The following is a 72,089-nucleotide window of genomic DNA, read 5'->3' as shown; positions in this document are numbered from 1 at the left end:
TTTACATCATACCATATACTAAAATACATCAGCTCAACTGCAGAGTTAAAAGTAAAGAAGAGGATTACTAGAAGAAATATTAGACTTACACAATAGAGGGATCGCACCCATTCATACTCTCATGCTGACTTAATATCTCAGAAAATTCCTCCCACTACAAAGCACCAAGAAATTACACACAAACACATACATCTATATACACACGTGCACATATATGAAGGGGTTATAGACTATAGAGTAGAGCTGACAACAGGCAAAGAAACCATAGCTTCCATGAAGATATCATCATCGTAGGTTTTAAATGGTCTTGGAGAATCAGAGTCAAGACTCAAGGCAGGATATAAAGCTGTGATCCCCACAAAAGTGGTGGGAGATTGTGAATGTGATTGGGCGTCTGTCTGTGTTTGCTAATTGGCGTAAATGGTTAGACTATCCCCTTCCACAGGAGCTGTCTTCCTTGATGATTACATTTCAGGGGGATGGTTCCTAGTTCCTTGAGAAAGTCTAGGTTGTGTAACTGGTAAAAGGCATGGAGAAAATCTCAAAAGAACAGATAAAGTATTGAAAATTTTTTTAAATAAATGCTCTAAGAAAAGGGAGGTCTTACAGTCAGGAAATTTGCCTAAAGGTTAGTCAAGCTGACAGGGATGTTAAGGCCATCTTGTTCAGTTATTATGTCCTGTGTTTAACAATTGGCTCTTAGAAGGGCTCTGATATATATAACATTTGATAATATCCCCACTATAGTTGATTTCAACCTGCCAATGTGACATCACTGAATACAAAGTTGGGAAGAAATGCTGATAGGTCTTACCAGCTAGTAAAGGATGGGGCCAGCCCCACTGAGCAGGGGTGTGCATTGACTGTCCAGCCTGTATGTGGTCTGGGAAGGATGTCAATGAGATATTAAGAAAAGTGCACAATGTTTCTCCACTTAAAATCTATAACATTGCTCCATTTTTAAGTGTATATGTTTGAAAATTTACATAAGCAAGGAAAAAGATGCAGAAAAATACACAACAGATGGCTAAGAGTTTACTCAACAAGGTGGGAATGGAGGAGATTCGTTTTTTTTGGAAATCCATCTATGCATTGCTCTGCTAATTATAATGTGTATACACTTTTTTAATATGTTACTTGTATAATAATGCACATGGGTAACTAGAACTTGAACTCGACCTACCTTCTTCCTCTTCTTGGAACTTAATGAAACATCACATCTTTGATAACTGACTTTTGCTCTCTTTGGCTTTTGAGAGATGACTAGGCAAAACCAAACCAAACCCAAAAACTGAAAAACAAACAACCAAAAATTCCCTTGAAGGTTTGTTTTAGCAAAATTGGGTTAATGAGGACTTGGTATTCCTTAGATGGGATAAGCACAAAAGTCACCGGACAGTTATTTTCTTGGAATCCTTACATGGCTCTCAGCTTCGAACACTGCATTCCAAATCAATTAATGACAATTCTATCCTTCCAGATGTGCAAGTCTAATCACACTCCACATACTTATGCTAACAAATTAGTTTGTTTTCAGTTAAAACTTTTGTCATTTTCTTATATGAAAAGTATATCCTTAAGTGCTACCTTACTTACAGCATTTTTCAGTTTTTATAAAATATAGACAACTTCTGAACAATTGTAGGACATTTTCCAAATAGTTAAATCAAGCAGATATTAATATTTTTAAAATTAAGTTTACTTGTGTTTCTATATCTTACAATCACTTAAATAAAGACTAAGATAACAATGAAAAGGAGTTTTTAAATAGTAAAAAGTTTTCTTAAGGATGGATGGGTGAATGGGTAGGTGGATTATGGAGGTAACACTGATTTATAACATCTGTGTGATTTAGGGGAATAGGTTCACACATCTGCAGCTGGGTATCATACCATTCCTACCACCAAAGCACCCATATCCCTTTACCATGTATCATTTTCCTTCTCCCTGTAGTAGCCTCAATTTTGCAGTCATATTTCTAGAATTTGTTTGGTTTAATTCTATCAGCTGCTTTGTTTCTTTATATTCCATATGAGTGAAATTATCCAGTAGTTATTTGTCTTCCTTCTGACTTTTTTCACTAATGTAATCCCATCCAGTTCCATTCATTTTTGTCTGGTAGATACACAAATAATATCCAGTCTGGTGAAAAAGAGCATTTTCTGGTGAAAAATGTATATAGTTTATGTCCCTGTTGGCCAATAACCAGTTTTGTATCTAACAGAAACCTTGTCCTAATATTGGCTATAAATTCCTAACTTCTCAAATATCTATAAAGTTTAACATCCTACTTGTTCCCTCGTTACTTAATGAATTGAATACAATCATTGGCATGTGTCCATTTTACAGTTGTTACGTGACCCCGTTGAAAATCATGCTTTAGCACTTTGCTGATTGCCTGTCTCCTCATGACAGAGTATAAGCTGAATGAAGAAAGGAATCTGTGTCCGTCTGATCCGTGCTTGTCAGCATTCCTGGCACACTGTGTGCACAAAGGCCTGCAAACTGAGGATTTCACTTTTCGGAATTCTAAGCATTCTTAAACATCTTTCTTCCTTCTGGTGACTTTTAAACATGATACCGTAAAACTCTGCTTCTCTTTGACTTTTACTGCATTTTCCTGGTAAAGAAGGAAAGAGGATAAGGGAGAAGAAAAAGGTTTAAACTTGTTTCTGTCATGAGACTTCCATCTTGTTGTATATATGTGGTCAGATAAGACTCAAGTGGACTCTAGTGAAAGAGAGAATTAGTCCTTCAAAGGATTAATAAGTTGTGCTTATTGCACATACGAGAAAAGACAAATCACTTCAAACTAAACTAAAAGAGAAAATATCTTAGGGTTTCCAAGTATTTGTTAACTGAAGGAATTCTTATAACTGTGCCCAAGTCATTTCAGACCAAAGTTGTGTCCTCCCCAAAGGATGCGGGAGTGGTATTAGCATGAGAATAAGAGAAGTGATTTGGTGGTCTTAATTTCCAGGTAACTAATCCAGATCTCTGCTTTGGAAGCTTACTTAGTAACTTCTAGATGAAACGAATGGAAAATATGGATGTGAGGAAAAGAAACAAATCCCAAAAACTATCAAGATAAGGACTCAAGATTTTAAAATACAGTAGGAATGGTTTTAGGGAGTTCATTCCAATAGAGATATGTGAGACATGTATAATTTGAAATTTTCCAGGGGACATATTAAAAAAAAGTATAAATAAAAATAAAACTAATTTTAATAGGTTTTATTTATTACATCCAAAAATATCATTTCAACATGTAATCAAAATAAAAAATTACCAGTAAGATATTTTTCATTTTTCTTTTTCCTACTAAGTTTTCAAAATTTAATGTGTATTTTTATTTATTATATATTTTGATTCAGACCAGCTACATAGCAAGTGTTTAATAGCCACCCATAGCTTGGGGTTACCATATTACAGGACTATGGGGAGCTAAAAGGCAGTGATTCCTTTTACATATCCCTGAACTAGTCACTAAATCCACCTTTTTTGTGATTCAATACCAGAGCTTTTCATATACCTTTATATAACTGTTGCAATTACCAAAATTTTTCAAAGGACACCTGAATTCACAAGGAGCTTTGATTTTCTTATTTTCATTTGACTCCTGTAAGAACCAGCCTTAGGCCATTCCTTTAATTAATCAAAGTTCAACCCTAAACCAGTTTCTTTCTGACAATTTTGTCATCCACTGGTTCACTTCAATTCTGACGGCAGTTTTAAAAAGTAACATAAAATCCATGTCTAGAGTTAGAGCTTATTATCATGTATTATGCTGTGCATTTTTATGCTTCCTTACTTAGCTTTTTCTAACTCTACTAGATGCTATAGAGGCTAAAAATTATTTTGTGTGTCCCCAAACTATTCTTTTTCCCAATGCCCTCATTTTAACTTAATGGCCATAATTGTTTCTAATAATATCCATAATTATCCTTCATTTTTATATTGGCTTTTCACACATATTATCTTGTTTGAACCTCAGAGTAGTCTCATGAGGTAAACCCAGCTTATGAGAGAGGAGGCTGTGATTCCCACAGGATTTGGGGGCTTATCAAGGTTAAACAGCTTGAATGTGTGGGAGGGAAAAATCAAAACCAAACTGAGTCTTTCTTAGTTTATAAAAATGTATAAACAAAGGTCTTCTTAAGGTAAGTTCTGATTTTTTTAAATTTTGGTTTTACTTTTTTTAGAAAACTGGGCTGCAAGAGATTTTTCCCATGAAATTTTCTTGGATTTAAGTAGCTGTGTATACCTATTGAACAAATCTTCATTTAAGTTTCCCTCTTCCCAAGTTGTCAAAGGCAAGAATTAGGAATTATTCAAAAGTGATCAACCCCCAACAAATTGTCTGGAACACAATAAGCCAACTATAGTCAGATGAATCATTAAACCAATGCATACATTTGCTTCCATTGAAATAGTTATCATTTAAATATTTAACAAATAGCTAAAAATTATTCATAAAATACATTCTTTCATTCATGTGAGGTCTTGGACATCGCTGTGCATCTTACAATTACAATACATCTCTATTCAGACAGTTGACATTTCAGGTATCTGCCAACTATTTGTGGATAGTGGCTATTGCACTGGAGAGCACAGTCTTGGGATACAACAGAGAGCAGACTTCAGCCTCTTTCTCCTCCCATTTCTCACCATTCCACAAATATTTATTAAGCACACACCGCATGTCTAATACTGGGGATAAAATGTCAGGGGGAAAAATAAAATGAAGCTCTCAAACTGTCACATATTTGAGGAATTATGGGTCTGCTAAATGTAGCATACCAGACCCTACAAGGCTCCTTTCAGGCTAAACAAGAGCAGGACACTTGATTGCCCTCAGGCAATGGGACTATATCAAGAAGTGTGACTGGGAATGGGGGGTGCTGAGTGTGTGTGTGTGTGTGTGTGTGTGTGTGTTGTGGGGGGTGTGGGGGGGGGTTGACTGATGCACTTTGTGCCCCAGAGTCTGATCAGTGAAACACCTTGTTAATACAATTGGAACCATGGGTGGGGGTCGGGAGCATGATTTACTGGATCAGCAGACTCACCTTTCCAAAGGCACTAAATAACATAATCATATTTTCAGTTTGATCAATAAAAAGGCCAGGATCTCACTCATTAAGCAGCATCCTACATGGTACAGCCTGCTTCACTACTCCTGTGTCTTTCCTTTATCAGTGTGGTGTTTATCAGGGCAACAAGGATACTAAATTGAATGACTGAATATGCAGGCAGACAATGGTACAGACCATATGACAATAGAATTCGACCTATAATCTCTAGTAGCCACTTGACAGGAAAATCAAATCACAATGGGCCTAGATAGATCAAGACTTGGTCAGTGATTAACAGTTTTCTAAATTTTGCCTCCCTTTCCAACTCAGGACCACCCAGAGAGAACCCAATATGCCCTCCAAGCCAACTACCTAAATGACTCACTCCTAGTTAGCCTAACATCCAGCTTGCACATTGCAAGAGTTTCCAATCAAGTCATACCTGAAGCTTTCTATTTTTGCCACGGTAAAGCTTTCTCACTCCCCTCTGTGCTATAGCAAGCTCTAAATAAGGAGCCTCTGTTGTTCTCATACAGAAGGTCTCTGTTTATCTACAAACAAAATCTTTGATAAGCCTTTTCTTAAAGGCTAAAATAAACAAACATGCTCTTTTAACTTTGCCTTTGAGGGCCTCCCTGGTGGCGCAAGGGGTTAAGCACCTCACTATGAAGCTGTCCCACAGCCTCTGTAGCACGAGTTTGATCCCCTCCCTGGCAAGCCAGGGAGAAACCCACATGGCGCAGCAGACCTCTCCTGACTCGCCGGCTGCTCCCCTCAGCAGTGTATTTCAGTCAGTCTGCCTGTTCTGTTCCCCACTCTGTCTCTGGTGAATCCTCTCACCCCCCGCATCTCTGGCCTGTACCCCAGCTCTTGTATGCATAAATAAATCTTCAAAAATATATAAAAAAAATAACTTTGCCTTTGAATTCACTTTTTCATTTTATCTGCAACATTTATTAATGAGTATTTGCTGTGCCTCAGGAAGTGTCAGCCACTACACGGAGTCTTAGAAACTAAGTAAAGGACCACAGATTCCACTTTCTTTTTTTTAGCAAAAAGCACATGCAAATAAATGTTTGATGACATTTGTACTAAACACTGCAAAAGAAATCACTACCTCAAAGGAATGTCTATATTTCCACGTTTGCTGCAGCATTACTCACAATAACCAATATATGAAAACACCTAGGTGATCAGGGATGAATGAGTGGATAAACAAACGTGGTACATGTGTACAATGGAATGTTATTCAGTCATAAAAAGGTTCTATCTTGGCATTTGAGACAACATGGATGAATCATTTTTTAAAACATTAATAAATCATTTTTAAATTCTGCAAAACTATATTGACTTATTTTAATTTTACACTTATTTGAATGCTGTATGTTTTCCAGTGATTCTTACATTCAATGCACTTAGATTTTATGGCTTTTCTTTGGCTAAAAAAAGCTCAGGCAAATAAGTAGAATTTTTGGTAAAGATAATGTATGATGTGTTCTAAGAGCTAGAGCCTACAACCAGATGTAGTCTCCTTATTTTACCTTTATAATAGCTAAAGCATGTTATCTGACAAAAATATTTCAAAAAAATCTTAATTATATGTGTGTTCGTACTATCTTTTTTGTTATTTATATTCTTGGAATTCTTATATCTAAATATTCTAACATCATAAAATCTAGGTTGACTCAATTTGAAGTGAAAGTAGGCCTCACTTAATGAATCAAAGTCAAGTTTTCCTTTCAAGATCATTAAATAGTTTAGAGATTTTTTTCCATTGCATATCTTATTTAATTCTAACATACAATGACAAGTAAAATATGAAAACTCTAACAATGTATATTTACCAAAAAGAAACTTGTTAAAAATCAAAATATTTGAATTCTTCCAAATAAAATAAAATGAAATACCAAGATGCCATTATCCTCCAAAGGGACTCTGAGTTCCTGAATAATTGGAATAAAAGCTACAATCCAAGCAATAACTGTCCAAAGAATCAGTTTTTGTTTATATTACTTTCAGAGTTTGGCCACAAATCAGATACTTTTTGGCTTCAAGGGTTTTAAATAACTTTATATTTTCTGAATATTCATTCCATTTTTGTAAAGCAATTTAATCCTTCAACAATGAACAGAAAAAAAATCAGATGAGAAACTTCTATGGCTATAACCCTCCTGAGTTTACTGGTTCAAGGAAAAATCAAACTGTACCTGTGTAAACCATTGTTGGAAGTGCAAGGACCTCACTGCAGATTAAAAAAATCTAATCATAGTTTCTAATCATAGTTTCAAGACAATCAAGGATCTGGGTTTCTGTTGGAGAACAGGGTGCCAATTTATCAAGGAGCCCCTGGATATTCAGATGGACAGGGGCTCTTGGCTCCCAGCAGGTGTAAGAGCGGGCTAAAGCAGCACTCTCTTTGCCCCCAAATGTCATGGGGACTGGTCTATTCCACTGCAAACACTATAACCTTTGTCCTTTTTTTTTTGCAGTGTACGTTTATTTACTTTTGTTTAGTTTCCTCACCATAGGCACAGAAACCACACCTTTGGCCTGACAACTTCCCTTCCTAGCTGATCTCACCTCCCTGTGGTTGAGACTTCTTTATTCAGTGCCCTCATTTTCTGGTCTCTTCCATTTCTCCCTGCTTGAATCGCCTTCACAACCCACTTCACAGATGCTGACCCATAGCTGACTCAGCTTTCTATCCAAGTCAGCAGCAGTTCAGTCACGGAGTGTAAAGAAGCTTCCAGGAATGCAGCTTCTTACAACTCAGGATCCAAGAAATTGAGCCCCACCTCACCACACACTAATCTACCATTTCCTTTCCTATGAAGAAAAGGCTGCTGACAGGGCTGTTTTCTGTAGACCCATGCATGACTGGATGAAAGGGCTGATAGGAGGCCAGTAATCCTCTGAACAAAAGACCCTTTCACAGCTGCCTCCTCATTCCCCTAAGTGTTGAGGGGCCAAGGTCCTGTGATTGGGTATGTTTGTAGTTGTTTCCTAGCACACCTGGGCTGGGCTGTGCTTTGGGCAAGCTGTTCTAACCTGACCTCAAGCTCTGGCCTCTACAGATTGCATCCCACTCTTTACCCAAATTTGAGTATCCCCTAAAAGGTACAAAGAAAGTGATGAGGGTGTTGTAAGAAGAGAGTGATCACTTCTAGTCAGGAATTTAGAAAATTTTCTGTCCTGAAGTGTACCTTGTTTGGTCCTTAACACGTAATTAGAATTTGGCATGAGGTAATGTTAGGAAAGACATGAATAGAGGAAGAAAGTATAAGCAACCAGAGAAAAGGAAGAGACAGTGAATTTAGATTACTCTGTTTTTAAATTAGGTAGGAGTACTACTAGAGTTTAATTGACTAATTATTATTGAGAAAACCCAAACTTATAAGGAACTTAAAGGGAAAAAAACTAGATTAATTAGGGAAAGAAAAGGAACCAATAGTTATAGAATACTGTCTAGATATCAGGCATCCTAAATGATCTCAAAGAAACAAATCCTCAAAGAAAAATTAACCACCCACCTCCCATATTGTAGATGAGAAAAATGACACATAAGAAGTTAAATTAACTTACCCAAGGTCTCACCTATTACCAAAAAAAAAAAAAAAAAAAGAGGAACTGAATATTTGATACTCGATTGCCTTACGGTATCTACTAGACCACAGTCCTTCTTTGGATGACAGCAAGAGGATCACAGCACCATCGTGGGGCATTCCTCAGATGGCTCTGTGCACCTGGGGCCTGCAAGCTCCCAGTACAAGAGGCAGTTTGGTTTCAACTGTACAACATCCTACATCACTTTAAATTAATGGTGCTAATTTGAATTTTGGTGATTTTAAAGTACCATTTATACTTTGGGTCTAAAACTTGTTTAACAGCTAAGAAAAGTATATAAGTGTTTTACATTTGTTCATTTCAAGTAACATAACAAAAATATATTTTCAACATATTTGTGTGTGAGGGTGTGGAGATATTTTTCCACTAAAAAGTCTCCATGTACTACTCAGTTCTGAGAAAGACTAAACAAACACATTGTTTAAGAATAACCACGAGCCATAACACAGACTCCTTTCATATTAACAAGTCTCTTGAGCAACGTGACTGCATGGTGCGAGAACTAAAATGTTTCTACAACTTCATCTTCATTCTTTTGCACCAGGACAGAAATGAAGCCAGATGGTGTCATGTAACATTATAAGCGATCTACTCGTGTCTGTTGAACTGAAGTTAAAATTGAGGAGAGGCTTTTAATCTTCCTTATCCACTTTTAAATTTCAAACTTTTACAAATGTTAAAAGACCTTAATTTTTTTCAAGTTCTTCCTTCTGAGTAAATAAATAGGTGTACAATCCCCCACTTGCGGTCCTCAAAACAGTAAATGTAAGTTCGGTCATCTGGGTGATGATCTTCCAACTTCTGTGCTACATTTCACAATGTACAGATTTTAAGTATTTGCACTGAAGAGCCCTCTTTTCTTTCTCTTTCCCATTTCCAATATGTCCTTCTATGATGATAAATGGAACTGAATATTTGAGATTTTCCTTTCATTTTCAAATGTAAAAAACAGAAAAAGCAAAGACGTCAGCCCTGCCATTCCTCACATTAAGACAAACAACCTTAACTACTCAGAGTATAAAATTGAGCATATGCTTTAAATTCATCATTCCTGTCTTTAAACCCTGTGCCTTCTGACTCATGTGACACGCTGTTAGGTGGTCAACATCTACTGAAAGCAAATTTCAGAAACTCATTCCTACTTGTGAACAACATCTTGATGTCTCTGGTCTCACTTCTACACTTTGGTCCTTTATCCCTAACTATAGAACTCTGGAAAATTCCTCACTTTTGCACTGACCACCAGGCCACTCTCACAGTCGATCAATTCGGCATATCTAGTTTTGACCCAGTTATCTCCTTCTATTCTTGCTTTTTGGCTCTATCCATTCTGACTATTGTGGATGATTTACACCTAAAATGCTGCAGACGTCCCTGTGCTCTAACCTGTACCTACCTATGTGCCATGGACAGGAGCAGCTGCCTGGTTTGCTGACATCCAAACCTATAAACTTAGAGGGGGGAAAAGGGTTTAAACGCGGGGCAATACAAAATACAAATTAAGATTTGGTAAGGAAGGACTAGGAGGATGAATATAGAATAAAAACCTTCCAGGTACTCACTTTTCTACCAGCAAGTTTGAGTAAAAGAGTGAAGAGTATTGTAGCGGCAAGGAGGAGCCACACAAAGGTGCCCCACACAAAGGTGCCCCGCCCAGAACAAGAACACAGAGTAGATGGCCTCATTAACCACCTGTTCCCTAGGGCCTAGCACAGTTTGCTCTCAAGAGTCAGGGATGTTTTATCCATGGGTAAAAGCAAGCATTTTTAAGCAATTTATTCATCCTCAATTAACTTCACATATTTAAAGCATGTAGTTTATATATACCTATGGAATCATTACTATCAGTAAAATGAATGTGTCCATCACTCTCAAAATTTCCTTGAGAACATTTCTAATCCTCCCTTATGTTCCTTCTCACCCTGCTTCATTCCCAAGTAACCACTGATCTGCTTACTGTTACGAAATCCAGATTAGTTTGCATTTTCAAGTATATCACATAAACGGAATCATACAGTATCTACATTTTAATCTCTTTTTCCCCTCATTAGAAATATTTTAAGATTTACTCATGTCATTCCATGAATCAAAAGTTAATTCCTTTTTTTTGGGGGGGGGGCCTCCCCGGTGGAGCAGCGGTTGAGCGCTGGGTTGCGAAGCTGCCCGCAGCCTCTGCAGCTCCGGTTCGATCCCCGGCTGCTCCCCGGCCACCGGAGGAGGGTCCCACATGCACGCAGACCTCTCCTGCCGCCCGCTGCTCCCCTCAGCAGTGTACTTCGGTCCTTCTGCCTGCTCTGCTCCCCGCTCTGGCTCTGGTGAATTCTCTCACCCTCCCGCGCTTCTGACTGTACCCAGTGCTTGTATAAATAAAGAAATAAACAAACAAACAAACAAATAAATAAATAAATCTTAAAAAAAAGTTAATTCCTTTTTAATGCTGAGTATGTTTAATTTTAATAAATATACTATCAGTTTATTTATTCAGCTGCTGATGGAAATTCTGGGTTGTTTCCAGCTTTGGAATACTACAAATAAAGCTGCCATGAATATTTGTGTAGCAGTCTTTTTATATTTATAAACTTTCATTCCTTTTGAGTTCATACCTAAGAGAATGACTGAGTCTTATAGTAAAGATAGGTTCAACATTCAAAACTGCCAAAGTGTTTTCTATAGTCATGGTGTCATTTCACATTCCCACAAGAAGTGTGTGCAGGGACTATACCTGAAAGGAGAAAGCATGCACTGTACAAAGACGAAGAATGATGTAAAATATATATAAAAGTTTAAAAAAAAGTAAAAAAAAAAAGTGTGTGATAGTACCTGTTATTGCATGACCTTGTCAACAGTTGGTATGGTAGTTTTTTCAATACTACCTCAATACTACTTCAATATACTTTCTGGTAAGTGGACAGTAGTATCTCATTCAGTTTTACTTTGCATTTAACAATGACCAAAAATGTCGAGCATCATTTCCTACACTTATTTGTCATCCAATATCTTCCTTGGTATCTCTTTCCTTATTTGTTTTCTTATTATTGAGTTTGGGTGTTCTTTACATGATTTAGATGTGTCTTTTTTTATATGATATGTGATTTGCAAATATTTGCTTCCAAAAGTTTTATCTTTCATACTCTCGTTTCTTTTTAGTGTTACTTTTAAAAGAAAAATATTTTTAAATATTTAAAATAGTTAAAAATATTTTTTAAAGAAAGAACTTTCTTTTCCAAAAGTTATGTAAAGACGTTTATAGGTGTAGGTATTAAATTTTGGTATATGAAACATTTTGAATCAATTTTGTACACAGTATGAGAATGAACCCAAGTTTGGGTTATTTTGCATTAGTTGATAACCAATTATATTCTATGAGCACTTGTTTAAAAGTTTTTCCTTTCTCCACTAAATGTGATTTTTATATTTTTTAAATTAAAATGGTATATATGAATAAGTATACTTCTCGATTATTTTGTTCCACTGATCTAGTTGACCTGACACCAATAACATATTAACTTTATTCCAGCTGCTTTATATTAAGTCGTGAAATCAGGTAGTAGAACTCCACCAATTTGTTCTACTTTTTGGAAGTTGTCTGGGTTACTTTAGGTCGATTGAATTTACATGTGAATATTAGAACCAGATTTTCAATGTCTACAACGCTGAAAATATGCTTAAATTAAAATGGAATTTTTATTGATATTCCACTTACTAGATACAGGTCTAGGTTATTTATATATGTGTATAACTTCTTTAAATTAAATTTGGTAGTTAATTCTTTCAAGGGAATTGCCATTTTACTAAGTTATTGAATTAATTGGCATGAAATTATCCTTTTAGTATGTTTTTTTTTTTTTTAATACAAGCACTGGGTACAGTCAGAAGCACGGGAGGGTGAGAGAATTCACCAGAGCCAGAGTGGGGATCAGAACAGGCAGACTGACGAAGAAATACACTGCTGAGGGGAGCAGCGGGCGGCAGGAGAGATCGGTGGCCAGGGATTGAACCGGTGCTGCAGAGTCTGTGGGCAGCTTTGCAGCCCAGCGCTCAACTGCTTCGCCACCAGGGGAGGCCCCTGCTCTCATTCTTAATAATAATTTGTCTCATTTATTCTTTTATGCTTAGTATTGCTAGAGGTTTATCAATTGATCTTCTCAAAGAACTAGGTTCTGATTTTGTTGATTTTTTTTCTATTATTTTTTGTTTTCTATTTTATTGATTTTCTCTCAGAGATTTGTAATATCCTTTCCTCTGCTGAATTTGGATTTCACTTGCTGCTGTTTTTCTGGTTTCTAAAGGTGAAAGCTGAGGTCACTAATCTGAGACCATTCTTTTCCAAGAGACACTTCATGTCTAAGTGCTGATCGAGTTACATTCCACAATTTTTAATGTCTTGTTTTTTCATTTTCATTTGGTTCAAAGGTTTTTCTAATTTCTCTTGATTTCCTCTTTGACCCATGGGTTATTTAGTTTCCAAATATTTGGGCATGGAGCTAAAGAAGTTTGTGTTGTTGATTTCTAATTTAATTCTATTATCATAAGGTAAGCTACTTTGTTTGACTTGCATCATTTTTTTATATATTGGGACTTACATTATGGCTTAGTATATGACCCATCTTGATAAATGATACATGTGCACTTGAAAAAAACCCACATTTATCTGCTATATTTGGTTGGAATGTTTCACAAAAGTCAAGTAGGTCAGGAAGATTGATAATGTTCTATTTTCTCAGCCTCTATATCCTCATCTTCTACTTCTTTTATCAAGTATTGAGTTTGAATATTGAAATCTCTGACTGATACTTTATAATTGTCTATTTCACTTTACAGGTCTATAAGTTTTGCTTCATGTATTTTAAAGCCATTGTTAAGAAGTATAAACGTTTAGGATTATGTTATTGTAGAATGACCTTCTTTATCTTGGATAATGATAATACATCTTTGTTCTGAAATTCTCTTGTTTGATGTTAACATAGCCATTCCAACTTTACTTTGATTAACATTATCATGGTATGAATGTTTCCATCCTTTTACTTTTAACATACTTTCAACCCCATTCAAAGTAAATTTTTATGGGCAACATATAAATCAGATAATTTTGATAATTTTTCATCACCGTGATTATATTCTTTCAAACAGACTTTATATCTTTGCTTCTTGTGGGGTTGATTTTTATTTCGTAAGCTTCCTGAGCCCTTGAAAATAATTGCTTGAAAGAAATTCTCTTTAAGAAATGAGAAAATTAAAATTATCTACTAATATCTTTTCTGTTTAGGGACTTTTTTTAATTGAGGTAATATTAGTTTATAACAATTGTATATGATTCAGAGTCAAAGGTCATGAGTCCCTGGTTGAAGAGGATCACACCTCTTCAGATGTATATTACCACACACACCCACCACCAAAGCACCAATATTCCTCCAGGATAGTTCACAGGACCCCTGCCACCCCCTACTCTCTACCTACTCCCTCCCCTCTGATAACCTCAGTTCTACAGTGACACTTATAGTGCTTATAAATGGTTTGGTATTTGTCTTTCTCCTTCTGACTTATTTTGCTCAGCATTATCCCCTCCACTTGCATCCATGTTGTCACAAATAGGAGATCATCTTTTTTCTTTAATTGTTGAACAGCATTCTACTGTGTATGTATACCACATCTTCCTAATCCACTTACCAACTATCTCCCCCTATGCACTTACTTTGTTTCTGTAACTTTGTCGTTATAAAGAGTGCTACAATGAACAGAGAGTGCATATACCCCCTACAATTTTATCTTTGCATCTTTGAGTATCTAGGAGTAGAATTGCTGGATTATACAGATCTATTTTTAATATTTTGAGAAACCTCCATTCTGTTTTCCACAATGATTGGACCAGTCTACATTTCACCAACAGGTACAAAGTTTCCTTTTTCTTCACTTCCTCGCCAACCTTGTTTCCAGTAGTTTCTGATGTGTCATTCTCACACCAAAATGGTATCTCATTGTGATTTTTATTTGCATTTCCCTGATGATAAGTGATGATGAGCATTTCTTTTTGCCCCTGTTGGCCATCTCTATTCTTTGGAGAAGTGTCTATTAGTTCTCTGCCTCATTGATACTTATACATAAATATTACCATAAAATTGAGAAACATTTTTGTGAAATTACTAAGTTTTGGGGAGGCGGTGTGGGCTGTTTTATTGTCTGAATTTTGCCAGAGCAACAAATTAGTCCACTGAATTTATCTTTAAGAAATTGCTATTGGTGGGCCTCTCTGGTGGCGCAAGGGGTTAAGCACCGCACTATGAAGCAATCCACAGCCTCTGCAGCATGAGTTCTATCCCCGGTGGCCAGGAAGCAACCCATAGGGTGCAGTAGACCTCTCCTGACTCCCTCAGCAGTGTACTTCAGTCAATCTGCCTATTCTGTTCCCCACTCTGTCTCTGGTGAATCCTCTCACCTTCCACATCTCTGGCCTGTACCCCAGCTTTTTGTATGCATAAATAAATAAATCTTCTTTAAAAAAAAAGAAATTGCTATTGGTTTCCTTTCCCACTATAACATGCTCATTTACCCTAATTGGTAGACACACAAATATAAGTCAATATATTTTCAGGGAGCATAGCAAGTGTAAATCCATGGCCAAATGTTAGAAAAATTAAGGCTGCATGTCCTGCTGATGATGCATCAGAACTGTCATCTTTATTAATAATAATTAAAATAATCCACATCTGTGGATTGCTTACCATATGCTAAGGTTTTTCTTAAGTTGGAGCCTTACAAGCATTGTTCCACTTAATCCTCACCACAACCTTTAAAGTAGGAGCTATGATTATCAGCACCCTTGCATGAAAGGAAACAGAGGCTTAGATAAATTGATAAACTTGTTCAAGTCATAAAATACATGAAATAAAATTTCTCAGTGATGGAAGGGGAGGAATAGGGCTAAAGTTTCATTAAAAAGCCATCTTGAGGCCTCCCCTGGTGGCGCAGCGGTTGAGCACCGGCTTGCGAAGCTGCCCACAGCCTCTGCAGTGCTGGTTCGATCCCTGGCCACACCGGCGAGGGTCCCACATGGCATGCAGACCTCTCCTGCCGCCCGCTACTCCCCTCAGCAGTGTATTTCGTCAGTCTGCCTGTTCTCTTCCCCGCTCTGGCTCTGGTGAATCTTCTCACCCTCCCGCGCTTCTGACTGTACCCAGTGCTTGCATAATATATATATAAATTAAAAAAAAAAAAGAAGAAGAAGCCATCTTGTCTCTCAGGCAAGAACAATACATCAAATGAGTATTATTATAACTTGAGAAGTCAAAAAAAAAAAAAGAAAGAAATATAACTTGTCATATTGATCAGTTCCACTATTTTTAAAACTTTTAGAGGAATTTACTTTCCAAGAATTTTTACATAAATTCCTTCTCCTAAAAAACTAATACGCTTCTTTTCATGAGGAAGATAGAGAATAAGAAAATTTCATTCCTTCCTATAAGGAAGAGATTTTCTTCAGATTTCAATCTTCCATGTTTTGCTGTCAATCCAATTTTCTCATATTTCTCTCTCTTGCCCAAAGTTAGTTTATAATTACATACATTTGGAGACATTACCAAAATTTTAAATTTTTTTTTTTAATAGAGGCATGCTTTATTTATTGTTTGCTGGTTTGTTTGTTTGTTTTGTTTATACATGCACTGGGTACAGTCAGAAGTGCGGGAGGGTGAGAGAATTCACCAGAGCCAGAGCGGGGAGCAGAGCAGGCAGAAGGACCGAAATACACTGCTGAGGGGAGCAGCGGGCGGCAGGAGAGGTCTGCGCGCCATGTGGGACCCTCCTCCAGTGGCCGGGGAGCAGCTGGGGATCGAACCGGCGCCGCAGAGGCCGCGCGCAGTTTCGCAACCCAGCGCTCAACCGCTGCGCCACTGGGAAGGCCCCATTACCAAAATTTTAACAAAGAAATTATATAGTAGAAAAAATCACCTGGTTTCATTAGGTGATCCAAATTTTGATAAATTCAAATTTTTGAACATATTTGATAACAACCTTGTGAGTTAATCGACAACTCTAGTGTGATAAAGTCACCCAAGTGTTTTAAAATAATGATGGAGAATGAAGGACAAATGGGTTCCACCACAAGAATACTGACAGTATGTTTAGGGTTACAAGTAGCTTTCATTATTTTGTTTTAGAAAAATCTTACAGATAGTAAGATTTCTATGTGCAGGAAACTGTCGTGTGTATGAATGAAACACTAGAAGAACAGATGAGGTATACAGAAATAGTTTTGATTTTTCAGAAAATCCATATCATAACTGATTTCCAGCATATAGAAGTACTTTTTAGAATTCAAGGAAGTGTCCTATTTTATAATTTCAGATTAGGAAATCTGTGGCCTTCCAATCTACATCCATATTATCACATAACTTTCATAATTGCACGTCGCTTCCCATGATTAACCCCAAACATCACTATTAACTCATCAGCCTTATTAGTTGTTCATTCACAAAGAATGTACTTTTAAGGAAAACTTATAGGCAATCACTGGACTTGTCTTTAGCTATTCATACCCTTCACAATTCACACCATTTAAAAATGAACCAAGTATTTGATTCATGAGTAGCTCCCCTGAGGCTGAGACAATAATTATGGCCACTTCCCATTTCCTAAAACTGGCAGCACAGCACTAGGACCAGCAAATGCTTTTGAATGAAAGAATAAATTCTACTGGAACACAATGAGCAAATAGGTCTCACTAAGTTCCGCCCCACCCCCACCACCACTTCCCTCATGTAGTTTATAAAACAGTGGATTTGGGAGAGTTATCTGTTCCCAAATTTTTATTCTAGTATTTTTATTTGTTTAACAGTATTTTCAAATGTAGTCCTAAATTAGGAGAATGATTTGGTACAGTGGGTAGATGAGGTGATCTTGGTATATTTTCCTATTTTAAAAAATCACTTAGAGTTAGATTTCTATATCATTTTGTATCATTGATCTCTACAAAGTAAATGTATCTCATTTGAAACTTAACACCATATATGCTTTTAATTAGAAAACAAAATAATACACACACAGAGAGGAAAAGAATAGGCCAAAGACAGTAACCATGCCACCCCAAAATATGCCACTTTCAGCATAAGGATTATTTTGAACTGAGGGCAATGGAGGAAAAACAAATACAAGAACAGCTCTCTGCCCTCCTCCTATTTGCCTAAAAGTAGGACTTAATTTATAAAGGTATTCATCCACATCTCTCTACCAGGAAGGACAAAACTTCATCACCAAGGACTGTAGACCTCATCAGCCTGGAGATGGCACCAGAAACTTTACTAACTTTCATCTTCCATTATTTCCCCATATATTTGCCTTTCTACAGTTTGTCAGCCCTAGAAACTCAAGGTCCTTTTCCTTTGTCTTGTCTCTTCTCTAAAAATATTTTGTTCCTTTGTTAAAATGCCATGTAAGCCCAAGTTATAACCAAATCTTGTAACTCATCTCTCATCTCCCATGTGATGCATTAGTGCAGGTACATAAATTTTTGTTTGTTCTTCTCTTGTCAATCTGTCTTTGGCCAGTCTAATTTACAATACCCCAGCTGAAGAACCTAAAATGGGTAGGCAATATTGAAAGGGCATTGGAATTTTCCTTAAGCCCACTATAAAATCTGGATATAACTGCAGTTGCTGTATTGGTCCCACATTAACCTATTAGTGAGCTGAGCAGTTTTCTTTGTACAAATAAATTGCATGTATGGCATGTTATGTATGAATTGCTTTTAGAAAAGAATAAGAGCCTCAGGATCATCCTTCTCATAAGTCCCTGTGCTGTGGAAATAGGGACGCCATTTAATTCTCTCATCTTCTTTGTGAGTTCTAATGATGTGTCTAGACATGCTGAAGGAAGTAAAAAAATTGAAGCAATCAACACATAATTTGGACAGAAAATCACATTCAGCTGAAATAGTAAGTTGATTGGGTAAAATGAAATCAACTTCTCTCCAGTTCTTTCTTTTCACTGCCTAGTGAGATACAATTTTTGTCAAGGATACAATAAATGGGATTGAAATTGGCATAAAAATATTTTGAAAACCTATGCAATCTATCTAAATTGTTGATAATCAGTTCATTCTCACGATAGTAATTGGGACTATTAGTCAGAACAAAATAAACCAGTTCTTCTTCATGGTCAGAATTCCTTGACCAGAATCTATATTTGCATATACACTGACTCTAAATAACTGAGCAGAAACTACCATTTTGGCCATACATGCAGATTTGACATACAGATATACCTTCTGATATTTTGATTTTCAGTTTCTCTGCAGATTTAAAAAAATCAACTAAAATTTGTTCTACTAAAATTTGTTTTACAAATACAGAATACTGGAATTTTAAGCATTTGGGTTGGTTTAATTTAAGAGATGGAAAGAAAAGAATGTTCTAGTAACCCTATATGTATGCCATCTCTTGTAATTCTCATTAAAAAATCTTTTGTTCCTCTATTTCCCCCCCCCAAAAAAAGTTAAGTCCAAGTGCCTGCTACACTACAGCAAAACAGTTGAAATAAAAAGCTACCTGACCCCTCCTCTAATAGAGATGATACAGAGATTGACACTGAGCAAATAATCTCCATGAGCTGGTATTCTAATGGAAAGGTACATATTTCTCTGAAGAGTATATAACAAAGGAAACAAATCTAGACAAAAGCTCCCTCATTTCAGAGAAAGGTCACAGAAGCAGATAGGTTAAGTAACTTGATCAAAGTTAAACCACCAAGAAGTCACGAAGGTAGGACTCCTTCCCAATCCTGTTTGATGCCAGAAGTCCTTGCTCATTTCCTTATGTCTCTTGGTCTCCTTAGGACAATTGCATGAGAGATAGTAGATAAGCAGTCACAAAGCCCAGAAGATTCTTTGCAGTGAATTGTCACTCCATTCTTTTCATACACCCAGTTTAATATTTCCTACAAGTCCCTGTAAATCCGAGAATCTCCAAGTCCTTGTACAGTTAATTCATTCTAATAAATGTTTGTATATTACACCTCTCTGGCTCCATGCTGATACCTGGTGTGGGTAGCCAAGTTGGTCCATAAATTTTTGGATAGTGGTTATTTTTCAGTGTTGTGTGTTACAACCATGGGACAATGATGAAATTATTCCTGAAACCTAGAGCAATCACAGGTAGAGAGCATAGCTATTACTGTTTTGTGTACAGAAATTAACATTAGGTTGTCTTCACACTTCCTTCACTAATATTCCAGGTGGCACCTACTGACCTACTTTTTCATATCTTGACCTATTAAGATAATCAAAGAGTCCTGCTTTTTCTGGAACTTTCCTGATCGTAAAGCTGGAAGTCCTGATCCTGAGAAACTCCTTGGGTCCAGGCAAACAAGAATATTTGATCATCCTAGTCATTGTGCTACTCAGGGTCGGGGACCTATAAAGTGATCATACTTTGGAAACAAAGGCAAATATACATATTTGGTGATATTCCACTAAAATACATGGGATGCTCAATTACATGCATAAAAAGTTCAATGTAATGGCCCTCACTAGCATATTTCACTGCACTATTCAAAATGGCATGAATGCAAGGCATTAGTGAAGCATTTCCATCAGTCCCTGCATGCACATCTGCAATGCATTGCCTTAGATGATTTGTGCTTTTGGTATTCATTAAATAAGCCTGTGCCTTTGCTGGCCCTGGAAGAAATAAATATAACTTCATGTCTAGAAAGCATGTGTCCCACTCCATACAGCACACAGACCAATGCAGTTTTGCAAACATCATCCACCAGTCCCTTACTCACTCCAGGGCACTCTCCCCTAGCAGGTCAAATGAAGTCTCAACTTGGTGCTTTGTCAGCATCAGACAAGGCATGTATTTCTATTTAGACTTTATAACCACACAGCAGTAAAACTCTTGCTCTACTTTTCTAGAAAGTATGAATCTGGGGAGTATGAATCTGGGGTGTATGCCTGAGGAGCTTTGTTCCTTTGTTTTTGCTTTCAAAAATAGAGATCAAGTGACAGATAAAGGTTTTGTTTATTTTTATATTTTCCTGAAGAAAGCAAGTTAAAGGGTCAACATTGACACACATTTAATTCAGGATTCTCTGCTTAGTTCATTTTTGCCAATATAAAAAGTCACAATAATACTGAGCACCAAAGGAAAAAGATTGTATTAGTGAATCAGTCCAGACTAGACAAACTCAGAGTCATGGTATCACTTACTTCTAAAGTTAAAAAAAATTACAATTATGGCAACAGGAACTCTAATAGCGGGAAGGCACAACCTCTGAGCCCACAGCCCATCCTCTACTCTCTAATTGGCACAGTTCTAGATTCAACTGATGTGTTATGTTAGGCCAAAATTAGACCTTTTGGAATCTTAGCATACATCTAAGGTAATAACCGAAATTGTATGCAATTAACAAAGGGCAGATTTTGGGCAAAAGTAAATAGTTATTCCTGGGTGTTATATGCAATAATTATTCCAGGAAACAACCTCACAGCTTGAACATGTTCATCATGATTACTGTAAATGATTAAAGTATTTTTCTCTCTTCCTAAGGAAAAAAAATGAGTGGTGTAACTATATCAATATACAATGTTATTTTCTTAGTGTCAAGTTACTCTTGATATTTAATATGAGCAAAAAAATATTAATAACTCTTACTGTTAAAAATAGAGACAACTTCCCCAAAATGACCAACAGAAAGTGAAAGCTCTATGTTCTCTAGACGTTTTAGAAAAATTGAGTTTTTCTTTTGGTCTCATACATGTGAATCTTCAAGACAGGTGATATTACAGACATCAAGGGGATGGGCATAAAGGGGATGGGCACCACTCAAAAGAAAATGCCCCATACGTTACCATGGCAAAACAGAAGAGTCTATAAAGTTACCCATTAATGTGGAGAAAAAGGAACTCTTCTGCACTGTTGGTGGGAGTGCAAACTGGTCCAACCACTGTGGAAAGCTGTGTGGAGATTTCTGGACCTACTAAACATAGAGCTTCCATATGACCCAGCAATTCCACTCCTAGGTATTTACCCAAAGGACACAGAAACATCAATTCCAAAGAACACCTGCACCCCTATGTTTATAGCAGCACTGTTTACAATAGCTAAGCTTTGGAAACAACCCAAATGCCCAAAAATAGATGACTGGATCAAGAAGATGTGGTACATATATACCATGGAATATTACTCAGCATTCAAAAAAGATAAACACATGCAATTTGCTGCAACATGGATGGCGCTGGAAGGGATCATGCTCAGCGAAATAAGCCAAAAAGAAAAAGAAAAATACCGGATGGTCTCACTCATAGCAGGAATCTAGAAAACTTAAATAAGGGACCAGGAAAATGAATAACTATAAGAAAGTGAAAATCAAAATCAACAAAAAACTATGAACCAGAGACACTTTTAGGGGGGCGGGGGCGGGAGGGGAGGGATTGGGGTCAGAATGGGGGGCTGCAATTGTATGGGGAATATAACAATAAAATTTATAAAAAAAATAAAAAAAAAAAAAAGTTACCCATTAAGCAGTTGGCATTGTTGGAAACAAACAAGGAAAGGGCAAGATTCTTGCCAAAAGAATTAATGTTCATATTGAGCATATTAAGCACTCTAAGAGACGAGAGCTTCCTGAAATGTGTGAAATGATCAGGAAAAAAAAAAAAGAAAGCCAAAGAGAAAATGCCAGCCTGCTCCACCCAGAGAAGCACACTTTGTCACAGTCTGGGTTGCTGGAACCCACTCCCTACGAATTCATAGTTTTGCAACTATTCTGAATTCATGGCATAACAGATGTGGAAAAAATAAATAAATAAAGACCACTGGACTATAATTAAATAAATAAATCAGTAAATAAATAGATACATATATAAAAATCGAGTCAAGTTTCCATCGTCACATCCAGATTCATCATGGAGAGAGAAAGTCAGCCAAGTCAGAATCACCTTAGAAGAACCATCTTGTTTAGCTACCAATATTCTTCTGCTCGCTGAAGTCAATCTATCAGAGGTCTTTGGGGCTCATGTTCTGCACATCTCTAGGCGAGCAGACATTTATTGTTTGTTTTGTTAACAGCTATTGATTATGGAATACTCAATGGGTACCAGGCTCTGTCTTGGCTGACTACATGAGTTATTTTAAATCCTTACAACTCTGAATAGAAGGCATTAGGTTTTTTAACTTTACAGATAGGAAAAGAGGAACCGAGGGGTTGACTAACTGCACAGAGGGCCCAGAGGTAAGCAGTGGCAAGATGATCACAAAGGTGCGTCAGATTCTCTACATAAGCTGCTTAGAAGGACTAACACATGATATAAACTTGTATTTTTGCTTTCCTAAGAATTATCTTTAGAAAATTAAAAGTTCTTAATTTATAAAACATTGAATTTTTGTTTGTATTTTTACACTGGGAGTAAATTGTTTATCCAGACTATTTTTCTTGTGATATTTTAAGTATTTTAAGCACTCAACACTAAAATAAAAAAATAAATTATACATGTTTTTAGTATCTAGACTGATTTTATTTTTAGGATATAAACAGATAACAATAAAAATAAAATAAATAAGATACATTTTGTCTGTATGCATCCCAGAGTCTATGAAAAGTCTCAAAAGTTGGAGACCTCACAGCTTCCTTTCTACTTTATTATTTTATTTTATTTTCATCCCCTTCCAAACACCAGTTGCAACAAATTAGAATGTTAAAACCCAAATAAAATAAGAAAGTTAAATTTTTAACATTTGTAAAATGAATGATTAGTAATAAATGTGTCAATATCTACAATAACTATTAAACACTAAGACCAGTTTTGAATTTCTATTAGTTATAAAAAAGAAGTAAACAAATGAAACTATATAATTCATATTAGTCACTTTATTAAAAAGCACACAAGCTTTTTAGAATAGTCAAATATTTTTCTGTTAGTCAATCTTAAAAGAGATATTTTTAAATTACTATCATTTAGTATGTATGCTAGAACCTGGGCTTGGTAGAACACATAGATTATCTTTTAAGAACAAATACCTTAGTTCTTCTAATTGGCTCGTTGAAAAAATAAAATATCTTTGACTGCAGTTTTGCAACTATCCTGATTCATTATTCAAATAAATATTTTACCTGCCTTTTATTTAAAAAAAAAAAGAGATGACATAGTATTAACTATTAACACAGGGAAAGCATTGGTAGAATTGAGACAAATAAAAGATGATATGGCCTGGGAAGTTTTTATTTCTGAGGGACTAGCCTAGAGCAAGAATAGAATGAGAGAAAATAAAGAAAGAAAAGCCTTTCACCAGTTCTTTGAAATAACAAATACCTCAAATAAATGTTGGCATTTCCAAGATGCAATCAGTTTATAGATGAATTCTTCAATAGGTTTGCATTTCATGGTACTCTTGTTGCCAAAAATCCCTGATTTGCAAAAAGCAGTGTTAGAATTCTGTGATATTGCTAAAAATTCACATGCAAAATCTGTCATTCTGCCTTTGTTTTAAATAAGCTGAAAACATATTTTGTAACTTGAAACAGGTAACATTCACTTTAAAACTTGCAAACATATACTATTTGTTAAATGGGAAATATGGTTATTTCGTATGCAATTTATACCACTGCTGTAAGGTAAACTTTGAAATTTGCTTTTTTTATTTCACATTCCCCTTCCCTGTTTTCTGCTTTCATTAGGAATAAGCAATGTGTACTGTCTGCAATTCTTTTTTCTTAGAAATTTTTAAAATGAAATGAGGCAACTACTAAAAAGGCATTCTCATTTTTTGTATTTTTGTATTACAACATTTTTAATGTTTTGACCTGTCTAGTCATCTACCACCACACCTGGCAGAACTCTACGGACCACAAAATGGGTTATGTGAAAATAATCTGAACATACACTACCCTGGAATGTTAAATAGATGCATGTACAATGTAGTTAACTTATATTCAACATATAGACCTGAATGTACACATGTGTGAGTATATATGTGAATGTATGTATATATGTTCAATGTATGAAAGTGCATGAAAGCAGATCAAAGTATCTATATGCCGGTGAAGAATCAGTAACACCCAAAACAACATCTTTGCTCTTAGGCATTCTGAATGCCTCCTTTTCTGGGTTGTTTCCCTGTTGTGTGATCCAGTTGTGCACGCCAGTGATTTGATCTTGTATTATGCCCCTTATTACAACAGGCACAAATCACAGTTTTTCATTATGAATTCACTCAAGGCTTAATTTGGGTCACCATTTACAATTTATTTTTGTGACAGCTTTCACCCTCCAGAAATCACTTTCAAATACCCCCTCTTGTTTATTCCTGACCAAGGTGAACTGTTTTCTCCTTAAAATGAAAATGCTGAGTCTTTGCTGTAGACTCTGTGTTTACATCAGTGGACAGAGGAAATTGCCTCTTCCAGTTCTCTCCCGACTAAAGTCTAGTCTAAGCTGACAGTAGATTTTCTCTTTGAATCCTGGCTTAACTGTGTGAACTAGTTTAACACGCTCCTCAACTGGTTTTCAGTTTAGGACACTGCCTTATAGTCATTTTAAACCTCTCTATCATGACCCTGTCTGTCCACTTGAGAAGAGTATTCCTCTTTGTGTTGCACCAAACTATAAGTCTATAAGTCCCACTGACTGTATTTTATTGGCCCCCTTTCAGTTTATCTGAAATGGCAAATGGCTGGGTTGAAAGAACTGAGCACCAACCCACAGCAGTACTGTGGCAATAAGCTCACTGCCTCTTTTCCACAAGCTCATTTCCATTGATCAGGGTTTCTCAAAGAGTGGTTCAGATGTGAGTGACTCCTGGGTGTCCATTTAAAATGCAGACCCCAAGTTCCACTTGTTAAATTAGAATCCCAGCGTGTCTCCAGAAAGTTCCTTAAACCCTGTCAAGCCTACCTGAGCCTTGGTGTCATCAGTACCAAAAGGGAAGAATTTATTCTACCATCAGGGTTATTCCACGTAGCCCTTATACACAGCTCATGTTCAGCTCCATATAAAGTCGATGTTACAATTTTTAACATACTGGAGATTATGGGGCAGTTCATGCCCAGAGGCCTCTGCTGCATGGGAGCAGAAATGAAAAAAGACAAAGGTCAACTATTATTTTAAATTTATATGCAATATTCATTTTAGCTATATTTTCATTTATTACCTTAAAAAAAAGCAGCACTGAGTGTTGATATAAACTTTAAAATGACGTAAGTAGGTATTAAAAGTGTGTGCTGGCTTGTACAAAAGAGGTTGGTTAAGTTATTGGGGTCAGACAGAACTAGTCCAAAACTCACTGCCCCCCCCCATGAGTCATGACAAGAGTGATGGGCTCGCCCTCTCTCGATTCAGTGTTTTGTCCTGCAAAGTGGGTGGAACAGTGTCCACAGCATGGGATGGCTCTGGGGATCAAGTACAGAAAATTCTCCCCAGGTGTAACTTACTGCTAGCCATGGTGTCATTGCTTTCTCTGTGTCAGTGGCAAACAATATGACTTCAAGGTCACTTCCGTAGCCAAACAGACGTTTCCCCCTCTCCATCTCGCTCTTTCTGCATGCTCATGCCCCTCCTCACCAGGAATATAGTGCACACTCAATAAATATGTGCTCAATAGAGAGAGGAAGAGACCAAGGAAAAAAGGAAGGAAGGAGAAAGATGATAAAATTGGGGTTTTTACCTATTTAGGTAACTACTACAGACTAGGAATTTTTACATCCAAACTTCTCAAATTTTGTGAAAGTCTGTCTTGTTTCTAAAGGAGCCATAATTTCTCTGCCTAAAGTTGTGACCTAGTATTGTAAATTTTTTTTCAGTATCACAAATAGGTGTGTTGGTGATTTAATATAATTACCATTAGGTGTTCCCTGATTTCTTCCTGGTTCTTCCTTGCCCTAAATGTTTGAAGGTGTGTAAGCTTAATGAACAGATAAAAACACCCAACCATCACAACTGTAAAATTTTACTACTGTTACTCATGTAATAGCTTTACTGCAGTTCTCTTTATTTTTCTAAAATGATTTATAGTTATGTGTTAATTTGTTTTAAAAAATAGGAATAAGTTAAGAACACAACCCTCTACCCAGGGACCTAACATTTTTTATTCAACATATTTGTTAACACACATTATTTATTTTTAAGTACAGAGGTATTTTGCCAGAAATATAATATCTGGACATGCAAATACCTAAGTTAAAACTTTAAAATTGGAAGGATGTTTTAGTGAAAAGAAAAAATTATCTGAAATTTAAATGTCTCAGTAAAAACTATTCACAATATGCACCAAATTCAAGTGAGTTGTGTAAAATAAATCTGACATATGTTGTTTTTCTACTCTGTCTTTTCAACACTCATTTTGTTGTTTCTTTTTTCTTTTCTTTTTTTTTTTCTTCTTCTAACTGTCACTTATATGTGAGTGTGACTAAAGATTCCAAATTATCACTCTGGAGAATCTTTAGCAAAAAGAAAGTACTAGTCTTCCTAGGATATTGTCTTCATGACTGCTCCAACAATGAACAGACTACCATAGATATTCTCACTTTAAATGAAATAAAACAATGCTTCTCCAAAATGTCAGTGAAAGTCTGGATATTTTGCACTGTACAGTTACAAATTTCATTGCTAGCAAAGGTTAAGTAATCACCTTTTGGCAGCAACATGGAATCCCAGTGAAGGACAAGGCTCTGCATTCAGGCTCCGAGGTTGAGGGTTGGCTCAAAGATTGTACTTAATTTCTCTGTGCCTCAATTTCCTCTATAAAACAGGAATACTGGAGATAATAATGGCACCAACCTCACAAAACTATTATGAGGAAAAAACAGGTTAACATTTGTAAAGCATGGGGACACTGAACACTTACTATCATTTCTTCTTAAAACACGTATAATATAAACAAGCCACTTCCAAGCAACCAAAAGGTAAGGGAGGACATGTGCTAATCTGGGATTATTTGTAGGCATGGGGGTTCTTCCCAAGAGAGGTTTTTCTGTATTCTTTGATTAGGTTGAGAATTGTTTGCTGCAATGTATATAAAATTCCAGAGAAAAAAATGAAAGATACATCTAGGGTCTTTTTGTTAGACAGTTAAAGACAATGGATAGGGCCTCCCCGGTGGCGCAGCGGTTGAGCACTGGGCTGTGAAGCTGCGCGCAGCCTCTGCAGCGCTGGTTCAATCCCCGGCTGCTCCCTGGCCACCAGAGGAGGGTCCCACATGGCGCGCAGACCTCTCCTGCCGCCCGCTGCTCCCCTCAGCAGTGTACCAGTGTACTTCGGTCTTTCTGTCTGCTCTGCTCCCCGCTCTGGCTCTGGTGCATTCTCTCACCCTCCCGTGCTTCTGACTGTACCCAGTGCTTGTATAAATAAATAAATAAATCTTACAGAAGAAAATAAATAAATAAATAAATAAATAAATAAATAAAATGGATAGTAGTTTTTTATTCAATTTAATGTCATAATTTTAAATAATATGCCCAGCTCTTTACATTCTGCCCTAATAAGCATTTCCTTAAAAGTTTTCTTTTGCAAGTGTCCTCTATTTCAAATTTGTTAGTTTTGTCTTCATCTATACTAAAATCTGGACTTCGTGACCTCAGATCAAGTTGACTCCTTGTATCTTTCCTTCAGACCCAAGCACCATATTTCAGGCTATTGAAAATATTTGTTGACTGATAGCTAATAAGCTCTTCAACTTGTACAGTACTTTACAATTTACAAAGCATTCTATCTATATCATTGCATTTTGTTTTCACACACACACTCAAAAATTTATCAACATTTTCCAATTTAGGAAACTGGGGTTGAGAAAATTTAAATAATTCTCCAAAAGTCATAAAAGCCTGTATTTTTAAAAAAAAAATTTAAGATTTATTTATTTATGCATACAAGAGCTGGGGTGCAGACCAGATATGTGGGGGAGTGAGAGGATTCATCAGAGACAGAGTGGGGAACAGAACAGGCAGACTGACTGAAATACACTGCTGAGGGGAGCAGCGGGCGAGTCAGGAGAGGTCTGCTGTGCTGTGCAGGTAGCTCCCTGGCTGGGGATTGAACTCAGCGGCTACAGATACCTTCATAGTGCTGTGTCTTAACCCCTTGCGCCACCAGAGAGACCCAAAGCCAGTGAGTATTAAAAGCCAAACTTTTAGAGTTTCTGTCCTCAATGCAAGTCCCTTGTTCTTCATACTGCACATTCCCTACAACTGGTTCCCCACTCTTAACTCTAGCTCTCAGCTATGTCAAACCACTTGGTTTATGCATCAGAAGTAAAACAATTTACCTAGGCACAGATTCAAAATCCAGGTTCCTGACTCCCAGTCCAGTGCTCTTTCCACAGATAACAAAGTGCATTAGTGGGATATGGAAGGGAAAGAACAACTGGGAAGTCAAATCAGTAGTGACCCCTCTTCACTTACCCCCAAAATGTTGCCCCAAATGATTTGTAAACCCCCCCAAATTCATAAACTGTGTAAAAGAAAGTCTGACTAGGGTTTTTGAAACTTGAGGTTTTATAGAAAAACAAACCCTATATATTTCCTTATACTTTTTCCTCCTCTTCTCTCTCTCTCTCTCTTTTTAAAAAGATTTATTTATTTTTTTTACAAGAGCTGGGGTATAGGCCAGGGGCATGGGAGGGTGAGAGGATCCACCAGAGACAGAGTGGGGAGCAGAACAGGCCGATGGACCAAAAGCATTGATGAGGGGAGCAGTGGGCAAGACAGGAGAGGTCTGCCGCATCATGTGGGAATCTCCCTGGCTGGCTGGGAATTGAACCTGCGCTGCAGAGGCTGTGGACAGCTTCACAGTGCTGCGCTCAACCTGCTGACCACTGGGGAGGCCCTCCTCTTCTCTCTTAACGCAAGAAGTTTACACGCAGTTTCTGCTTTTATTGAGGCCTGCTCAAACATTTGCATTTGGTGTGAAGGATCAATATTTTCCCCTCAAATCAATTAGCCATGAACTAATTCTAGTGTTGCAGATAGGAATTTCAGTTCCCAAGCTCAGGTGTTCAAGACATCTTGCTGCTTCACTGCTTTTTAATCAACATAATATGGCACCAAGCCTGCATTTTCATCCCAATCATTATAAGCACCCCTTCCATTCCCAGCTTGTATCAGAATGAATGGGGATCACATGCAGTGTAGAAAAGGCAGGAAAAGCCTTCAGTGAGCATCTTCACCAAGTCCAGAAGTCCTGGCCTTCTTGCCGTGAATGGGCACTGGGGATCATCTCCTGGACTGGAAATCCTCAAGTCCAAAGTGTCTTCTCTAATTGCCATTTTTTTGTGGGGTCTACCACACCTCAGTCATTACCCAGAAGCAATATTATTATCCTTACTCCCAGGAGACTTCAATCCTCTTTCTCCTTTGGGGGAATCTGACTCCTTGCTTTCTCCAGACTCTCAAAGGTCTTATCTATTTCCCTTTCCTTGATCGGACATCCCATTAGTTCTTAAACCATTAAATCTTTTCTAAGGAAGGAAAGAAATAAGATAGGAAGGAAAGGAAGTACTGCTTCTCCTTTCCATCCAAAAATTGGAACATCAACCAAATAATAAGCTATATTCTTGAGAAGGAAGAAAAGTAACAGGAGAAAACAATCCAATGGTATTTCAGAAATATATCCCACCACACCACTTTAGCTCCTGGGTATTTGACATAATTAGAGCATTGACACTAAACTATTTTACACAAAACAAGATTTAACAAGACTGAATCCTTGAAAGTACAGAGGTGAGCACAGTTGAAAGCACGCATGAGGAAGCATTACGCAAATACAAAGGGCTCCCCTTCCATCAGGCCCTTTAGACATGAAGCAACACTACTGGATAAATTTAATCTCCCTTCTGGGAGTGAAGCAGGTGAGAGGTGATGAAGGCTAGGGCCTTGCTTAACAAGACTAGAAATCCCTGACACACCCACTCCCTTCTTTCTCCCAGAGCCCCTCCTAATCCCTTTCACACCTTCAAGCCTATCCACCTTTTCCTGAGCTCGCCAAAAGGAAAATAGAAACAATATTTGAAGAATAAGTAATATATCTTTCCCTTTTTCAAAAATAGTTGTCCTTTAGTTAAAGGAATATTTTATGAACACCCATAAAATAATATTCTGGGTGGGGGTGGAAGGGTAGGGTTTAAGATCTAAAAAAAGACAAAGAATGACATTATCAAAGTCTACACTCCACACTCCTAGACATCAGCCTAACAGAGCTAACTGCTCCAGCCTCATTTTTCTAAGTGAAAGGAAAAAAATAAAAGAACTCTAAGGTATCGGCCAAAATACTGTATCACAGGATTACAAGCTTAAGAAACACTTAAAATAAAAGTGAAGAAACTTCAAGGCCCTTTTCAAAGACACAAAATCATCAGATTGTTTTAAGCTCTTTGAAGTAAAAAATGCCTCTCTCCAATATCCCCAACCTCTCCTATGTTAACTCATTATTGTTAGGATTCGAGACTTCTTTAGGATATCCTGGCTATTTTATAAATTAACATTTTTTAACACTAAACACTTAATTTTCACCTGACATATGGGTTGGACTTTGGATTTATCTGCAATTCTTCTACACAGGAGATTTGCTTAGTTGCCTTACATTTATTTATTAATCAATCCTGTATTTTTGTCAGTATTAAAATTATTTTCATACCTTAAGTTTTAACTCAAAATTGTTTATTTTGTTGTTGCCTCAAGTGTTCCATCATTGTAAACAGGAGGTTATAAAAGACAGATATTAATAATTTTTCAAACAGCAATAAATAAAAACCTGCAAAACAGAGACTGTTATCGACAACATTTACAAAAGAAAAACTGAGGTTCAGTGGTCTTAAGTAATTGCTCACAGAGAATGGTTTGAACCCTTAACTACAGGGCTCCACAGCCCCTCTAGGGGCCAACAGAAAAAAAAAAAAAAACAAAAGCAAACTAGAGAACAACCAAACTCAATGTTTCTGTTACACTTAAGTGAAAAGGGAATGGTCCATTAAAACAGATTTTTTTTTAAAAAGAGATTTATTTTTATTTATTTATACATGCACTGGGTACAGTCAGAAGCGCGGGAGGGTGAGAGAATTCACCAGAGCCAGAGCGGGGAGCAGAGCAGGCAGAAGGACCAAAGTACACTGCTGAGGGGAGCAGCGGGCGGCAGGAGAGGTCTGCGCGCCATGTGGGACCCTCCTCTGGTGGCCGGGGAGCAGCTGGGGATTGAACTGGCGCTGCAGAGGCTGCGGGCAGCTTCGCAACCCAGCGCTCAACCGCTGCGCCACCAGGGAGGCCCTAAAACAGATTCTTATATGGCAGAAATGTAATATGAGCCAAACACAGTCATTTAATATTATTCTATCTGAACATCATATCTTACTGATTATTGAAGAGCAAGTCGTTGTAGAAAAACATAAAAAAGCAAAAATATTTTTGGTGTGATAAGTGAATCAATTCTTCTTTGTCTCCTGCATCTTACTCATTTCCTGCCTGGCCCAATCACCTTTCATCCATCCCACAATGCAATTATATCTAGTTTCATTGTGGATCCTGAAGATTTGGAATCTCAACTTTATCTCTAATTCTACCCAATCCTCAATGCTGCTCACCGCTTGGTTTATCAGTCAAGCACAATCATTTTTAAACAAGTCATCTCTATGAAAAGAGTAGATTTCTAATAGGGGCTGCACTTGAAAATCATCTATTAAATCCTGAGAACCTAGCCATGTAAAAGAGCAATTAACTTAGAAGCTCTGAGAGTGAGACTCAGTCACTGGCACTTTTAAACATTCACCCACCAATTTTTTTTTTTTTTCCACAAGTTTGAGAACCGTCCTGTGGAGACTCAGAACCTGCTGCCAGGGGCTGGGCAAGGTTAGCAGTCCCTTCTATATTGCTTCTGAAAAGAATATAGCCTGTATATAAGGCAAAAAAATCACTTTGAGTATAATTGTAACATCTTCCATTATGTCGGCTCAACTTGTAATTTTAATAACATAAAAAATCTTTTAGACCCAAATTATCCATAAGTTCTGAACATTTTGTTATAGTTAAATGTCTCATTTGCAAAGGAAGATGCAAGAGAGAAGAGGAAGGAAAGAGAAACAAAGCTATTCACCTTACTGGCTGTCACTTAGTGCTATATACTATTTGTCTTAGATACTCATGTTCTGCTTCTGGGGGTGGGGGGGACTTGGAGGAAAAGAGCTTTTGGAAAAGAACTAAGTTAAGTTTTTACCTAAAAGTAGCTAACAAAAAGGATGTGAAGCTCCTTAGTTACAGCAGAGCTGAGGCTCAAAAGCGGCAAAGCCAGAAAGAAGCAAGTCAAAGATCTCATCAACGAAAACTACTCATCAAAGAAAAGCAGATAAACTATCATCACAGGAGGATGCACAAGCTCAGAGAATTCCCATATTATGAAACATTTAACCTATATATAAAATGTTATATGTATATATAACATACAACCGACACATACATATAGAAACACAACTCTACCACACCCACACAAACCCTAGGGTTTACTGAGAAAAGAAGCAAATACATATCATATTTGTTTTCTTATGATCTTCATAGATCAGTCTGAAGAAACAGAATACACCTTGGGTAAAACATTTATCTAATGCAAAGGGAGAAAGGAGTTATCCCAAACCATCTTCAAATCGCTGAAAAGCAGTCTTAAAGGCAGACGGTCCTGATGTCTGACAAGAGCAACGAGTCTCCCATGAGCAAAGGCTGAAGCTGCTCTGTGTGGTCTTCTCAGTGTTGTGGGCTGGGTGCCTTTGTAGATGTGGCTCTTTATTTTTTTTTAAGATTTATTTATCTTTATACAAGAGCTGGAGTATAGGCCAGAGGCATGGCAGGCTGAGAGGATTCACCAGCGACAGAATGGGGAGCAGAACAGGCAGACCGACGAAATACACTGCTGAGGGGAGCAGCGGGCATCACAGGAGAGGTCTGCTGCACCATGTGGGATTCTCGCCAGCTGGCCAGTATCAAACCCACACACAGAGGCTGCGGACAGCTTCACAGCCCAGCGATCAACCACTGAGCCACCGGGGAAGCCCAGATGTGGCTCTTTGAAAGATTTTCTCTTCATTAATTTGGGTGTAGACTACATCCTATCTGAGAATAAATTTTGTCCCCATAAATAGAAAATGATTGTGTGTCTATAAGAGTGCATACAAGTATTAGTTACCCAAATGGTCTGCCAGATAATGAAGAAACATAACTTCACCTCAACAACTTCACCTATGGTTTTCTGTTCATGTCCTAGTGGGTGGCACTAGATAGAACAAATCTGAACTAGCCAAATCTACAGCTGCAGGTCATTGTGTCTAAGGATAGTGCTAGAGGCGAGATACCAAAAGTGGGAACTACTTCTGTGGAGGCAGAGCACAGCTCCTGTTAAAAGGATTCAGATAAAGCCATATGTATCAACTAGTTTCAAAGTTTTCTCCTTTTTGTAATTCTCTCTGCTAATGATCCCTCAATAGTCATTCCCCTACTTCATAGTTACAGAACCTTGAGTGTGAGATAGCTACTTGGCCACCCAGAATATAGATGCCATTCCCCAGTCTCCCTTACTGCTAGGAAGGGCCATGTGAGTATGTTTTGCACAAAAGGAAAATTGTGAGAGTGATGTGTGCAACTCCTAGGCCATCCCTAGAAAAGGTTCCACGGGGATACGGGTGTGTGGTCTACCACCTGAGACCATTCAGTTGCCTCACATGGCAAAACAACAAAACAGATCTGAGCCCCTGACCCTGTCATGAAAGAGAGCCACCAGAACTTGGACTTTTGTGTGGCAGAGAAACAAACTACCTTTGTAGTTAAACCATTATTAATGTTGGCTCTCTGTTTCCACAAGTAAAGCTTCATCCAAACTAACACAACCTCTAGTTTATACTTAGGTCACATTTCATGTTGATAATATAGTAACAAATTAAGTAACAGCAGTAAGGTGTACTGTGGCCTTTACCTCACCATTCTGCTGAAGCCAGAAATAAGGTGGCAGCATCATATCAGGATGATATGATGTAACTGCTGTTATAGTAGCCAGTGTGACCATCCATGGAATAAGCAAATGAGTTAAGTGAAGATAAAAAGGCAGAAATGTGCCAGAGAAGTAGTTCAGAGGAATGTGATATATAAACCCGCCTTTCCTTAAATATATTAAAGTAAAGAAAGTCTTGAAAAGATTGACACTTGGGCTATATCTAGATTTGCACAAACTGGGATGAGAGCAAATGGATGAGCACATAAGCTTTCATGACAGGGAGATTTGAGCTCAAGTATTCTGAGCAGTGGGAGGACCTTAGACAAGTGATTTGACCTCCCTTAGTCTGAGTTTCTTCATCTGGATATGCAGTTAGTAATTGCTACTTCACAGAGCTATATTGTACGGCTTAAATTAAATGATGGCTTTTATACTTGGCACACAATAAGTCTCAAGAAATAAGCTTAAAAATGAAAAGCAAAACCTCCTCAGTACAGCCCGGAAAAATCATTACCTTTCCTCAAGAAAAAGACTTATTCATTTCTGCTTTGGATCACAACATAGTTCTGCTGCTAACGGGCCCTTCAGCGAAAGTCTAAACAAAATCCTGCTCCCTTGTAAGAGCTTAGGTGACCATCTCTTCCATCCCTGAACTCTATATATTCACTGTCTCATTGCCACTTAATCCCACACTGGTTTTTATTGTAAGTTAAGACTTTCATGTATATTTGATCTGTCTTCCATTAGGCTCTAAATTTCAGAGTCTATTCTATTCCTTCAGTTCACACATCTTATTTAGCCCAACATGGTATGCTCCTAAAATACTCATTAAAGGGATAAATGATACCCTTCAAACAAATGTGCATGTTTAGTTTACAGAGCGCCAAGTAGAATAAATGTCATTCTATTCATATACTGAGTAACCAAATGGCAGAATACCTTAAACTTTAAAAATCAAATTAATGGAATTTTGACATTTGCAATCATGCACGAAGCCAATACCATGTACTTTAAATTTTTCCCTGACAGGAACAGTTCGCTTCCTAACAGCAGGTAAGTTCTAGCTGCAAACTCAGCTCCCTGCACAGCTGTTTCCCCTGCCATTTCAAAGCCTGTACTGATGCGATATTTTGAACTCTAATCAAGTAATATTCATTAATTTATTTCTCAAACATTTATGTGCTCAGTAACATTTGGGGCATCAAAAGTAAATAATTCAAGAGATTTCCAATCTTGTAGTTTCTTACTTACCTACTTCTTGATGAGCTTTAATATCTGTGCTTTATATCCAAATTCAGAGAAGGACAAGACACATCTGAATCCTCTGTAGTTCTAACTCCACGAGAAACTGTTCTCTGCACAGGAAATGCCTGGAGGTAGTGTTTACAGGGCATAAGTCAACCTGTGTAAATCACTTAGGATAGCCCCTAGCAACACAGTAAATACCTGACAAGTATTAGCTGGTAGTAGTCATATTATTAGCAGCATTTAGAATTTAAATCACAATACTCAGTGTAATATCCAAAATAATCCAACCCCAACTATGAGTTATTATCTGGAGATAATAAATATGAGATATTATCTGGAGCCTAGAAAGGGGAGGTGGTAAACAGCACAACGTGAGGAGTTTGGAGCAGCTGTCCACTGGAAACGTTTTAGGTACCCTTTCAAAACCCAGAATTAATTAGAAATACAAAAATTAAAGTGTAATGAATTTTCTATATGTATTTCTGATATTATCTATCCATCACTTTTTTTTTACTTTTATTGAAAAAGAGCCAAAAAGGGAGGCTAGATGTTCCCAAATGATATTTTTAAAGAAAGATCTATGGAGCCCTATACATTTATGAAGCATTAGAAGTGTAAAAATAAAAAAATATATATATATTCGGGTTCTATAGCTCAAAAGCTTGGAGATTTTTAAAGGATACACAAATGGTGAAGACGGAAAAGTGCACGTTTAGTGTATTTTATGACAAAAAAATTTAAGGTAAACAATACAATGCAAATATTCTCAAAAATTACAACAAGCATGCCAATACCTATATATTTTTGAAAATTCAATGTAAATGAAAGTATCAGTAGTCCATCATAGGAAGAACTGATTTTTTTAGGCAAAATGGGATTGGGAAAATTGTCTTGTTTATAAGCTTGAAAGGAAAAAAAATTACGGGTACAAACACATTCAAGATTTCCTTGGCTTTCAAAAGAACCCCTACCCTAGCTATACAGCTAACTGGAAGCTTCTGTTTGAGGAAAAGATATGTATAGGAGGAACTGAGTAGAGTATGAAGAGATATAAAATATGAAGTCATAAGACAAAAATATCAACTATTCAAAGAAGCATCTATTTAATAGTGAGACGAGTGGTATAGATATTAACTTGACATTAGGGGGATCAATGTTAGTGATAAGGGCCTGGGAAGATCTGAAAGACGTAGGCTGTGAGCTATGTCCTTTAGGAGCATAAGCAGGCAGGAATAAATGATGATATTGAATCTCAGGGAAAGGAGATCGAAGATGCAAGATTCTGCGGGACAATGAGCAAGTAGAGGATTAACGAATAAAATCTCATATTGATGTGGCTGAATTTATCTATGCATATTCCCCTTTAAGTTCTTTATAGGAGTTGTAATATGCCCGTGTGGTTCCTGGAGAGACTGAGATTTCCATTTTGACTCAGACCCCACAACCAACCCAAAGAACAAAAGTCAAGAGAGAAAAGCAAGATCATAAAGGGAGAACCTTTATGTATGGTAAATTTACTTCCATTCACCGCTCCAATCATTAGTGTATTCATTTATGTAACTTTAAACATAATTAAAAATTACATTACTACAATAACCTCAGCAGCGTGATACATTTAAACAACAAAGTAAAGTTGGTGATAAAGAAAAGAGGTGGGCCTCCCAAGTGGCGCAGCGGTTGAGCGCTGGGTTGCGAAGCTGCCCGCAGCCTCTGCAGCTCCGGTTCAATCCCCGGCTGCTCCCCAGCTACCGGAGGAGGGTCCCACATGGCGCGCAGACCTCTCCTGCCGCCCACTGCTCCCCTCAGCAGTGTACTTTGGTCCTTCTGCCTGCTCTGCTCCCCGCTCTGGCTCTGGTGAATTCTCTCACCCTCCCGCGCTTCTGACTGTACCCAGTGCTTGTATAAACAAACAAACAAACAAACAAATAAATAAATCCTTAAAAAAAAAAATAAAGAGGTGCTTTCTCCTGTTTAGATAATTTGTGACTAAGCTGTGGCTCCAGTATCTTTGTCTCCTGTCTGATGAAGCCTTCCCAGTTCATCCAGGTAGCAAGTTTCCAGAGTCCTCCTTGGTCAACCCTCTATAAAAACCTATTGGACTCTTGTTCATCTCTTTACTTTCTGTACCCCAATCTAAGCTATGAGCTCCTCTAGGGCTGGGATGTTTTAAAGCTCAGGGTCTAGAGTCAGATTACTCAAGTAAGAATCCTATCACTACTATTCACTAGCAGTGTGACCTCAAGCAAATTACCGAACCTCTCTGGACCTCAATTTCTGATATCTCAATGGAGGTTGGGAGCCTATGTATTAACACATAAAAAGCACTTGGAATAGTCAGGGTCTGCCCACAACATTTAAAATGTTTGCTATTTGTCTGGCATGTTGTGTGTGCACAGGAAGTACTCGTAGAATGATGGACAAAATGAGTAAATGAATTCTTTGGAAGGAAAAACTTGTGCTCTTCTTTGCTTCTATCCCAGAATCTAGCACAGTGATGTGTTTAACAGATTTGTATTTAAAGAAAGGCTGCAAGGCAAAGAGTCTACATAAAAGGAGGAAACCAAGTCATTGTGTAACAAACCAAATACCCAGGAAAGGCCTTTTTGTCAAGAGATTTTATCTTCAAATCGTTCTATTTAGGCATCTCTTTAGTTATCTACTTAATCCACCAAACATAAGACACTTGTGAGACCTCTCTTAACATTACCTCCTACAAAAACAAGGTGAACATGGAAGGGAATATGAAGGAATTCATCTCCCACTCCTTAAATACTGATTTCCTACAACATGTGCAATGCTGTCACATAGTATCCTGAAGCTTTAGAATTATTTAATAACAGCTCACAGATGCATTAGAAGTTTGGAGCTAATAATCACTGCCTTGTGCAACACACCCAAGATTCAGCAATTATCAGGTGTAAACCTGTCCAGAATTTTATAGGTACAGTATAGGTGGTGTGGTTAATTCCACTAGGATTAACACAAGTGTTACCTAAAAATAACTATTTCTTATAAGAGTGCATTGGTTTTCTTTCAGAAAAACTGCATCTCACCTAAACATAATAACATACTGAAAATAAGTTCCATAAGCAAAGATTTCACAGATTGAAATTCTGAAACTAATTTTACTAGAGTAAAAGTTGAAATAAGTGAAAAAAGTAAAGTAAAAGTTGAAAAACTTTTACTAGAGTAAAAGTTGAAAAAAATCAGGATTTTTAGTCTCACTCCCTTGCAAGTCATAAAACCAGGGACAGTCACTTAGTATGCCTAAAATGGAAAAATACTGCCTTCCTTGCCCACATTGGGAGATCACTGTCACCATTTATTCATTCAACAAGCATTTACTGGTTACCTAGTATGCCCAGGCTGAAAGTAAAGACTGGGGTAAAAAGATACATTTAATGCAGTCCCCCAAAGAAATATACTAATAAAAACTGCAAAAATATTATAAAATGGATGGCATTACTACAGACGTAAACATTTCTAATTTAAGAATAATAAAAATAAAAATCTTTCAGCAGTTGTTCATGGGTTGTTTCATAGCTAACTCTATAGGGAGGTGTTCAGCTTCATCTCAGTTTCTTCTGTATTTTGATTTAACTTTTCCAAAAAGGCCTGCCCTGGTCATCCTAAATAAGATAACCCTCCCCTCAGTATATTTGTTAAAATTTATTTTATTTATTTATGCATACAAGACCTGGGGTGTAGGCCAAAGGTGCTAGGATACACCAGAGAGAGGTGAGAGGAGTCACCAGACAGAGTGGAGAACAGAACAGGTGGATTGACTGAAATATGCTACTGAGGGAGAAACAGGTGACACAGGAGAGGTCTGCTGTGCCATGTGAGTAGCTTCCTGGCCGGGGATTGAACTCGTGCTGCAGTGGCTGCAGATAGCTTCATAGTGCTGAGACTTAACCCCTTGCACCACCAGGGAGGCCCCCCTCATTATATTTTCAACCATGATATTTGTTTCCTTCATAGTAAATATTTGTAATTACAAATTATGTTTGTTTACTTGTATATTGTTAACTTATGCCTCCAAATATACATTCCACAAAGTCAGAATTTGGTTCTTTTTCTCACCAGTACCTAATACAGTGCCTGAAGCATATATTAGTTGCTTAGTAAATACTTGTTACATAAAAATGAATGGGAAAAAACATGTCATAAAAAGCTAGCTCTGAAAAGAATCAGTTGTGATAACAGAAGTAATGAGACTGAAAATGAGTCAATGCATTTAATGCAATCTCCCAAAGAAATATGTTAATATAAATTGCAAAAAAAGGTTATAAAATAGAGTCCAGTACAGAAAGCCAGCTACAAAGCAACTCAGCCAGAAGCTCAATAAATTAAAACTCAATGGAAAAGCATGTCTGCATCCACATGCAGGGACAGGAAATGCTCTTTTCTGAGAAAGGAGGCCTTAACAGAAGTCCTTATTCATCTACCAAAATAGATGTCAATAGAAACCCTGACAGCGGAGAATGGTGGACTCCCCATGAAACTTCCCTGGTACAGGACAAGGAAATGAAGGTAAAGCAAATAGCAGCAATTCTTTGACAACTTATCATATAAATGGCAATTTGACTAGTCCCAGCAATGAAATACCTTCCCTGTTCACTGTCTAGGACAAGAAATGTCCTGGTCTGAAGAGGAAGGTATTTCTTTGGAGAATCCATTCAGCTCCAGAAGATCAGGTCTGGGCACCTTCAGGTCCCAGGCAGGGCCCCCAGAAGAACCCCCCTTATATCCTTATGGAGGTTGGGGTAAGAGCTTCTCTCCAGCCCAGACCAGGGCATCCCTGAGCTTGTCCTTGCTCACCAGAGCATAGAGGGAAACACCAAGGAATAGTCCATGGAGTCCCCAAACAATGTAAGTATAAGAAGTACCCCAAGACCTTTAGGTATTTCTCTCAGTTAAAAGCTCTTCTGATGTGGTAAATAGGGAACCCTCTTACACTGCTGGTGGGAATGCAAATTGGTCCAGCCACTATGGAAATCTGTGTGGAGGTTCCTCAAAATACTAAAAATGGAACTGCTACATGACCCAGCGAGTCCACTCCTAGAAACCTACCCAAAGGACATGAAAACACTAATCCAAAAGGAAACCTACACTCCAGTGTTTACTGCAGCACTATTTACAATAGCTAAGATATGGAAACAACCCAAAAGCCTCAAAACATGAATGAATCAAGATGATGTAGTGTGTTCACAATGGAATACTATTCAACAATCAAAAAAAATAAACTCATGCCATTTGAGGTAACATGGATGGGGCTGGAAGGGATTATGCAAAGCAAAATAAGTCAGGAGAAAAAAAATAAATGTCAGATGGTTTTACTTATATGTGGAATATACAGAAGCCAAGCAAAGTGTCAGGAATAAAAAAAGGACAAATGGCAAGCTGACCATAGACCTGAGGCATACAGCGGGCATGGGGAGGGCGAGGGGTCAAGAAAGAGAAGAGCACAAGGGATTGTGGTGATGGATCATGGGTGCCAACATAGTGAGAACTACAGAGAGGACACCAGAGGGGAGAAATCAAATACTATCCAAAAATGAGCAAAGATGTAATAAAATAAAAAAAATTTTAAATAAATAAAAGCCCATCTAAGAAGACACAATAATGGCAGGACATTTATCTGTGCTGAGCATCACAACAGCTTCTTCGGGGATCACAGCGACACTTTCATTAGAGGATTCACAAAGAGAAGCATTTTGTGTGCAGGTCACTTAAAAAGTGTTTCAGCCACAAAGCAACTTGCAGGCTCACGAGAAAATCCATAGATGCCCTATGAGCATCGGTCTGCTAGGGACACTCCTGCCAGTCATCCACCTAGCACCACCCCTGAGGACGCACCAGAAAATCACCTACTAAAGTGTTCCTTCCACACAGAGTTTTGTGGTTACAGACCCAAGTGCATGTATATTAATAAGCATGTGAGCATGGCTAGTTCCATGGTAGTTCTATGTAGAAAGCATATTTTATCATTTCCTAGTTATATTTCTCATTTACTATATTACTCCACTAAAATAAAAGTTTAGGGAGGGGAAAATTCTCAGCTTCCCCAATTCTCTAATGTGATTTAGGTGCCAAGAAAAATGACTAACAAATTTCAAAAGACCAAAAAATAGTTACTGAATAAATTAAAAAAATTAATTATAAAATGGATGGCATAGTTGCATTAATTATAGATGAATCAATGAAGATATTAGATTCAAAATTTTGGTTCATGCTGGTCTGCATTCACTGCTTACTGCTTATTTTGAGATATAAGAAAACATACATTAATATTAGTGTTTTGTTCAGTTCTTATAAAAATGGTTTCGCATCATTAATTTTCATGCATCATTAATTTTGTTTTACATGTATGTAAAACTGAGGCTCAAAGCAGACACCAGTTCAGGTGGTGATAGATCTTATTTTCAACTTTTTACCACTTCATCCCTACAGACTGATGATGAAAAGCTCAGGAGTAACTGAAGAGAGAACACAGGAGAAGAGAAATAAGGTACAATAAAGACTTTTTTACTTTCTCTGCTCTTTCCCTTGGTTTGTCTCGTATTTAAAAGGCACAAAGACCAAACTTAAAAAGATAGTGACACTTCATTCACAGAAATAGGTACTGGGCTTCAATACAGCTTCACAATCAGGTTTTCACGCATGTATATTAAACCCTCCTTTGGAGAACAGGGTTTTGACACAGAAGTCTTCAGGAAATGAATTTGTTGCAGAATTTCTAGTAGAGCCACAGCTATTCCCTTTGGTAAAACAGAAACTTCCCACAGGCAGTTTACAAAAACTTCTCCAGTGGTGTATGAGCGCCATCTGACGCCCAGAGACAGGGTGGCTTCAGTCTCAGACCACTGCTTTTAGGCTCTACATCCGAACCACAAAATGTCATCAAAATACAGTCACCCACTCACATTTCATGGATTGCCTAGTAATAATGCAAAGTCAATAATATTCATTATAAATGCTAAAAACCTCCACATAAATTTGATGTTTGGTATTTTCTTTATACCAAATTCATTTTATACCTGGGGTCTGAAACTCTCAAGGCATAGCTTTTATATATACATTTTTATTATACATATGTGTGTGTGTAAGAATTCGGAACTGGGATACGATTACATAAATGACTGCAGAGAAAGAATTAGATAAAACTCAACATGATAAAAGCCTCAAAAAACAGGAGATAGATGGAATATTCATCAAAATAATAAAGGCCATATATGACAAATCCATAGTCAACATCATACTAATGGCAAAAAAAAAAAAAAAAAACCTGAAAGCTATTCCTCTAAGATCTGATACAAATAACGATGTCCACTTTCACACACTACTACTCAACATAGTATTGGAAGTCCTAGTCAGAGAAATCAGGCAAAAGAAAGATATAAAAGGAATACAAATTAGGAAAGAAGAAGTAAAACTATCACTCTTCACAGGTGATATGATAATATATATGGAAAACTCTAAGACTACACTAAAAAAATAATTGAAATAATAAATCAACTCAATAAAGTGGCAGGGTACAAAATCAACCTGTAAAAATCAATTGTATTTCCATGTGCAAACAGTCAGAAGAGAATCAAAAAAATTCCATTCATGATTGCAACAAACAGAATTAAATATTTAGGGGAAATTTTTACTTGCTTTGGTAAAAGACTTATACAAGGAAAACTAATGCATTGTTTAAAAAGAAGAAACCAAAAAAATAAAGACATTCTCTGCTCATGGTTTGGAAGAACAAGCACAGTTAAAATGGCCACCCAACCCAAAGCAATAGAGATTCAATGCAATCCACATCAAGGCTTCAATGGCATTCTTCAAAGCTCTCACCCCTCCAGGGGAGCTGCTCCAGGTAGGTAGCAGTGACCTTCTGAATGTACTCTGTGGCACTTGTTCTCTTAATAATGCTCTCATCCTTGAGCTGCCTCCACCGTGGTAGCTTTCCATCTTCATTTTAGCTTCATATATACTTCCCCTCCCATCCAAACTGCTCCCCCCACCCCAGGAAAAACCCTTTTTATAGCAGCAAGGGAGAGTCTCAGGGTCTTTAAACAAAAGGAACTGAGTAGCATATTCATAAATTTAAATGTCTCCAAATTTCAAATCTGTATATTCAACTGACCAACAATTTCATTTAGAGATCCACACACTTTGAACTCAGCATGTCCTATATTTTCTAAGTACTCTTCCTATCTACACTATATCCATTTATAATACCCACATTACCCAATCTTCCCAATAATCTCATGAGAGTATTACTATTAACATCAATATTTTAGGACAATAAAACTGAATTTAGAGGGGCTATAAATGCTCCAAAGTACCACAACTGGTAAAACACAAAGCCAGGGTTTAGCCCTGGTTCTATCCAACTCCAATGGTCATACAATATGACTCCCCTGAACTTAGGGAATCTTATCTTAATCTCTGCACACCATGGAACAGTATCTGACAAAAGAAGATCTACGATAACTGTTTGATCCTTAGATTACTTAACATCAAGACTAAAAACATACATGGACCCTACTCTCAAAGAGTTACTGTCTTATTTACAGAAAATAATACTAGCAAAATTCAGAAAAGGCTAACTCTGTCACCACTATTTTTTAACATTATTCAGAGTTAAGCAACGGAGTCAGTTATAAAATTAATATATCAAAGCCAGTACGTTTTCTTAAATATAAAAAATAATCACTTACAAAATATAATGAAAAATCCCATTTTGGGATAAAATATGCAAGCATCAATTTACCAAGCAATGGAAGAAAGCCACATGAGAAAAACTATAAAATGCTTCTGAAAAATATAAAATATGACTTTAAAAATGATTCAAGATATTGTTTCCAGATCATACAGGGCATAGTTTTTAAATGTCAAGTTTTTAAAATGTAGATTTAATACTATCCCAAACAAAAACCCAACATTTATTTTTAGAATATGGAAAAAATAGTACCAAGTTATCTAGAAGAATAAAAATACAAGAATAGCTAAGAACTATAAGGAAAAAAGAGTAATAAATTGAGATCTGTCCTTCCTGATACATATATCTGAGCAAGTCTTCTGCACAAAGGACAGACAATTTTAAAAAACATAATGAGAACCCAGAGTCAGAACCAAGACAATTTGGAATAAAAGTGACATTTCCAATCTTAGAAAAAATGAACTATTCAGAAATGCAAACTTTTGGATAAATAAAATGAGATTCTCTACTTCATGTATCAGTTTACTTTTTGCTACATAACAAGGCAAGCTCCTAACTTTTGGGATTCAAAAAAACCCATCACTATGTACTTTTTTTAAGAACTCGCAATTTGGGCTGGATTTAGCAGAGTAGCTTTTCTGGTCTTGGCTGGGTTTATGGTGGCCTAGCAGGGTTCCAAGAGAGAGAGCAAGCAGAAGCACAAAGAGTCCCTTGAAGTCTAGTCGTGGAATGGCACACTGTCATGACCTCTCCATTCTACTGGTCAAAGAAAGCGGAAAGGCCATTCAAACTGAGCAGCACTATCACATCAGCAAGAAGGTCCCATAACAGGAAGGGTGGAAAATCCTTGCCAGGAGCAACCTCTGAGTCAGTAGGTGGTACTAACAACCAACTCAATGACACAGGATGGAGCTTTCCAGATGCCATCTCCTGGAGCGGAGGGGAGGAGATAATGGTGGAGCTGGGGCTTTGACAGTTAAATCATTGGGGCTTTAGGCAGTTAAAAAGCCTGAGGTCTGATGTTGTTGGGGCTTTTGAGAGTTAGACAGGTGGTGAGGAAGGCTCTACATTAAGAAGATGCCATGGGCCTCCCTGGTGGTGCAATGGGTTAAGCACCACACTGTAAAGCAATCCGCAGCCTCTGCAACCCGAGTTCGAGCCCCAGCCAGCCAGGGAGCTACCCACATGGCGCAGCAGACCTCTCCTGTCTCGCCCCCTGCTCCCCTCAGCAGTGTATTTCAGTCAGTCTGCCTGTTCTGCTCCCCACTCTGTCTCTGGTGAATCCTCTCACCCCCTGCACCTCTGGCCTATACCCCCAGCTCCTGTGTGCATGAATGAATAAATCTTTAAAAAAATTTTTTTTTAAATGTTTCAACTTGAAACCTGGCTATTCCTTTTCTTTCTTTGCTTTTTAACAAATGAGGCAATTTAGTAAACAAGCATCATTTGGTCCAATGCTTCTCGTTGGCAACCACTACCTGTCCTGGGTGTCCAGTCAGGCCCGTTCTGTCCACGATGTGAGTCTGCGGTCGCCATCCGGGTCCTCGCCGCCATCTTTGTCCCCCCAGGGCTTCCAACACCCCTCAGGCCGCCTGTGGGAGCCTGGGCTGAAGAGGTGGGCTTGACGCCCTTGTCAGACGCACCCAAAGACTGTGATGATGGAGCAGCCCCAGCAATACCCTCTCGGGAGACACAGGCCCGCGGAGGCAGCAGCTCCTGTGTGGAGCCAGTTCTGACAGGGAGCGGCGCCTCGGGCCTGGCTGGCCAGACCACGTCCACCCCTCAGGGAATGTCTGCGTGGCGGGCTTTGCCGCAGGCTGCCCGGGGCTGCTGGACCTCCCGGGCTCCCGCCTCCTCAGCCGGTGCCGGCGGGTCTCCCGAGAGCTCCCCAGCTCCGCCGTCTCTGCAGTCCCGCGGCTGGTCACGGACAAGAGCGGGAGCGCGCGTGGGGTGGCAGGAGTTTTTCCGTCTTTGATGGACGATTCCTAAGGGACGTTTGCTGTATTTTCAGCACCTCGAGTAAAGCCTAACATTGAATGGGCTCTGGAAAACTATGGATGAATTCACGAATGGGTTCAAAAGGGTCTTCAGGGCCCTCCCTGGTGGCAGAAGGGGTTAAGCACCACACTAGGAAGCAATCCACAGCCTCTGCAGCATGAGTTCGATCCCCGACCAGGGAGCTACCCACATGGCGCGGCAGACCTCTATTGTCTCTCCTGCTGCTCCTCCCCTCAGCAGTGTATTTCAGTCAGTCTGCCTGTTCTGTTCCCTTTTCTGTCTCTGGTGAATCTTCCCCTGCATCTCTGGCCTGTACCTCAGCTCTTGTATGCATAAATAAATAAATCTTAAAAAAAGGGGGGGCCTTCTGTGAGCGATGGCATTTTGAGTGAAAAAAAGCAGCAGCCAGACAATTTCAGTACTGTTGATAACTTCCATGAACAAGTGCTGTCATTGGGGTGCTTTGGAATACAGAAGAGAATTTAGCCCCCCATGGGTGGGGGCTGTGAGGGTTGAAATGCCCGAGCCCGCGGACTGGTCAACGAGGTTCTCGAGGGGAGAGCAGCGACCTGAAGAACAGGGGTACACCACGGAGGGAGACACGTACACTCTTGGTTAAGCTATCGCAGGTCTCTTTTACTTTCGGTTTCGGCGGGGCTTTATAGCTGGGGACCGGAAGCGGAAGAAGCAGGCCAACAGTGCCTAGCCAATGATCAAACACATAACCTTATTGGGTGCGCCGGAAGTCGTCATGCGCACTGGGCCGAAAGGAGCACAGCCAATCACGGAAGGGGGAAGTATCCTGATGCCACGAGGTAAGGCGCCAACATTGAAATATGAAATATAGGTCAAGGCCAGCGGACCCAAAAAATTTTTTAAAAGTTGATTACAGAAGACGTCATCTGGTACCCCTCTGGGTACGTCTGGGTTCTCAGGCTGGAGGAGTAATCAGAACAGCATCGACTGGGTTATCAAGGGAAAAACAAACAATTTAATAACATACATGTGGAAAAACAAACAATTTAATAACATAATGGAGCAGACCAGAAATATTTATCCCGCATTTTGGGACCTGGATATCAAGGACAGAGATGGAGTGATTTCACATGACTGACCAGGAGAGAGTGAATTCATCCTTTTTCTGAGAATAAAGATGGGATTCTTAGAACGTGTTTACTGACCAACCTTGAACAGGATGCAACCCCCAAACTACCTTCTTCTAGGTCATAAAGGGAGATCAGTGCTTGCTTCTTGGATTAGGAAAAAGGCAGAAGTTTAGCATGTGATGATGATCTCTCCCTTGATTCAGGAAGGGAGAAGAATTTAGGCAAGGACAGAAACTTCTAGCCTTCAGGGCCATTCACTGCTCTCAATCCAAAACAATCTGCATCCTTTAAGTAATGGTGATGGATCCTCCTGGGATCCCAGTCCTTAACTTCTTTTCTCCAAACAGTCCCAACTTAAGTACAATGAAAACAGCGATTTCCCATCTTCAGCCTCTGCAGGGTCTTCCTATATGTTACAAAGGAACAGTACTCCAGCATCAACACTCCAGTTTCTTAAAGCTATGGTTAGTGCAGAGTATAGAGGAGACACCACTTGTAACTCCTAAGTATAGCACAAAATTGCTGTGGGTTTGGGGTTTTTTTGTTTTTCTTTCTTTCCTTTTTAGACTTTAAAAGCAACAATACTATACTGCTGAATAATTTTTAGCCATTGATAAATTACTGTCTTTGGGAATCAAGTTATATAGTAAGGGTAACTATTTTCCTTTTCTAAGACAGTTGGGTAATAAAAAGCAGCCTGATTACTCTTCAATAGGAAAGGATTAGAATGTGAACAAAGAAGGTTTTTATAACCACCTTCCACTATTTAGAGGCAATAAGGAATATTCAGTGGTTATTTACCTAACCTGCAGTTCTTCTATTCAAACTAATTCATTCCATTCAGTTATTCAAAGCTGCTGTTAAAAGGAAAGTTCTTTTAAAAGAGTTTTTGACATTTAAGAACGTTTTATGTACAATTCATACCATTTCAAATGAATCAAATGTGCCTGTATTATGGATTTTGTGTATAAAATTGTTTTTAAGGAGGTGAATCTGTTTTAAAGGAGGTGTTTTTCAGTCAAATGTCTGGGTTTTACCTGAATGATGCCAAGTAATCAGTCTGATTGCGCAATTCACTCTTAAACCTATTGATTTGGTAATAAATAGGGTAAATATACCAGAAGACTAAAAGCACTTGAATGCTAATGGACAAAGTTACCCTAGAGAGTCAAATGGTATGAAAACTAGAAATCAGCACCCCAAGGAGAGAAAAAGGGCTGAGTTAGCACACCCAAGTAAAGGTTAAGAAGATAATCCCATCATAAAATAATACCAACAATACATCCACTGACATGTCTTCATTAGATTATTTTTAAGATTTTTATTTGTTTAAAATACATCCATAGAAGACAGAATTTGTGTGTGTTCTGACTGCTCCACTATCTGGCTGTTTCCTCCTCTCTCCCTCTCCTAGGGCCTCCCTGTTCCCTGAGACACAACAATATTGAAATTAGGTGAATTAATATCCCTACAATGGTGTTTAACTGTTCAAGTGAGAGAAAGACATAGATTTCTCTCAGAATCAAAAGCTAGAAATGATTAAGCTTCATGTGATAATCATGTCAAAAGCCAAGATAGGCTTAAAGTTAGGCCTCTTGTAAGAATTAGCCAAGTTGTTAATGCAAAAGAAAAGTTCTTGAAGGAAATAAAAAGTATGACTCCAGTTAACACGTGTACAATAAAAAGTGAAACACTCATCGCTGATATGAAAAAGTTCTAATGGTTTGGAGAGATCAGACCATTCACAACATTCCCTGAAATCTAATGTGCAAGAAGCTACCTCAAATTATCCAGAGACTGTAGCTATGATCATTGATGAAGGTGGCTATGGTGAACAACAGATTTTTCAGTGTGGACAAAACAGCTTTATATTAGAAGATCCCATCCAGGTCTCTCAGAGCAGAGGGAAGTCAGTACTTGGCTGCCCAGACCACTGATGAAAATGCACAGGAGGGTGAGGATTTCATGCCTGCTAATACAATATCCATTCTGCAGCCCATGGATCAAGGAATAATTTTGACTATCAAATCTTATTATTTAGGAAATATATTTAGTAAGACTATATCTGCAACAGATAACAATTCCTCTGGTTAAATCTGGGCAAAATCCTTTGAAAACCTTCTGGAAATGAGTCACCAGTCCATTAAGAATATTCATAATTTATGATAGGAAGTCAAAAGATCAACATTGACAGAAGGTTGAAAAAAGTTGATTCCAACTTTCATAGATGACTTAAGCGTTTCAATGGTTTAGTAGAGGAATTAGCTGTGGAAATAGAAGAGAATTAGAACAAGGAACAGTCTGAAGATGTTACTGAATGCTGCAGCTTCATAAAACTTAACCGCAGAGGAGTGGCTTCTTATGGGTGAGCAAAGAAAGTTTCTTGAGATGCAATCTATTGAAGATGCTATGAACAAAATGACAGAGGATTTAGTGTTACATAAACTCAGTTACTAAAGCAGCAACAGGGTTTGAGAGTATTGCCTCTAGTTTTTTTTGTTTTTTTGTTTTCTTAAAGATTTATTTATTTGTTTATACAAGCACTGGGTACAGTCAGAAGCGCGGGAGGGTGAGAGAATTCACCAGAGCCAGAGCGGGGAGCAGAGCAGGCAGAAGGACCAAAGTACACTGCTGAGGGGAGCAGGGGGCAGCAGGAGGGGTCTGCGCGCCATGTGGGACCCTCCTCTGGTGGCCGGGGAGCAGCCGGGGATCGAACTGGCGCTGCAGAGGCTGCGGGCAGCTTCGCAACCCAGTGCTCAACCGCTGCGCCACGGGGAGGCCCCTTGACTCTAGTTTTTAAAATCAAATCCAACTCTGGATAAAATGTTATCAAACAGCATCACATGCTACAGAGAAATCTTTCATGAAAGGCAGATTCTATCAATGTGGCAAACATTGTTTTCTTAATTTAAGAAATTGCCGTGGCCACCCCAGGCTTCAGCAGCCACCACCCTCACCAGTCAGCAGCAATCAACATCAAAGCAAGACCCTCCACCAGCAAAAATATTGAGGGAGGAGTATGTCCCAAGCGAACTCTACCCACCAATGTTTTATGGATTCCATCCCCACCTCCATGGCAAAGTGATCCTAGGCTCCAAGAATTACAACTCACATCATGGCAGGAATCTACCATGACTTGACTTCCTGAACGGGGGATTGCTGGGATCTAGGAATCTAAGGATGAAGTTGAGCAGCCAGGTTTGGTATAAAGCTGAAGACATATGGGCCTGGAGGGGGCTTCGTTTTTGCCTTCCTTCAGAGTGTTCTTGGGGTCCCAGCTCTAACAGTGTTACCAGTAGGATGTATTCACCAGTTAATTAATTCTCTCTCTCTCCCTCTCTCCCTTTCTCCTTGGGTTGCCCCTCTTTTCATTTCCCTTTGTAAATAAACTGTTTATTAACCTTTCCTATTTCTTAATAAGTTGGGTCTTATTCTAAGTTTCTTTTGAAGTATGCAGGTGAGGACTCAAGGCCAAGCCGATTCCTTCTGGGATTGTCCTGTAACAAAAAGATTATGACTTGTTGAAGGCTCAGATGATGGTTAGTATATTTTAGTAATGAAATTTTTTTTTTGCAGGTAAAATGTTTCTTTTATTTTTATCTTTTTTTATTTTTATTTTTTTATATAAATTTTTTTATTTTTATATTCCCCATACAATTGCAACCCCCTTATTTGGACCCCAATCCCTCCCCTCCCCGCCTCCCACCCCCCATAAAGTGTCTCTGGCTCATAGTTGTTTGTTGATTTTGATTTTTACTTTCTTATATTCTTTTTCCTGGTCCCTTATTTAAGTTTTCTAGATTCCTGCTATGGGTGAGACCATCCGGTATTTTTCTTTTTCTTTCTGGCTTATGATCCCTTCCAGCGCCATCCATGTTGCTGCAAATTGCATGTGCTTATCTTTTTTGAATGCCGAGTAATATTCCATGGTATATATGTACCACATCTTCTTGATCCAGTCATCTATTTTTGGGCATTTGGGTTGATTCCAAAGCTTAGCTATTGTAAATAGTGCTGCTATAAACATAGGGGTGCAGGTGCTCTTTGGAATTGATGTTTCTGTGTCCTTTGGGTAAATACCTAGGAGTGGAATTGCTGGATCCTATGGAAGCTCTATGTTTAGTAGGTCCAGAAATCTCCACACAGCTCTCCATAGTGGTTGGACCAGTTTGCACTCCCACCAACAGTGCAGAAGAGTTCCTTTTTCTCCACACCCTCGCCAACATTTGTTGTTGCTAGTTTTTTTAATATGTGCCATTCTCACTGGTGTCAGGTGGTATCTCATGGTAGTTTTGATTTGCATTTCCCTGATGACAAGTGATGTTGAACATTTTTTCATATGCCTGTTGGCCATTTGCATTTCCTCTTCAGAGAAGTTTCTTTTTAGCTCTTCTGCCCATTTTTTGACTGGATTGTTTTCTTTGTTTTTGTTGAGTCTCATTAGCTCTTTGTAGATTTTTGTGATCAGTCCTTTATCTAGTAATGAAATATTTTAAATTAAGATACAAACCTTATTCTCTTAGATATAATGCTATTGCATACTTCAAAAGCTTCAGTACTTTGTGAACAGAACTTTAATATGCACTAGGAAACCTGAATATTCATGTGACTCACTTTATTGTGATTATCACTTTATTGTGGTAGTGTCACTAAGGTGTGCTTGAATCTTTAGGTGATGACATATCATATGTCAAGGATGCATAAAGGGAATACAATAATGTTTCAAATACTTTAAACCATAAAAACAAATTTTAGGGGCCTCCTTGGTGGCGCAAGTGGTTAGGACGCAACCTGTGAAGCTGTCTGTAGCCTCTGCAGTGCGAGTTCGATCCCCAGCCAGCCAGGCAGCAACCTGCATGGCTCAGAAGACCTCTCCTGACTCGCCCGCTGCTCCCCTCAGTAGTGTACTTTGGTCAATCTGCCTGTTGTGTTCCCCAGTCTGTCTCTGGTGAATCCTCTCACCCCCCCCCCACACCCCTGGCCTGTACCCCAGCTCTTGTATGCATAAATAAAAGAATCTCTTAAAAAAACACAAATTTTATTCAAAATTACAATGACAAAGTAATGTAAAAGATGCATAAAATATTAATTAAAAGGCCAGATAGTAATTTGATACAATACTTCCTGATACAAGAAAATGTATTGTGAATTGGTTATTGTATACTTAAAAATCTGTCTACACACATTGTCATTTACCTTTTATGACTGTTTCCCCTCTACATGGACCTCCTTCCATATGCCATTTGCCTTGTGCTGTTCCCTGCATTTTCTCAGACCCATGCCTCCTCCTGGAGATGACCCTTCCCCTATATAAAGCCTCTTCAAAACAATACCACACCACTACAGAACTACTGTTCCCGCCAAGGTCTAATCTTGACTGGTTCTACTGGAAAAGGGCATGAAGGTATGCACACAGTTAGGTGGTTCAAAAAGATAACAGGCCTTTTATAATCTGATTGCATACATTAAGTAGGTAAATGTGATCCATTCCTGATTCTTATTATGTTCTGTACTTGTAGTCAACATAGCATGATAAAGAGCTAGAGATAAATATGGGAGGGGTGTGATGAGACAGAGATTGTGGCTCAGAACAAGCATCCTAAGACATCTAAAATTCAATTGAGTATCCAGGAAGCAGTGAAAGGGGGTGGTGGTCAAAGGAATTAAAACCAGCTATATTGACTTGAGAATTGTATGCAGGGTAGCCCAGAACTGGTGGTGACACCCGAGCACGAAGCAGGAGCACCAAATGACTGTTAAACTGGAAATGAAAATCAAGCACAGATTCTATCTGAACAAATTATTTTCTACTTAAGAACAATGACCTCCACCTTGGAGGCCTCCCTGATTAGCTTCCCACTGATAAAAAGATATCCTGGAATCATATACATAGCCAACATTTTCAGTAGAGTAAGCCATGTATTTCTCAAATGCAGGGATGACTACTCTTCATATGCAGAGTTGATGATGTGACCAATGAAATACAAACACATTCAAAGATGGTATTCAAGTCATAATTAGTTTACCATAACTACTTTCTCAGCTAATATATAAATATAGGAATAACTCACATGAGTCCTTGAAAATTTTGACCTTTAAAAAGTATCTGCATGGCAACAAGAGGGTTGAGAGTCACCAGGGTCTATACTAAATTCCCCAATCAGGGTCAGATGTACCTGGGTTCACTTGCTGATCTCTTTACTCCCCTTCACAGTGATGAACAGCAAAATACACACACGTGGAACTGTTTTACTGATGTGCATGTGAATGAATTTATATTTGGAGTAATACATTTGAAGTAGTGAGGGGCATAAGCAAATATATACACGTACTAAAATTCATACAAAAATAGACTAATTTATCAAAGATAGATCTCCAAAGATCTCCCAATCTACACAGAGTATCCTGAAATGTTCCTGTTACAGAGCAACCCCGATATAAAGCAGGTTGCCCTACTGTGGGTCCTCACCCGCGTGCTTAAAAGGGACTTATTAACACTCAACTGCAGGTACACACAAAAGGTTAATAAAAGGCTTATTTACAAGGGAAGGGGAAATGAGGGAATGTACAACTCAGGGAGAAGAGAGGGAGATAAAGTCTTAAATGCCTCCTACCCGTTCCGACCTGGTATCCCAATGGCACGCTGAGAGCTGGTGGAGAGCCAAGAGCCAGAGCCGGGAAGCCAAGAGAGAGTGACCCAAGGCCCAGGTGTCTGATTTTATACCAAACCTGGCAGCTTAACTCCACCCTCAGGTCCCAGCAACCCTCCTTTTGGTGGTGATGGGATTTGTAGTTCCCGGTGTCTTGATGGCTTTGGTCTGGAGTCGGGGTGGAGTCCACAAATCCTGTATGGAATTAGCTCAGGACATCCCTTCCCCCTAACATTCCCTTAACAAGAGTTCATGCCTATAATTATTATCCGTCAGAAGAGCCCACTCTTTGGGGCTTTGCACCTGCTTTTCCTTCTCACCCTATAAAGAGTTCCAGGTTCACTAGCCAAGCAGTCCTTCTTTAAAGGCAACATCAAAAGGAGAAGGAAAATAGATGTGAACTCATTGGCAGTTCTAAGGCAGGTTGATTGCCTGGTCCTCCTCGAATTTGGGGATCTTCATAAAGTCACTTTGCTTCTTGGAGAAAAGCTGGGCCAGGATGTGGTCTGCTGTAGCCTGGAGATAATCGTCCATGTCAAGGGTTTGCAGCTGACAGTGGAAACCAAAAGAAGATGTGTCAGCACCAAACTACTCAGGTTCCTACAAACACCTCATAGAAATCAAAAGCATTTGTGAGACTGCAGCATACGAGGCTGTGTAACTGCAACTGTGGATTCCTACAGAGGGCCCCGGTGTGCCAGTATTCTCTTGCCTGAGGGGGTTGGGGGAGAGCTTCCTTTTACAACTCTGAGAATCAGGTAAGTACGACTGAAGACTAGAGGTGCTGGGGTATCTGAAGCTTTTTTTAGAGGGACCTCCATCCTTCTAGATAGCTGTTCTCTTTATGGAGGGAACAGGACCCCCATGAATTGGGACTAGTAAGAAAGAGCTTCTAAGAGCACCGTGTCTGGAGGGACATGACAGACAACACTCACTGCCACTGACCTTGAGCTCCACAGCCAGACACTGGCCTCTCTCTCTGGGTGAGTAATCTCTGCCTCTCTGGCCTCCCTGTCCAGTCAGCTGGTTCAACTCTGCCTTGTCCCCTATCTCTGTCTTGTTTCTTTTCACTTTAAAAAAGCTATTTCTACTCTCTTGCTAAAATACTTATGGTCTTTAATTTTTTGCTCATTTTTAATAGTTTTCAAATGTCATTTTTATCCTTTCATATTTTAACTTGTTGGCCCTCTGGGTTACATTAAATCTTCTTTATTTTATCTCCCATGTTTATTGTAACTCTTAACTTTTTACCTTTGGAATATTTTCACATTTACATGAAATTATTGTTTTCTATCCTTATTCTCAACTTTTCAAACTCTACTTGCTACATATAACAAGTCTCTTTGTCTTTCTATTTTACTTTAATTTGTTATTATAACAGTTATGAGAAAGGTCACCAAGGAGGGAGCAGTAGCAGTAAGACCCACACCAAGGGGGGGACACTGGATCCCCCCCTTCCCCACAACTAACTTTCAACTCCACTTCTTCCTCACAGCACCCTCCACAAGCCTCATCTCCAGAAAGGTTTGGAGACCAAGGAATCAGATGCTGGTAATTTTCCCATCTCCTCTTAAAAGATGTGTCATCATGGGGCATGCTAGCACCCCTGGCAGGAAGCCTGTGGGTTCTGCCAAGTTCCTACTTTGTTCTTGCCTGGAGATTTTGCTGGGTCTCCTTGTTGGAAGAACGAAGACCAGAGAAATGTCTGCATGTTCCTGGACTTCCCTCCCCCAAGGGTGCCCAGTCAGAGTGTTTGTAATACCTATCTAGTCTCAGAAGGGAACCTAGTCCTCAGGATTTAAAAATATATATAAATCCTAATAGTTATGCTGTTCTTCAAACCCAATTATTCCTTCTGATTAAGGAATCCTGGAGTGTGTTTTTAGAGCAAATAATTCTTCTCAATATATGTTTTATAATGTAGATCATCATATATTAGATTTGTTTAGATGAAAAATGAAGGAATACTATTCACTACCCCTACAGTTTCTTTCCATTTACAGATCCTAGCCCCCATCTGTGCCAAGTCAACTCAGGAAGAATAGACTGGGCATGCTCACTTCAGCAGGTGAAGCTTCAGAGAGCATATTCTGTTTCTTTTCACCATAAAGTGTACAAAGACCTGCCTCAACATGGGGGACCTATCTAATTCTGGAGATAGAGATTGGGATACCCTCCTCTGCATAGATATTAGTCACATTCTTTAGTATCTGCTTTATTAGTAATAAAAATGATTTAATGGATCTCTATGTACTCTTCTTTGGTCTTTTCTCTTAGTTGGTTCAAAACTTGGGGAAGGGTCTCCCTGGTGGCTCAAGGGGTTGTCTCAGCACTGTGAAGCTGCAGCCACTACAGCATGAGGGTTCCATCCCCACACAGCCAGGGAGCTACCCACATGGTGCAGCAGACCTCTCCTGTCTCACCCCTCAGCAGTGTATTTCAGTCTGCCTGTTCTGCTCCCTGCTCTGTCTCTGGTGAATCCTCTCACCCTCCCCGCACCTCTGGCCTGTACCTCAGTTCTTGTATGTATAAATAAATAAATCTTTTTTAAAAAGGAAAGAAAGAACTTGGGGAATTAAAAGGGAATGTGATAAATTAGTTTCCTTTATAAGCAAATGAAAAGATTATTTATTCTCCCCCTCACACATTGACATAGTTCATTCATTTATTCATTCAACAAACATTTACTGGGCCCCCTATGGTGCAGACATAATGCTCGGCTGAGTATCCTGCGCATGACTGGCACTCTACAATCTCTGGTAAGCTGGCTTATTCTCACCTGACTTCCAGTGCTGAAAGCAAGAACGAAAAGCAAATCCTCATCACACGTGCTCTTGATGTAATGCTGGGTTCCAGTGGGGAAGAATACTACATCGCCAATGTGAATGTTAAACTCTATAGTACCCTGAGTAGTGGTGATGCCCACCTAAGGAAAGGAAAGAAGATAAAAAAACAAAACACTGTGTTGTAGTTGGCCGGATGAAAGCAGATCTTCATTTAAGGGTAATTATCAATTGTGAAGAACAGATGAGTAAGAGCACACAGTAATGTGTGCAGGGACTTCTTAGAACAGCTAATGAAAGACGGAGGCCATTTTTCATATAAAATCTCCTTAGTCTGAGACATAGCCCTTCCAGAATCAAAAGCGATCCTCTTTAAGCAAATGTCCCATAAAATTCATGAGCTTAATACTGCAGAACATCATTCAAAAAAAAGTCTCAATCACCTACTGAAGATTGTAAATTACATTCCTTAATTAGGCAGAAGATGAACAGTTCAGTCTTTTACTACCCTCATGCCCCCCTTTCCACTTGGCTGGGAAAATTCTGCCTGGGCGCTGTCTCCGAACAGTGTTCCTTAAGAGAGTTAGAGATGAAATGTGCACACAAATGCACAGAAAAACTCCAAAAATAAAATCTGATCCTTGAAATATAACTTGTGAAAGATTACTATGCCCTTTACTAATTTATTAAAGCCTCCTAAAAACATAAAACTCTAAAAACATAAAACTTTTGCTACAAAGCCACTTAAGAAATGAATTTCAGTCTGTTTTGATTCTTTCTGTCAAGACTGGAACAGGCAGAGAATAGAGAAGCCCATTTTACCTGTGTACCCCATCATAGATTTTCCCCAGGAAACCCTACAAAAGTCCAGAAGAACTACAGCCAAATCACTATGTCAGCAAGATATTCAGTTTGCTTTCCCTATGGTAACCATATAAATGATCATCTAAGATTCTCTAAGGCATCTAAGAGGTACTGGTAACAATTTCACCGAGAGGGCGAGTATACCTAAAGATGATCCTGGATAAATGGGGACATGTGGTCCCTTGTCCAGCCAGTCACTGAGCTACACTGTTGAGTGCTTTCACATTCTCCAAAGGACAGCACATTAAACCTTTGCATTATCTGCTAATACAAAATTCTGAAACTTAAGCAGGTGTTCTAGACCCTCCACTATAAATGATAACCTCTTTATCACTTATGAAATGCTCTTAGCCCTTCCCCAGGCTAGGCTCAAACTTGGCTGCTATCCGGTAGGGCCTGCATAATATCCTCTGTGGAAACTGTGCCCCAGAAAGCCGTTAGCACCATGTCTTTTTATAATACTAACACCTGAACCAAAACAAAGAAATAGCCCTCATTTGCTTCTTTTCTACATTAAAAAAAAAGTTCAAGAATCGTTATTCATAAAGAAATTACCTTTCCACATCCGCTTATGACATATCCCATTTCATTTGCATTAAAATGAAAATGTGGCTGTCGGAATCCATTGTTATAAATTCTGAGTGTACTCAAAGTGAGAGCATTCGGATGCTTGAAAAAGAAAAAGGAAAAGGAAATAAAAATTTTTAGCTAAATCCTACTCAATGATCTATGTAGTAATAATTATAACTAATATTTATGTAGCCCTCTCTGAGAACATGCAATCTTTTATGTCCTTTGCATTTATCATTTCACTAGTTCCTTATAACACTCTTATAAGGTTGGTGATATTATTCTCCCCATTTTACAGGTGATGAAAATAAAATCTAGTTGGTTGAGTAGCCATGTAACCTCAAGTTACATGGCTAAAAAGTAGCAGAACTGAGATTTGAATCAGGGAATTTAATGCCATTTATGTGATCTTAGACATTATGCAATACAGGCAGTGAGCATTTAAACGTGTCTAAAATCTCAAAAACATTGGTCTTTTCCTTAATGTAACCATCCCTATCAAGGAGTCGCCAAATCCACATTCAGGCCTTCATTAACATTGATCATATTGACCAATAATTGACTGGATTTTTAAGTTTCCTTTTGTTTAAAAACTGAACACAATCTAAATTTCTTTTTTCATCTTAGTGATTTTCTAAACATTTTCTCAAACAAAAGTTTAAAAAAAAAAGCTGAAAACAACCAAAAAAAGAAAAAAGAAAAAAAGAGATAATAAATTTTTCTTTTTCACTTACCTGACTCAGGAATTCACTAAAAATTTTTTCAGTGCTATTTAGTTCACTTTCATTTTTCCAATATTGTGCCTGTTGTATTATTCCTCCTGGAAATCGATATTCTTTTGAACCTGAATCAGACAAAGTTTTAAAAATAAATAAGATACAATATTTCAAAATGGCACTACAAAGAAGAGCCAAATGTAGTGCCAGTACAATACACAGCACTTCTAGAGTCACAGAAAATGTCTATGGTGAGAACTGAATACAGATCCCATATTCCCCTCAAGATATTGACAGGATATAGTCATGTACCATCCTACCTTCCAAATTCTTCTATGATTTCTCACACAGTTAGAAGAATAAGACTCCTTTACACAGACTTCAACTCAGAAGACCTGACCAGAAAACTTGAGAGTCATCCTCAACACCCCTCAGGTCAGTCAACGATCAAGCAGTCCTACTTCTTTAAATTCTCTCTGCTCTGTGACACTTCCTTCCTCTCACAATCATCAGAGTGTAGACACTCATCCCCTACTTGAGGGTCTGCAAGACCTCCCTCACTTGTCTCCCTGTCTGTCTTGGACCCATTCCTATACGTTCTCCACAATTCAGCCAAACCGGTCATTGCTTTAAATAACAAAACACGTTGTGTCCCTCCTCTGTTCAAAACCCCTTAAGTGCTGCTCCTTTCCATCAGGATACATACAGACTTGTGAGTAGGGCTTCTAAACCCTGCATGATTGGGCCCCCTCCTTTTTCATTAGCCTCTTTTCCCACAGTACACCTGCACCTTCCCAACACGTACCCCTCATACTTGGAAATCTTTTGCTGCATTCTCTTTTGCCTCTAGGCATTTTCTCACATTTCTTACTTGTGTTGAGAAATATGTTTTTTCAAACTTCTCTTTACTGTGATGTTGTATTAAAAAAACCATGTTACATCTCAATCTAATATATCTATAAAATTATATATATATATATATATATTCACTTAACTAATAAGGTTTCACAAAATAACATAACCATACCTTTAAGGTCAAAAAAGTATTTCCAGACAAGGTTGTCTGGTGACTGTACATAACTAGCATTCATAACTAGTTCTGCCAAGTTGGGAGGAAGGCTGATATCCTGTTCTTCTTCTTGCTTCCGGAAACTTCTAATGAAATTAATTCCACCTTCAGGCTGAAACACATAAGAAACCACCTATAATATCTGTGAAACATTCTCCAAGGTTTTAGTATCTGCAATAGTTTGGTAACATAAAGGTGGGTAGCTGAGGATAGAGTAGCATTGGTACCAGTGTGGTTTTCGGTGGGCTGTCAAAAGAGCTGACTTTATTAGTCTAAGACTTATAACAATTTTTTTGAATCCCTATATTTTGATTTTAAATATTCTGACATTTTATGGCCAATAGAAATGGCTACAAAATAGACACTGATCCCCAGATTTACCAGGACTTTCCCTAATGACTCATTGCTTCTACTTCTCCTTCTAGCATTAATTAGACCAGATATGCTACACACACAAAAAAAAATCTCAAAATCTTAATTAGGCTGATTTATAAACTTATTATGGAATCCCTTCCGGTTTCCAATCCTGGGTCATTACCAAGTCTTCTGACCACTCATGTGCATTGTCATTGTCTATCTCTGACCCTCTACACCCAGCATCATCAGCAATCCCTCTGGTGATCATAAAAATTCTCGAGAGTTCAAAAGCAGCTATTCTTGAGGAAAATTGTAGGGCCCTCTGCTTTTGATTAAGAAAACACAACTACATTATCTGTAGCAAACTTTTCCCTATGAATTTGTTAGTTCAGAGATGTAAATAATAGAAATTTTTATTAACTACATCATAATCTTTCTGCCAATTCATTATGCTTTTCCTTAGTAGTCCTTCATAAAGGAAAATAAGGAGCAGTTCAATTTCAACCAATTTCAAGCATTTGCATTTCATGTCTTTGGTAGGAACACAGGGTATGTTCTTGAGTTCATTATACATGAACTCAACATAATATAGGAACATGTTACCATTTTGACTGTTGCCCTAGTAACATGAATACTCAGGATCCCTTTGGGCCTACATAAGACATACTCTTACAGAGGATCTGCTTTCAGCAGTGGTTACAGACCTTAAGTGACCTGGAAGCAATGTCTTCAGGTGTAGAAAAAAATACATCATCAACATCTAGCGTCTGAAGTTCATCATGTGTGGAAAAGAAGAGCAGGAAAAAGCAGTCTTCATTCCCCACATTCTTTATCCAGTGCAATGTATTTCTAGGGAAGAAGATCACTTGTCCAGCTGTAACATTGTATGTGGTAGCTACACCATCTTCGTCAATCACTCCCACCCATGCTGTCCCCTGAAACATAAACAGAAAAGCACACCCATGTCACTGTAGAGCAGTGTCTCCAACATTTCCATTATCTCCCCACCCTATGAAATGTTGATACTGGAGATGTACTCTCCATACTCTATGTACGTAGCTGCTCATGTACTATACACATATCTACGCTTGAATCATAAAGAGTAAAATTTGTAGACCCCGCAAGAACCATTTTTTGCCTTTGGAGGCAAAATTACTCCTATTACCTCCACTGGTAATATAGAGTTCTGCATTTTTGTCTTATAATTGAAAAGCAGGCACATATGTGTGTTCATAAGTGGCCACACAGACACACGTGACTATGCACACAATGTCTATGTGTGTATATATACAGATGTGTATGTATTTTCCAGATAAGAAATGGTTTGCATACGATTTAATAATAATGTTAATATGCCTAGTGCTTTTACCCTGTGCTCAGATATTCTTCTAAGCATTTTATGATTTAGCTCAATTATTCCTCACAATAAACTTCTGAAGCAAGTACTGTTCTTTTCATCAAATTATAGGTGAGAAAACTGAATGCTCATTAATGGCAAAGGGAGGATCTGGACTTGAGCAGCCCAACTCCAAAGTCTACCCCTTTTTTTAAATGAGGGTCAGATCCCTATGGTGAGATCTATCCTCTGAACAAATTTTTAAGAGTACAGTACAGTATGTTGTTGAGTATAGGCACACTATGGTATAGCTGACCTCTAAGACTTAATTATCCAGTCAAATTACCTAGTCAAAATTAGTCAAATTATGTAGAAGCAGAGAGAAAGAATGGTTGTTTCCAGGGACTGGGAGGAAGTTCAGTATTTTTAACCCACACTGTAACATATTTGAATCTGTTTATATAGAATTGTATTATTTCTTTCATTCCCTAGTCTGTTCCTCAGTATTACCCTGTGAATAGGTAGAGAAGACACCAATCTTTGTTTTACCAGCAACTTTGAGTTACACAGCAGAGCATCTGCAGGGAGCGGGTGGGGGGGGGGGTGTGCAGCAAATGAAGTCTTTGTTGTGTGTACACAGACCCATACAACTTGAATCTAGAAGGATATTAAAGATGCAGGGGAGGGCCTCCCTGGTGGTACAAGTGGTTAAGCACAGCACTATGAAGCTGTCTGCAGCCTCTGCAGCATGAGTTCAATCCCTGGCCATCCAGGGTGCTACCCACATGGCACAGCAGACCTTTCTTGTCTCACCCACTGCTCCCCTCAGCAGTGTATTTCAGTCAGTCTGCCTGTTCTGTTCCCCACTCTATCTCTGGTGAATCCTCTCACACACCACCCCTCACCCCCTGCACCTCTGGCCCATACCCCAGTTCTTGTATGCATAAATAAATAAATCTTTTTAAAAATGATGCAGGGGAAATGCAAACCTCTAAAGAACATTCTTGAAACCCATATGCAGGGAACCACAGAAATGTGTATCTGCTCACATCAGGGTGCCATCTACTCCAGCCACAGAGCAGAGTGGCCAAGGGACACTCACTGAGGGGCCACACATGCAGGTCCCCCTGGCTGCCCTGCTTCTCGAAGAGCCTCTTTACCCAAGGCCTCCATGAAGATACTGCAAAAGTAATGTCCATGTCCTTCACGTCCGACTGTGACCATGAATGATCCTAAAATGTTCCTGGAATCTAGGGACTGTCCAAGTCTTGATTTAGAAGCTTAGGTTATAAACTCTCTCTGGACTTCTAGAAGAGCTTCCCCAGGTGGAACTGGATGCCAGGCCTGTTATCCAGTGGAACATGCTACAGAATAATTTCCCTCACCTGAAATTCCCTTCCCCACCCCACCCCCCGCAGAAGTACCCCTTAAGCAAAGTCCACTTAACTGCCTTTCCTCCTCTTATCACTGCCATTATTTACCCAGGGCCATGAGAACTGATTTTTGAGAGCGTATCCTCTTTTATATATGTTGTATATGCAAAAAAAGAGAAATCAGAAAACATGGACTTTGTGCCAGTGCAGCTGTCCTTTATCTTTAGGAAGATCACTTAATCTTTCTGAGTTTTTTTTCCTTCCTGAGAAATAAAGTTTTGGTCTTATCATAGATGAAACTCTAATCTCCCCTGTTATAAATTCTAAAATTGAAAGAACTGTTCAAGTACTACAAAAGAGTTTTATGAACAGTAATATACAAATGTGACATAAAATTGGCTCATCTATTTGCAAGATCACCAGGTTATGACCAAATTTTGAGGGCCCAGTCACTCCTGCTTGCTCGATGTCTGGAATACAGAAGGCAACTAATAAATTCTTTTCAGAACTAATGAATTATTTGAAATTCAAATAAGTACTCTCATTTCACCTCATCTCTCTTTCAGTCTCATTTGATTTCCAGAAAGTTCTGATGGGTGTGACCCACAAAGGAGCATCCGATTATCTTAACCTTAGGGACTCCAAGCTGAAAATCAACAAACTAGTTGCTGCTTTTTTTTTCCTTAAAGGAAAGCTGCCACCTGTTAGATCATTAGATCAGAGCTACTGGTTTTAGTTTGGCTCAAGGGATGAAACAGTGATCTTATTTTAGCAATAGTGTATGAAAAATGATTTCACACTGAAGAAAGAAGTTCAAAGTGAGGCCAAGAATAATGAAAACAAACAGATTAATGCTTTAAGACACAGCTACCTGATCTAATTGAATACAAAACCAAAGTCTTGGATGTTCTGTATCACTCAGTACGTTTTGCAATAACTAAAATAACAGCCTAAAGACACACAGTATAAATGTTTAAGTGCAGAATGCAGGCAGACTGGTTATACCTGTGCTAGATAGCCGTGTTCATTAGCATTGAAGTGCCAGTGAGGGGCCCTGAGGCCCTTGCTTTTTATTCTCAGGGTCCCCAGAGTCAATTGTGCTCTCAGACTGTTCAAGCTGGTGCCAAAGGCTTCCTCTTCTGCATTATGATAGTCCTTGACATTGCTCCTGTACCGAGCCCACTGGATTGCACCACCAGGAAACTCAAACACCTGAAAAGCCAAAAAGCAAGCAAGCATCAGCATGGAGGTCACCCCCACCATGGTCCAAAGAGTGAGGGAAGCCAAATGGAAAAGGCCGGCGTGTTGAGTTGAATACTGGAGCCCCCCAAAAGAAAGAGGAAGCAAAGTCTACAAGACTCCAGGTATAACAACAGTGGTAGCTGCGGTGCTATCAGTAAAGTGCCCATTAAACATCAAAAATTAAAACAAAAAAACCTGACTCCTATCTGGGCAAGAGAACAGAGGGATTTCCTTGTGCCCCTCTGCAATTCTCCCCTCCAGCCAGACATAGAACTATCTACTAATGAAAATTGCTGCCTTAGGCCAAAAGCAACCCTACTTCCCCTGCCTTTCCCTCTCACATCCCTTCCTCCAGATGGTCCACAGCTGCCTCCTTCCAATGCAGAGAGAACAAAGCTTAATAAACATGCAATGGAAACTTTGTTTCACTGAAGTTTAGAATAAATGATTCTTTTTCCTAGTTTGTGTGTCATACCTTGGATTTAGGTAAATGATTAAGAAACTTGAATTTTGGATCCACATCTTTCTGGACCATAGGAGTCTCTGTTTGCAGGGACTGCGCTTCAGGTGGTAAATAGAACCGAGAGTTGCTTATGTAAACCAAGCAGTTCGTCAGGACTCCTATAGCAGTGGTGATGGTACAAGCCAAGAGACACACAAGGAAGATGTTCATCAATGACCATGGCCTCTTCTTTTCCTAAGAGAAACGATGAAGCTATTATTCTCTACTCTTGATGCATTAGAAATATTGCCTCTGGGCCTCCCCGGTGGTGCAGCGGTTGAGCGCTGGGCTGCGAAGCTGCCCGCAGCCTCTGCAGCGCCGGTTCGATCCCCGGCTGCCAGCGAGGGTCCCACATGGCGCGCAGACCTCTCCTGCCACCCGCTGCTCCCCTCAGCAGTGTACTTTGTCAGTCTGCCTGCTCTGCTCCCCGCTCTGGCTCTGGTGAATTCTCTCATCCTCCCGCGCTTCAGACTGTACCCAGTGCTTGTATAAATAAATAAATCTTAAAAATTAATTAATTAAATAAATAAATAAGTAAAAGCAACATTAAAAAAAAAGTAATATTGCCTCCTTTCTCAATTTGGTTTATTTTCTCTTTTGCTTAAAAAAATGCATTGTGGGATAAATAGACTCGCAGTAAAATAAAACATATTCAAATATAAGTATAAACATCCCCCCCAAGTATCTGCTGACACCCAACTAAACAAGGATAAAAATAAACATATGAGGAGCTGGGGTACAGAATAAGTAACCAGAAAATTAAGTAACCAGTAAGGTTTGTACAGAAGATTCATTCCAATTCAATCAATTAGCCCGTATTCACCAATTTATTCACCTGAAACTTAAGGAGGTTATGAAGAGTAGTTTTTGAGAAACTTTTCGTTACAAAATGTGCACATGCTTTTACAAGGTCAGACATATGCATGGAGTAATGCATCAGTAAGAAGTGGCCTGAGAGGTCTCTCTCTCTTGTTCCCTGCCCTCCTTCATTTCAGCGGTTTCATTAAACTCCCCTCCTTCTGTGCATTACCCACATGAGCTAATAATCCATCTTCCAAATCTAAGCACAATATTTCCATGTATTTCCATGCTACTATTTTCTGGTTTCCTATCACAAATTCTAGGAAAAGCAAAATGACTCCAGTTCATGTGGACACCACCTTAAGTCCATGACTGATATTTGTCCTAGTCTGGGAAGAAAATCAAACTCCCCATCATTTTTTTGCATCTAGTTTAACCTGCACCTGTGACGCATTCCCAGACTTAATCATCTTAGTAGGACCAAGATGCACATGTCACATCCACTGGACACTTGGCGTCCGTAGTTTTACAAGCTTTTACTCTTTTGTTAAAAAATAAGCCTCCATGGTATATAAGAAAACCGCTGTCTCGGTGGGAGGCGTGCATCACATCTCAATTATACAGCAGCTCTGGCTCCCAGGACCCCTATATGTAAGCTGTGCTTAACCAGCTTTAAGTGTGATTAATAGACAAGCCTGCTTCTTGGATTCAGATTATCTTGTCAATTGGGGGGTACCTATTCATTCCCACAGGTGCATGCAAATATATGTTTAAAACAACAGCATTATTTCTGTGAGTTACAGTGCACATAACTGAAAGCTGCCAAGAGAATACACACACTGACCTTTGGGAAGACCAGTTTACCTTCATTCCTCTGACCGCTTAAAGGTCATTTATAAGCATTGATGTCAAAATCTCCCATCCCACTGTCCTCTGAGTTTTTGGCCCTTCTCTCTGAGCAGGCATATCTCTAATCACTAACAACTCTAATATACACATTTTAGTACTTTAACATTCTTAAATGGTACATTTTCTATAGCAAAAGCATTTATCAACATTTTCAGTTTACCATTGTAGAGGGATTAGAATAACAACAAATAATGCATTGATCTGAAGAACAACAATTACAGAGAGTTTGCATCAAGGAGTTAACGGAGGTATGAGTTGAGAGTTCATGAGAAACAAGGCAAATCAGGAAATAGCAAGAGCAGAGGATGCTGCCTTTCTGAAGAGGGTCACTCAAGGCGAGCTGTCTATAGATTTTTTTCCCCTAAATTCTGCATAAAGGATTTGTGATGTAATTCCCATCTCAAGGTGCTCAAACTCGAGATGTAAACCCCCATCTTACCGTCCCAGAGGTGGTGTTCATCTTCCCCACAGATGACAAAACCTTCCCCGTGGCATCTTCATGCATTTCAAATGCTAAGTTGTCCATTGGCAAAAAGGACAAGCAATTTACTAAGAAAGAAAAGGGTAAGAAGAGCTTATGGCTTTACAAAGTGGAGCTCCCTAAGGAGGAGAGAATGATAACTCTGAAGTAAGGCAGCTCTTATATATATAGCTGAAAGTTAAGGAAATGGACGGACGCTATCTCTTGAACCATTATCTTGATTTACAAAAAAAATCCCTAGGCAGAATTGCCAAAGTAGAGAGCAATAAAACAACAACTCAACTATTTGCTCATTGATGATGCACAAACTGATAAAAACAAGAACAGTTAACATTTCCTTCTTTCACTGTGTCCCAGACTCTGTGCTGTGACGTCAGTGTTGATGAATGTCATTTTGGTGATCAAAGGAAGAAGGGCAAATTAGTCTTCCCAAAGAGTAGGATATATATTCTCTTGTATGACTCAGTTATGTGGATTGTAACTTAGCATACATTTGTGTGTGGCTATGTGAACCAATTAAGTTCCCCCAAACTGATAACTATAGAACCTGGTGGATCTTTGTGCTTTACACCTATTAGGTGATTTAATTCTCATCCTATCCATTACCATGTTTACTCTTATTTTGCAAATCTAGACTGCCCCAAATCACACAGCAAGTTTTAGTGTTAGAGCAAAACACACTTTATCAAAATATTCTTCCATGACATTGGTTCAATTGTATGGGGAATATAACCAAAATGAAAATGCATACATTGTACAATGATGAAAAATGATGTAAGAATTATATAAAATAAAATATTAAAAAAAGTTTAATTGTGGGTGCTTTAGTTTACTTTGGTCTTTTTTTACCCAAATTAGTCCTGCTGCTAATTTTCCTATGTGGCTTATTGAATAATATTATTAGCTAAAAGTTAAATTTTCATTTAAAATTATTTTGCATCATCTTTCTGAGCGATGAGTGGTGGCCTCAGTAATCCAGAAATGACTATTATAACCCACAAAGCAGTCAACAATCCTTCTTCCTTCCTATATTCCTTCACTGTAGATAGATCCTTTGCTATACAGCACTCCAAAGATCAAGACAGCCAAAGATTAGATCATCTTTGAGTAGATCATAATCTTGTAGGAGAAACCCAAAAGCAAGCCAATGATAACTAAAAAATATGTGGTTATGGGGTTCCTCGGTGGCGCAGGGGTTGAAGTCTCAGCACATCAAGCTATTGCCAGCCACTTCAGCATGAGTTTGATCCCCAGCCAGGGAGTTGACTCCAGCCAGGGAACTACCCACATGGCACAGCAAACTTCTTCTGTCTTACCTGCTGCTCTACTCAGCAGTGTATTTCATTAGATCCACCTGTTCTGCTCCCCACTCTGTCTCTGGTGAATCATCTCACCTCTGAACTACACCCCAGTTCTTATATGCATAAATAAATAAAAATAAATCTTTTTTAAAATATGCAGTTATAACAGAAATACATACAAAATCCTATGAGGATAGAGTAAAATCCTATTAGTTAAATCCTTAGTAAAATCCTATTAGTTAGGAAGAAAAGGCAAGGCTTCCCTGAAACCATCATTTTTTTTGTTCAGCCTTTGAGAGCTTAACAGACTCAGTGTAGATGCACTTAATCAGTTACATTCCTTTTTATATTTCTGGGTGTCTGTAAGCAGCTCTGGACCCTTTCTGGATCAGACAGCTCAGGCTCTGACAAGGCTGCTGGTTAGATTAAGCTCAGGAGATGGAAAGTAGATTGCGTGGTTTTTCCTAGTAGATGTCATCAAAGCGAAGATGCACATCTATGCATCATACTGATCTAGCCTCCCCCCACAATGGCTGGGAATTATAAGTGTATGACATAAATTTTGAGATGACAAACTATTTTTAAAAAATTATCTGTGGGGACAATACAGAGATTTTCTCATCTAGGGTACCATAAAACATATTCTTCCAGTTTATTTTTCCTTGTGTGTTTGTTGGCTGGAATTAATTCTATGTTTTAGCTAAGCTAGGACTTTAAGAGGTTCTTAAAGAAGGGCTAGGAGCATACTCATAATAAATTTGGCAAGTACCAATAGCTTGCGATTATAATATCTAGGATCAACTGAAGGATCAACTGAATGTATATATTAAGATATAAGTCTTCATTAGGTGAAGTGAGTTTATTTTTCTGGAGCACAGCCAATTATAAAAGAATATTGGTTTCCTTAGAAAAATTAAGCTGAAGCATCAACTGAATATATATATATAAAGATATATAACTCTTCATTTAGTGATATGAGTTCATTTTTCTGGAACACAGCCAGTTACAAAAGAATATTGTTTTTCTTAGAAAAACTACACTGAAGGATCAGCTAAAGGAAATATATATGTGTATATATGTATATATATATACACATATATATATAAAGATATATAACTCTTCATTAAGTGATGTGAGTTTATTTTTCCAGAACACAGCCAGTTACAAAAGAATATTGTTTTCCTTAGAAAAATTGAGCTAACTAGAGCCTTCCTTTATGCTATGCTGGTATTGGGGGAAAGACAGTGCTTCCATAAATTCAAGGAAGAAAATTTCCCCAGCATTCCCCTTCTCTAAGTTATATGTCTTCTATAATCATTCAGGAGTAAAAAACTGATAAGACAAAGTTAGCAATTCCTTCTCATTATTTCCTTTGAAACATCTGCCAGTAACGTGATTGTTCAATGCTCTCATTATGCAAATATTTCTTATCTATTACTCAACTTTCAGATGACCGTAAAAAACAGAGATAGGAGAATGACTATATACCAGGCTCTGGAGTGAGTTACCAAAATCATAAAAGACAGAGACCCTTACCTAAAATAGTCTACAGTGTAACAATTCATTCCAACTATGAGCAGATAAACAAAGAAAATTAAACAGGAAAAATATATTTTATGGTACCCTGATAACAAGATGAGGAGAAAAACTGTAACACTATAGGTGTGATGTGGATGAAGGATTCTAAAATAAGTGTCAGAGAACACTGGGAAGGAGCCCAGAACTTGTGAAGTTATGAACATAGTAATGCCCTGGTCGTTCAGCTCTAAATAGTAATATGATCTTGGACTAGTTCTTTAAATTTACTAAGTCATTCTCCTGACATACATAAAATTAAGGTTAGATTAAATAACTTGAAGACCATCTAGTTCTATCCACTTGAATTGGGGATAAAATTATTTGAGAAATGACATTAAACTGCTAGCTTGCCAATACTCCCATTTTTTCAAGATTCCATTAACATAATAATTCAAGATATTCAATAGTCCAGCTATTTGTTGCCTAAAACTAGAGCTTCATGGGTAATTTATATTGCCAAGCCAAACAGCATATTAGAGAAGAGTAACCTCAGGTCCCTGTGTAACCACATAAACAATAAAATTAGCTGAGACCAGAAAACATATTTATTCTACAAATATTGATTGAATGTCTGCTGTGTGCCAGGCACTGTCCTAAGCACTGTGCTCCATAAGGAAACAAAATAGACAAAAATTCCCTGCCTAAGTGCAGTTTAAATTGTAGATTCAGATACACAGACAAATAAAACGTGGTGACTTACAGACCATTCTAGAACATGGTAAGTGTTACAGGAAAAACAAAACAAAGCCAGGGGAGGTAGGAGTGTGTGGTGTGGGAGGGAGCAACCTTATTAGGGTGACTAGGATAGTGCTTCTGTGGAGTTCAAATTGCCTATTGTGCCAAAAAGGATTAGTTTTCAAGAATGTCAAAACAAAGAGGTTTTCACAGATTGCCCAAATCAGACTGATAATTTGAGCTTCAAATAAGAGTTTCATTGTGGTAAATTGGAATATACTAAACCCGCGAAAGATTCTATGCTCATAATGATAACCAAAGGATGAAAAGCAATATAAAGTATTGATAAAGGTAGTTGTAACACAAAAGATAAATATTATCAAATATGCTCTACATTTTAACAGAAGAGTATTAATATATAGAAATTTTGTTTATTCTATTAATGATATGTTTGTAAGTGACATGTATTTATATTATACATATTGGAAATATATAAAAGACATCATCATAAAAGCAGGGAAGGAACTAGTAAGTGCAACTGAGTAATGGTGGGGATCGCATATAGTCCGCCCCAACCAGGAAGGACTGAGAAGCACCAAAGTTCACATTGGAAGCAATTGCCACCTGTGACACATGCAATTACCAAGTCAAAGAAGGGTTCACCTGTGTGTTCCAAAGTGATATGCCGGAGTCCAGCTCCTGTGCACAGGGTTAGAGAGGAATCCGATTGAAGCGTGAAAACAAAGAAATGACAGGCACAATATAGAGTTCGAGAGAAGTGGGGCCCAGGGGACACAAGGCCTCTCATTTGTGCTCAAGCATCCCGAGTGTTGATGCAACTCGTTTTTATTGATACAAGGAGCCCCTCCACCACCCCCGCCCACCTCAGGTTAGTTACTAGACAATGAAGTATTTTCTTAGCATTTGGCCTTGTCTGGGCACACATTTGCCACCAAGATTTTGTGCCATCAGGTCATTTTGTTGTTGTTGTTGTTGTTTTAATTTAGTTTGTCCCCTAGACATAGCTTCACAGACACCAGAAGGAACACGGGCCTGTCCTCCAACCCGAGCGGATCAGTTTTTTAGCCATGACCTTGAATGTTTTTTGTCTCAGCACTGCATGCCTTAGGGGTTTCCCACAGTGATAGATTAGCGAAATTTCTAAAGAGAAGGAGT

At 38.5% G+C, this 72,089-nt stretch overlaps 1 protein-coding gene across 1 annotated transcript; it reads right to left on the bottom strand.

The window, feature by feature from the left end:
- Positions 1–54,770: 54,770 nt before the first annotated feature.
- On the bottom strand, positions 54,771–67,404 carry DYNAP (dynactin associated protein; the record flags this gene model as incomplete). The annotated part of the gene is made up of 9 exons (XM_084252060.1): positions 54,771–54,905; positions 57,136–57,282; positions 58,559–58,672; positions 59,308–59,417; positions 60,317–60,470; positions 61,420–61,650; positions 64,430–64,636; positions 65,142–65,363; positions 67,318–67,404. 9 exons carry the CDS (start codon positions 67,402–67,404, stop codon positions 54,771–54,773), a joined length of 1,407 nt encoding a protein of 468 aa, XP_084108186.1.
- Between the last annotated feature and the right edge of the window lie 4,685 nt (positions 67,405–72,089).

The sequence above is a fragment of the Talpa europaea genome (assembly GCF_964194135.1).
Source record: "Talpa europaea genome assembly, chromosome: 13".
NCBI lineage: Eukaryota > Metazoa > Chordata > Mammalia > Eulipotyphla > Talpidae > Talpa > Talpa europaea.
The sequence above is the reverse complement of the archived record's forward strand: the minus strand, read 5'-3'. Positions and strand labels throughout refer to the sequence as shown.